Genomic DNA, 72,089 nt, shown 5'->3' on the forward strand with positions numbered 1-72,089 from the left:
CACACTCTGGCTTCTCGGCCATGAGGATACAGTTCAAAGCACAGACATCAGGGCCTTCTGTCAAAGCCTCTCCAATAACAGTCTCATACAGCAGAGGGTCTGTTGTAACAAACAAAGTCTCCAAGTTCCATTCCTATCAGAATGTTTATATCCCTCTTCAGGCTGAGACCTCCTTTTATCACAATGTTCACACTTGGTCGCCCTCGTTCGGGTTCGGAACACGGATCTCCCTCATTCGGGCTCGGGTTCTCTTTTTACCAAAATCGTAGACTTTCGAATTTGCGATGGGTTTTGCTTAAACCGTTGCAGGACCACTTCGATTCACTTCACACAATTGTTTTCATCAATCTTCCACTTTAATTTCTCTTGGCGGGATACGTTATAGAGACCTTTGATTGAGCACATTCATGGTGCCGGACGACTCTGTCAATGGTATCGCATCTTGTCTTCTTAAGATCAAACATTCATCAGCAGTTTAGGTTTTACTTACGTCTTTTATCACATGTGTTTAACAATGTTCATTCAAGCGCTCGTTATACAATGTTGCCGCTTGTAACCTTGACTTCAACAACACAGACTGGTCTTGCATGATCTCCCCAACTGGCTGTGTTGCTCTCTGTAGCGAGTCTGCGTTCTTGGAGCCAAGGACAATACCACAGCGGCTGCTGCTGCTCCTCCCGGCCTTGGACAGTTACGCGGGAGGGTCTTCGGTATCTTCGACACACAATGCAGGATTCTTCAGTCTGGTTTCCTGGCCTTACTCTTTCTGCCTTGAAGGTTTCTTGAAAGTAACAGCGTCTTGTCAAAAAGGTAAAGGGTATTTCCCTTTTTACAAACTCTTCTGGGTTTGCCGTCTTTCTCCCCTTGTTAAGCTGCCGATTTGAAATTGCTGTTCCTTCATGTGCTTTGCCTCGTTCAGAGTGTGCACCCATGCTCCGCCTTTTATCCATGTGGGGAAGTCAAATGGAAGTCAGGTGTGAGTGATTGTCAGTAATTGCCTGACTTCGCCTGGCCATTGTAGCGGGACATGTCAAGTACACTGCTCGGGCTTGAGTCTGTTTTCTCCCACAGCGGGGTGTCTGTGTGAAAGTGTTTGTGATGGGAAAGGAGTGCAGGGTTAGGTTCCTACATATCCTACCTGGTAGGATGGGGTAAAGGTGTTAAAGTGGGAGGGATACTACGTCTCGCCATTCAGTGTCCCATTCCCAATCCCCGAAGACCCTTCGCCCAGGTCCACCCCCAGGAACTGGATCCAAAAGCGATGGCTGTGACCTGAAAACTTGGATGACCGATCCCAGGGTACTAGAGGATGAGAAACCTTCTTGTTCCTCACACCATCCAGCTTGCCTTCCTTCTTGGTCCCTGTCTCGCTCTCTGTGTCTTTAATTTTTAATCTTGCCGTTTTTCAAACTACAAGTCCCATAATGCAATATTCTAATTTTTCTCCCACTTTGCCAGCTCCCCTCGGCAGCATCTTTTTCCTTTCAGCGGTCTTGGGAGCTTCAATTTACCACAATGTTTCCCTCTCTGGCCGCTTGGCACTCTTGCAATACGGCTATCCCACTTCAGCCACACGTAGGCCACAGGGTTTCTGACTCTTACCCTCAGTAGCCCAGTGCTGGCGGGTCCTTCACTGGGATCAGGCTGAGGTCAGGGTCTCACCACCTGCCCCTCAGCCACCTGGGCTTCAGTAACTCACCCATGGAAACAAGCAGTTGGCTGGACACGGCCAGCAGGCTGCAGTCTCCCCTTCTGCCCTTCTCTCTGGAGACATGGCTTCCTAACCACGCTGCAGTCCCTTTGGAACTCCCAGCCAGCGCCCCGCCACTCCACTCTCCTCCGGACTCTCCAGGCACCTTCTTCTGCAGCTCCTCTGCTCTCCTGGTCCAGTCTGCATCCCCAGCTTGCTCAACCCTCTGTGTAAAACCACCCCTTTTATAGTGGAAAGGAGAGTCAAGTGGAGTCAGGTGTAGCCAGTCAATGTTAAATGCCTGACCCTGCCTGACACTATTAGTGGGACAACCTAGTGGGAGTTGGTAGTAGTCTTCCCTCTGTTTCTTAAGGTGGTTTTCACAGGTGGTCCTCACTACGCTCGGTCGCCTCTTCTTCATCCCAGTATTAGTTGGAAAATGGGGGTCAGGGGGCGGAATCAGATTGGAAATATCCCCTGGATGTTGGTTTTTGTTTCCCTTGGTATTGTAGGGGTTTGGATTCCCATTTTCTCGAGGAAAAGTCATGGGGTGGAATGGGCCCTGAATATAAATAGCCCATGAAGGGCTTCTTCCTTCTCGCCTCTCGTCCCATTGAGATACTGTGTTTCACCTGGGGTCTTCCTCTGGGCGCAACCCGAGGCTCGCCTACCGAGGTGATCCTTCCTTGCTTGTGCAAGCCCCAGGGTTGGGACCCAAAAGTGACGGCACTTCCCTGGCCACCTGAATAGGGAATTCTCGGGGTCTACATGGAAGAATACCCCCAGGTTTCTCACATACCCTCACTCGAAACACCCAGGCTTCTGCCCAAAGAACATTTGCTGATAGTTGTTCTGGAGTTGATATATCTTCCTCCTTCTGCTTCGAAGGAAAGTATCCCAAAAAGGGTTCCAGTCCTTCTTCTAAAGAATCGATTTCGGTATCATTAAGAGATGAGGATTTGGAAGATGATGTCCCAGGGATGGGAGATTCACAAAGATTGACTTAAGTGTAACATTTCCACTCTCTCTTTTATCTGGGTCTCCATTAACTCCTCTTCTTTATTTATAGGACAGAACTCCATGCTATGGTTGCAGTCCCCACAAAATAACACTGCTCTATACAGGGTGATTCTGACTCTACTAAGCAATCGGTATAAATCACATTTTTCAGGTGGCTATAAAAATAATCTGGAGGGTTGTTATTTCCTTTTTCTCCCTTGTTATTTCCAGTGTTTGGGTCCCTGGGTGTCTCATCTTCTAGGTGTTCCAAATTCTCGCTCACATAAACCCTCACAATGTTTGAGCTTGGTGCATTATTCATACACTTAACTTCTATTTTGGTTGAGCCCGTGAGAGGTATTTCAAAGGAAGATGGCTCGCATTCGCTTAAGAGGATGGTTTTCTCTATGAAGTTTCAACTTCTGCCATAATATATCTCGGTCTTCTAAGGAAGCGCAGGGATAGTTGGGTAGAGTTTTTCTATTTGATAAGGGTGTTGACTTCAGGGACCTATCCCTCTCCGAGTTTTTACAGTTCTCAGTTCTCCAAGGAAGAGGGATCTCTTGGATTACACGGTCACACTCAACTCAGGGAGTAACTTTCCCCCAATAGATGTGTCGCACAACAAATCCCTATGATTTTGATTCAGGTTCTATATGGTGAGGCCTCCAACCCGTCTTGCATCCAACCCCCAACACGTACCCAGTGCCACAATGGACTAGGAACTAGGCTGATGTGTATTCAAAGTATATATATTTATTAATTTATTTCAACCAAATATCACACATAGATTAACATCAGCCACCAATGCTGTGGCAACACAAGAACAAAATAACTTCCGTAGAGCACCACACAGAGCGAATACTAAGATATGCAGTTACAATTATTTCATTTTAAATCACCCACCAATACAGAAAAGAAGAATTCAGCACACACAGTCATTGCAGATTTTGTTATACTTTCTCCCAGCAACCCTCAACCTCCAAACATCAATTAGACTTGACTCCTCTGAATGGAAGACAGTGGCAGAGAATGAGAATACAATAGAAACATTGGATTTGGGGTTTGAATCACAGAGACAATATGAAAGAAAGAAAAGCAATGGGAAATTTGTTTTGCCACACCTAAAAAGAACAAGCAGGGCTTTGTGGTTGTAGTCAGAGCTCAGTGGGGAAATTGGTTTTGGGATTTTTAGCACATATGCAATGTGAGAACGAAAAGCAAATGGGGAAATTTGTTTTGCTACCCCTAGCAAGAACAGGCAGGGCTTTGGGGTTTTGGTCAGTGCACTATGGGAAAATCAGTTTTGGGATATTAAGCCCAGCTGCAATGTAAAAGAAAGAAAACCAATGGGAAATTTGTTTTGCTACACCTAACAAGAACCGGCAGTGCTTTGGGGTTTTGGTCAGTGCACAATGGGAAAATCAGTTTTGGGCTATTAAGCCCAGCTGCAATGTAAAAGAAAGAAAAGGAATGGGAAATTTGTTTTGCTACCCCTAACAAGAACAGGCAGGGCTTTGGGGTTTTGGTCAGAGCACAATAGGCACAAAGGGAAATTTCGTTTTGCACCTTGCATATGCAAAAGCACTACCAGGCTTCACCCTTCTGATTTAAATTGGAGGAGATAAATGGGGAATTTCATTTTTTTGCACCCTGCGCTCTCACGTGGAAACAGGGTTTTGGGATTAATTCTTATGGCAAATCTTTATGTCTATACCGGCTCAAAGCACACTGGGAAAAGATTGTTGGTTTCCAATGCTAACAATACAGATCCTGGGATTTCGATAGGGAAATTAATTGATTTACTTTGATTAAATAGGCTAGGGATATACACGAACAAACATGGTATTTTTCTATGGGGAAATAACTAAAACAATGCTGGAAAAATATAGGGCCTACACAACATATAGCTTTGGGGTAGTTTTACTAACAGCATAGGCCTCAAACTAACTGGGAATCAGGGAACAGCAGGGCACCGCAGGGGCAGCAAGTGGGTCAGTCAAGGATCTCCTCTGAATTCTCCAAGGGGTCCCAATCAGCTTCTACGTCTCCTGGTTCCTGTGTCCAATGCCAGATTTAGGCCTCTCTGCTGGGATGTTTCTCGACAGATTTTAGCAGCAGGTTGCCTCTTGGAATTAATGAAAGAAGTCCAGTTCTAATGCAAATTAGTTTATTTATGGGGCAAATGGCATCACTAATTTGTCATGATTCTCGCAAAAAGGATTGGCTGGTTTCCACTACCCACCTCCCACCTGTGTGCTAATAGGACAAAGGGGAAGGAGTAGTGATTTTGGACAGCTGTGGGAGGAGAAAGCTTCATCATCCCACTTTGACAGATGGGCTCAGTCATGTTTTAAAGTCAAAATTTCTCAACATGGAAAATACCCTACATATTCAAATCGTTACATGTATGCATACATTTCTGAAAACTACATTTGATGGCGAATCAGATAGGGCTAGTCTGAAGTCAGCACGCCCTTCCTAGGCAGAGTTGTAGTTTTTCTTCATTTACTCAGAAGCCATATCAGTGAAAAATAGGCCACTTTACAGTCCCCATGTTAATTATGACCTGCACTTTCCTATCTCTCGGAATAAAGGCAAGGCCCAAATCACATTTTCATTAATAACGTTATCATATCATATCTTAACTGTAATTATGTTTATCACGCCAAAATCGTTTTAGCATGGTTAAAAAGGGTGACTGTCACCTTTAATGAAAGTCTGGAATGACCGTTGTGACATGCACACTGCCCTTTTCATGCAATAACATGTATTTCTCCCATTTTAATCAAACTGAAGTTTCACACTCCTTCACTGCGGCCCCCACCCTTGCTCCTCCAGTTTCATTTCTCCTTGGACATGTGACTAAGCAGAGCCTAGTCTGTGTTTATGATATGATATGATACGGCATCTGTAACATGCCTATACACAAGTGCTTAAAGGCACGACGAGGCAAGGAAGGGGGAGCAGAGGGAGGACAGAGACAACGATCTTACTAGGCCAAGTGACATTGAGATTGTGGAAGTGCAGGGGTAAGGGGAACAATGCCAGGGGAAAGGGGAGGGGGCAGTGCTGTACATGGGATCAAAACAATAACAAGAAGTGCGGCCGGCAGGTGGCAGGTGCAAGGGTATGTGCAGACAGCATGTGTCTAAAAGTGCAGGTAGGGGGACTGTAGGGTTACAGGGATGCCGGGAGACAGTGGTCCAATTGTACGAAAAGAAGTAGTGGAACTATGTTCCCTGCTGACCTGCACACACTCCACACAAACCCTCCCACACACAATACATACCCCCTAACACATACACCTGGTATTAAGTTTCAACTACTTCCTACACTTTTATTTTAAATATAAACCATTCCGGAATAGTTTCATTTTAAAATAAAAGTATAGGAACAGTAAAACTTAATTTAAAAATGTAGAGGAGCACTGCTCCCAACTGCTCCTGCTAACTTCGACCACTGCCAGGAGACAGTGCGGGTGTGCAACTGGGCGTGAAGGGACCTGGGCCCAAAATCAGAGTGTAGCCAGGTGACCAGTGCTGTATCAGACATGAAATCAGCAGGGGAGAGGAAGAGAGAAGGCAGATGCAAAGAGGAAGGTCTTGAGGTGCTTCCGGAACTGGAGATGGTTCTTCTCAAGTTTCAGAGAGGCAGGGAGGCTGTTCCAGAGGGAGGCCTAAACCAAATAAAGAGATCTACCTCCAAGTTGTTGCTTGGAGAAGCGACTGACCCTGAGGGAGTTGGAGGCGTCAGAGAGAAGAGCTCGAGTAGGAAGGTATTTACAAAGAGAGAGTTGGAGGTATTGAGGACCCAGACCCCAGAAGGCCTTGTGGACAATTTGCTTCTTCGTTCGCTTCTTACTTTAAGGCATGTGAGGCCCTGATAGCAACTCTTAATGGACATTTTGTGGGAATTGTGACCTTAAGGTTACTCCTGTTGCCAGAACAGACATGGTCTTATCTGGTCTATACTGTGTTTTCGATCTAAAAAAATGATTTCTTTCTTGTATTTTTAAGTAATGGCTCTGTTTGATGATGACAACCAGGCCTGTGTCTTCAGGGCAGCAGAGGGAAGAGCCTCGAGATTAGTTTCATGTTGAGAGAAGTGACTGTTCATGTATCCTGCCGAAAATGGCCTTTTAAACTCACACACAATTGCAATTTTAAATGACATCTTATAAGGCACACAGTTTCCAAATACATAGGTATCACTTCTGGATTGTCAATATATATAAGGCTGTCATATGAGAACACCAGGTTCAAGCTTGAAAGTCTAGTGAGCATTTCTCTTACCATGCTGCTAATTTGTATGAGAGAAAAAAGAAAATGTCATTCTTTTATTTATTTTACATGCAATGGGCTCTGTTTCACTTTAGCTGCTTGGAGCGCACTCTTCTATTCCACTGAAGATACGGTACGCACTACTGTCTCTCGAAGTATCAGTGCAGCTCTCCATGGATTGAGTGACTGCCATTGTCTTTCACATGTCTTTCTTTTCCTTGCTGAAAGGCATTGCGCATATATTCACACTTTAATTTTAGGCCCACTTTCTTTCCTTTAGGTTTTAGGCCTGAGGTTTCAATGGGCATTCACAAACCACTCTGACCTCTTTCTTTCTGGCCTTCAGGGGCTAGATCTCACCCCACAAGCCATCCAAGGTTTTCCCTACTTGTCTTGACTTGGGCATCTGAAAACTAGAGATAGGGATTTTCTGTGCCTCTAGACGTGAGTCGATGGAAAATAATTCTTGATCCTGGTTTCGATCTGATGGTTTCTCTATAATTCTCCCATCTCCCTTCCAGAGACCTGATTGGAACAAGGTTTCATAAATTCAGAGTCCTACTAGTTCACCTTTCTCAAACTGTATTGTGTTGTATGACATTTTTAAGAAGAGCAAATTTAATTCTTCTGTGTTGGCCAAGAGGTGGAACACCATTAATCCCCTTTTCTGTCTTGTTTCACCTAGGGGCATAAGACAGAGTGAGTCAGCACGTCTGCCTTAACCTCTAGGGAAATTATGACTTTATCTCTGCTAGGGATTTGACAGTCATGAGGGAAGAAAAGATGATACATATTACTTGCTACCTTTTTCCTAATGGGAAGGATGGCTTTTTTGGTCATGGAGAAAAACTGAATCCCCATTCTTTGGCTTGTTATCTTAAAGGGGTCCCATAATTCTTTTATGGGGGTCACCCCACTCATGGAAAGAGAGTCTGGTGTATAGTGTCTTTCTTCAAGATGAGGGTTGTTCAAATTACCTTTGAAAGAGCTGTAATTCTTCTGCTCTCGTCTTAACACTCTGGGTAAGGTATTGGGTTTTAAGGTTGGTCTCTTCATATATGTGGGTTCCCCACCTTGTTTTAGTTGAGCCGCACCCCACTCCTGGTACCATATGTGTGGCAAGCATGGTATCACAAGTAAGGACACAGACACAAGGATACAAGCTACAACACCTTTATTAAGTTTGACTGGGGTTGGAGACTTCCTAGCTGGCCCTAATTCTATAATGAGAGTAATTTCGACCATCAAAGTAAATAAAATGGTCCAAGTCAGTCAGTCAAAGATAGTAAAAAGTATGTGTCAGAAACCTATACTTGCCCTCACGTTTCACAATAATTAAGTGTGGGAAAATGGTACTCACCCAAAAAGACTGAGAATAAAAGCCTGAATGGGAGATCTGGCTGATTTTTCGGCTGTTCCAAAATTCTGAATGGCTGAAAAGTTCAACCAAATCCTCCATTCAATGCTAAGGGCTGGGGGATTCTTGTTCACTATATTGCAGCCAAGCCCAAACAGCAAAAAAACAAAAAAGGAAAGGACCCTGCGGTGCTGGTTCCCGATCACGGAAGTGAAAGGGAACAGGCGTTGCAGGGATACAGCGAGTCGGCGGCACACAGCAAAGTGTGCCGCCGCAAGGAAAGTAGGGGTGGGGGAGGGGGTCGGGATGGGGCGAAGACGGTAATGTTCAGAGGAGAAAAGACCTTAGTGTGACAACCTGGCAGAAGCTCCAGGCACGGAATACTCAAAGGAGGCTTGGTGGGGACATGAAACAGAAAATAAAACAGTGCTGGATCATGAAAACAAAACACACCCCTACCCTGAGAGTCACGTCCACGGCCGTACGATTACAGACTTCATAAAAACACCGGCTCAGGCAGCCGCGGGAAAAGACATGACTCATGTAAATAGTTTACACATCAAAGGCAGCACGTTCCCTCTGAAGTCAGCGCCGGCTCAGGCAGACGAGGGAGAAACTTGTTTAAACTGTTTTCAGATTAAGGGCAGCAAGTTCCTTTCGAAGTCAAACCGCAGTTATAATGACCGGAACAGAAAACCATACGAGCGTGTTAGTAAACAAAAGAATGCGCCACAGAAAACTGTAGAAGACAGCATTATTGTATCACAGAACTTACCGTGTACTTTTACAATGAAAACCAGCGTTCTCCACGAGGCACCAGTGCGGGCTCCATTATGGCGACCAGGATCCTCCAAGGAAGGGGGCGGGGCTTGGAGGGGCTTTTCAACCTTTCGGGCGGGGAAGCATCCTGATTGGGTGGAAATGTCCAAGCCCCTATATAAGGGAGGAGATAAGGAAAAACGGACGGATCCGTTTCCTTTCTGTTGCTGAGGTCAGCAGAGTGTGAGGAAGCAGCAGAGAGGTTCCAGTGGGCATACGAAGACAAAACTACGGCTTTTTCCTTATTCTCTAACCAAGCCTGCTGGTAACGAATTGTGGACTCTAAACAGGGGTTTTTTACCCAACTTAATTTTCTTTTGGTACAATTTTTGAAGTCAATAAAGACAAGATTCTGTTAACCTAACTCCTGCTCATAGTGATCCCTTACACTTAGGTTATTTTGTAAAAATAATCTTCGGTCTTTTCTACCTCGAACAATTCAGCCTCAGTAAAACAACCCCGATCTGGAAAATATATGGAAATGAAAGAGTGTATCAAAAGAATGTCAGAATGGCAATGAAAGTGGCTCACCACTCCCTTGCCCAAGTTCAGTTCAATGGGGTTCTTACAAATTTCCTCAACGTGGGTAGTATGCACAGTTCAAATATATCCTATAAATCTGTTATGCTCCCATCGCCTATTTCAATGTCAGTTCAATATGCATTACAGTTCTCTTCAATGGATTCTTTCGTGCTTCCCTCACCCAGTTTCACACTTGCAAAACAAACAGATATTCACAAAGTTCCTTCTCAGTTATTTTCACAGGTGGCCCTTGCCTGTCTTTAAACACTTAAACATTGCTGAAACACTTTCCATCTAAACAGCTCTGCTTCATAGAGCTCAGGGAGAAGTCCCTTTCCCAACCTTTGTACTTCTCTTTCACAATGTTCACTTGCTGAAACACTTTCCAGCTATCAGCTCTGCTTCATAGAGCTCGGGGAGAACTCCCTTCCTCAACCTCTGTACTTCTCTTTCACAATGTTCATCTGTCAGAGACCTTCACAACCGCATAGTATTATCACCCTCATGTGTGACCACTCTGACAATAGGGTTGGTTTCTTAATATCTGTGTCACTTGCACTTGATTTCGTAGAACGGGTCAATAGCCACTCTGTTCCTTATTTCACAACAACATATAGTTCATTAGGATGGGTCCACGGCCACTCTGTTCCTTGTTTCACAAACATATCCATTCACTTTCACATTAGCCTTTCGGGATCTTTGCAGGCTCTCTTTCCCTCATGCCCTTCCCTTCAATGACTTTCAACACATTTCACTTTCATTATTCACTGTTCTGATATCCTTCAAGAAGTGTTTAACAATGTGCCTTCTCACAAGGCAAAGCTCAGTTACTTTGTTTCTCACCAGTACCCTCGCCGGAAAAATACATTCAAGCTTTCAGTTCAATGGGCCTCATTACGACCCTGGCGCTAAGTGAAAAACGATGGCGGTAAATGGTTACCGCCATCGTTTTCCGCTAGGTCCGATCATGACCCGTGACCGTTAACTACGATGCCATTAGTGGCATCGTAGTTAACGCTGCCGCTAACTGCGCCAAGGGCGCGCGCACGCGACCTCCCACACCGTACTTAGCGCCATGGCGGAAAGGTACGCGAATGCCAACCCAAGCGGACATGCACCTAACGCCATCACCCAGCCCGTTAAGTACCTTACCGCCATGGTGCTAATTACGCCATCGCGAACCAACCGTAAATGGCCATGTAAAGTGAATGCAGCTGCCACAGGTGCACAGAAACAGCACAGGTGAAGGCAATACAGACTCAGGAAGTACAAAAAGAGCACACCCCACCCCTTCCCACACCCAGTCACACTCCACAATGATACCAATACGACTAGCAATGTTGGGGCTGGAGGACCTGATAGCAATGCAAGTGCTACAACAGCAACAACAACAACAGGCAGCACAGAGGAGACGCAGGAGGAGAAGGAGGGCAAGGCAGGCCCAGCAAGCCCCACCAGCACAGCCAGTGCCACCACGCAGGCAGCCCCCAATCCCACGCATCAGAGCCAATCCATTCAACCTCACTGCTGAGCAGATCCACACCCTGTACCGTTTGGACCGGGACACCATCACCGCCATCGTAGACATGACACACAACGACATCGTCAGCATGATAGAAACTCCAACCGCCATCCCACCCCGACTGAAGGTAGTGTCTGTACTCCACTTCCTGGCCACAGGCACCTACCAGCACACAGTGGGGCACTTGCATGGCATTTCACAACCATTATTCTCACGAACACTCATCCAAGTGCTCGATGCCCTCCTCAAGCACACAGACAACCACATCTCATTACCACGGAATGCCCAGGAGATTGCAAACACCAAAGTGGGTTTCCATGCACTAGCCGGCATACCTGGTTGCATTGGTGCCATCGACTGCACCCATGTGGAATTGGTGGTTCCACGTGCCATGGAGGTACCGTACCGCAACCGGAAACAGTTCCACTCAATCAACGTGCAAATGGTCTGTGACTCCAACAAGATCATCACACATTGTTGTGCCCGATTCCCCGGATCAACCCATGATTCTATGGTCCTGAGGAACTCCACAATACCACGCTACATGGAGCGACATGCAGGCCCAAGATCCTGGCTACTCGGTGAGTCCAATGTCATGACCATGGAAATGTAAAGTGGGTAGGTGAATGACGTACCGATGCATACTCCACCTGGCTGAAAGGGGGGGGGGGATGATGCATACTCCACCTGGCTGAAAGGGGGGGGAATGATGCATACTCCACCTGGCTGAAAGGGAGGGGGGAATGATGCATACTCCACCTGGCTGAAAGGGGGGGGGGAATGATGCATACTCCACCTGGCTGAAAGGGGGGGGGAATGATGCATACTCCACCTGGCTGAAAGGGGGGGTGGAATGATGCATACTCCACCTGGCTGAAAGGGGGGGGATGATGCATACTCCACCTGGCTGAAAGGGGGGGGGAATGATGCATACTCCAATTGGCTGTGAGTAGCAGAGAGAACGGAGACAGATGATACCCTAAAGCAACCCAAACTCCACCCAACACCAGTAAAGCCAATACCCAATGTATGCAGCCCTACCATGTGAATGAGGTTGTGTCCCAACCATGACACAACCATCTGCAAGTGCATTCTACCAATTCAGACCACATTGTCAACAATGAAAAGCACCTACATGCATGTCACCAAACACCATCAACCGATAGGCCTGTCCCCCATAACTGCCCACGAAGGAGGCACATGACGGACAGAAACATCAACACACCATTACACAGACAGCAGGGCCCCCAAAATGTCCCTGTCTACATCAGCATCGCTCGCTGGGGTCATGATGAGGCCCACAGCAATGTTGCAATGATGTGCGCATTGCCATCACAGGACATGTGCCAGACCAACTAACCAAACGGCATGAACGGACACAGTGGATGGGCACTCACAATGCACTCCACCCCTCTGCATACATTGGGTGATGGCATGCAAAACAGGCCATGGGAGCCATGAGCATATACTGGTTGCATTGTGTGAATCAATTAGTGCATGTAGAAGTGAGCCAAAGTAACAGTTGGATGCAAGCCATGGTGGCACATCATGTTCTTGATCAGACGTCATGACTGACACATACATTCTCGCCTACATACAGGTGATGCAGGCTATCCCCTGAAGAGGTGGCTCCTTACACCAGTCCGGAACCCGCAGAACCAGCCCGAGGAGGACTTCAACCGTGCACATACACGTACCCGTGTGGTCATAGAGCAGACATTCGGCCTATTGAAGGCACGGTTCCGATGCCTCAGCAGGTCTGGTGGGGCACTCCTGTACCGCCATGAGAAGGTGGCAAAGATCGTCATGGCATGTGTCATGCTACACAATATGTGCGTCAGACGGAATGTGCCCCTGCCCCCTGACGCAGAACTGCAACCACCTGACGATGAGGATGAGGACGGTGCAGATGGGGCGGCACCCCATGGAGGAGGCGATGCACAGGAGGGGCGTGCAATGCACCAAAATATCATCGACCACTGCTTCTAGCACACACGGCTGGTGTGTATCACATGGAGACTGCACTTGGGGCACTGTGTGTCTCTGGGACATGCACACTGTGGACTGTACACCAATAAAGCACACATATGCAATGAAAATGTCCACACATTTCATTTCGGAAAAGCAAAAAGTGTATTTCAATCATAAAACTGAGGACTGGGCATGGGGTAGAAGGCCACTCCTCTTCCTCTGTGTGCCCCTTTGTGTGATCTTCATGGGGGCTGGCATTTGACAAACAGGGGGAATGTAGAAGGTCAGTGGGGCTTCTGACTTCGTGCTCCTCAATGTCAGAGTCTGAACATGCAGCAATTGCAGCTGTTTCACCCATGTTGCTGCTGGCCGCAGACCCAGTGCCTTCTGTGGCAGGCAATGTTGGTACAGGTGGAGCTGCTGCTGCTGGCCTGCTGCCTACTGGGGTGCTTGCCGGTGGGCCGTCCGGTTTGCTTGCAGTGGATTCTGCTTGTTGTGGGGTCTGCCTCACTGCAGCTGAGGTTGAGGGTGCGGGGATGGTATTATTGGCCTTCTTGGCTCTCTTCGTCGCAGGGGTGTCCTGGTCCTCGGGGTGTGAATCTGTGCCTGTGGTGGAGCAAAGGAGGGAGGGCGTTATTGATGGGTCTGCAGACTTTGGAATGACAATGATTGACATGAATCTGGTCAGTAGATGAGGCAGATTTCAGGCAGGGCCATGCAGGTTGTCTCCTTTTTGAGTGGAATGTGGATGCAGGCATGTGGGTGCCAGCAGTGTATACAGGGTGGAGGTCGCATGTGGCTATGGGCAGTGTCGAGCTAATGTGTTGCATTTACACTCTAGGGCAACATTGTGCTACACATGAATGGACTGCAGTGACTATGGCATGTCTTGTTTGAGGCACCTACCTTCATCGCCTGATGTCGGAACTCCCCTTTCCATCCCTCCGACGCCTTCAATGCCTTCCATGCCAATCGTGGTTGCACAAATCTCCTCCCACGGTTGGAGTTTCAGTGGGGATTCCGAACCTCCACCGGTACCCAGGGCAAGGTTGCGGTTCGCAGAGATGACGGCTCTGACCCGTATGCGAAGGTCATCCCAGCGCTTCCTGCACTGCTGTGGGGTGCGGGGTACGGTCCCCACCGCGCTGACGCACTCGGCCACCAGGGCCGATAATTGCATCCCACCGCTAATTACGGTGGCCGCTACTTACGGTGGCGGAAGTGCACCTTGCTCGCCCTACGATGCCGGTAGGGGCCCTTTCCGCCATGGCGTTATTTACATTACCGCCATGGCGTAATGCTCGTGCGCGATGGGTCGTAATGTGGCGCTCTTTACGCCATCGGCCCACGGCGTAAACGCTCATTACGCCATGGCGGTAATGTCGGCAGATTACCGCTCCTTCAACACGTAGCCTTGCGTGTAACACTGTAGCCTTCCACAATCGCGTGTATCACAAACCGGGCTCTCCCTTTCTTTGAACTCACCGGCTGTGATTGATTTCATGCATCCTTCTGCTTTCAGCTCATGGAGGTCATGGTCTTGCCCACCTGCCCCTCAGACACTCCCGGGCAGCCTCGCATGCAAGGGGAGGTAACAAGCAGTTTGTTGATGCATGAAGGAAAGGGACTAGGTGGCTCTTCGGCTCCATCTCTGAACTCTCCCGGTTACTTGGAGACACGGATCCCTCGGCATGCTTTCTCCTGCCTCAACTCACAGACTGTCAGAGTCTCAGCATCCCGTTCTCCCTGGCCTGGTTCTCGGCAGCTCTCTCTCAGCTGCTCCTCCATCTCGCCATCCAGCTTACCTTCCCTCTTAGCCGCTGTCTCACTCTCTGTGTCTTTAATTTTTAATCTTGCCGGTTTTCAAACTACCAGTACTATAATGAAATATTCTCATTTTGCTCCCACTTTGCCAGCTCCACTGGGCAGCTTCTTTTTCCTTTCAGCGATCCTGGGAGCTTCAATTTGCCACAATGTTTCCCTCTCTGGCTGTGTGGCACTCTTGCAATACGGTTATCCAGCTTCAGCCACACGCACGGCACTGGGTCTCTGACTCTTACCCGGCGCTGGCGGGTACTTCACTGGGATCAGCCTGAGGTCAGGGTCTCACCACCTGCCTCGCAGCCACCTGAGCTTCAGTAACTCTCCCAGGGAAACAAGCACTTGGCTGGACACGGCCAGCAGGCTCCCGTCTGCCCTTCACCGGCTTTCTAGAGACACAGCTCCGTAGCCACTCTGCAGTCCCTCCTGGACACCGGGCCAGCGCTTCACCACTCTGCTCTCCTCCTGACTATCCAGGCAACTTTCTCTGCAGCTCCTTGCTCCTCGGCTCTCCTGGTCTAGTCTGCATCCCCAGCTTGCTCAACCTTCTGTGTAAAACCACGCATTTTAGAGTGGAAAGGAGAGTCAAGTGGAGTCAGGTGTGGACAGTCAATGTTAAATGCCTGACCCTGCCTGACTCTATTAGTGGGACAACCTAGTGGGAGTTGATAGTAGTCTTCCCTCTGTTTCTTAAGGTGGTTTTCACAGATAATCCTCACTACTCTCGGTCACCTCTTCTTCGTCCCACTATTATTTGGAAAGGGGGGGCTGGAATGAGATTGAACATATCCCCTGGATGTTGGCTTTCGCTTTCCTTGGTATTTTAGGGGTTTGGATTCCCCTTTCCTCGAGAAAAAGTGATGGGTTGGAATGGGCTCTGAATAAAAATAGCCGTGAATGTTTCAGGGACTTCTACCTTCTCGCCTCTCATCCCATTGGGATACTACATTTCACCTGGGGTCTTACCCTGGGCACAACCCCGGGATCCCCTACCCAGGTGATCCTCCCTTATTTGTCCACCCCCAGGGTTGGGATCCAAAAGCGATGGCCCTTCCCTGGCCACCTGAATAGGGGATTCTCAGGGTCTACATGGAAGAATCCTCCAAGGTTTCTCCCACCCTCCACATCCACCCTTTGATCTTACTTCTCCTCTTACTTCTTAACTCCTTCACTTGATATTATCGCTACCTCCAGCTACCTCCACTATTCTCCCATTGTAATCTCTGGCTCACTGTACACTGATAGTTACTCTTATTCTCCCACTCACTGTTGCTCTTACTATTCTGCCTCTGGTACTATTCCTACTCTGTTCTTAACCCTCGCTATCGCCCTCTACTACCTACTACCACTCTACTGCTTCTTCTACTCACTAACACTATGTGCTACCTACTCCACTTCCAATATTATCCTTTACCTCCACTACCACTGCTACATCTTACTCCCTCTCCCTCACTCTCTATTCCACTACTCCCACTACCACCATCTCCACTCCAGTACTATTACCTCTGCCTCTCTCCACGCCCAACTACTACTACCTCTGCCAATATTAACAGTAACACTCTGCTACTCCTACTCTACCTCTACTCCTCACACTTTCCACTCTCACACTCCACAGACCCCCTCTTAACAATAGCCACCACACTCCAATTGATGTTGCCTCCTCTTGCCTCTCAGATGCCTCCTTCATCACCTCCTGTCCTCACCCTCACTTTGCTACATTCACCAGCTCCTCAGCTTCCCGACCACATGTATAATAATGGCAGACGGGCAACAGTCACATATCACCTGAAATGTGCAACCACCACTCCAAAAAAACAGCGCTAATACCACCAAGAACATGGCGCAGTTACCTCCAGCTCCTGGCTCCTAGCTGGAGGTAAATGAACAGAGGTGCCTGAAATGAAGCCACAGGTGATATCCCTGAGGGCTACGGAAGGCACACCCCTACCCCAAACACTATTTCCAACACCATGCTGCCACTGTGAGCTGGAACAGGCAGCTGGAACAGGCAGCTGCTCATGCTGTGCTTGGAAGTAGAATGTCTGGCCAACCAGAACATGGCACAGGGAGTACATGGGGGGTGGGCAGGAAGAGGAGGCGGAGGAAAGCCCAAGCAAGGTGTGCCGCAATCCCCAGAGTCAGGCCCTCACCTTGGACACCACTTCAACAGGGAGACCATAAAAGAGCTGCTCAACACAATACAGGACGACATAGGGAGCAGGATCAACATCCGGACAGCTGTGCCCCCAGTGCTGTAACTAGTGTCCGCCCTACAGTATATTCCAGCAACTCCGTGGCCATGATGCATGACATGGCACAGCCCACGTTCTGTGCAGTGCTGGCCCAGGTACTTGAAGCCCTCCTGTGGCAAGTGCAACGCCACATGTCACTGCTCCCCACCCCAGCACAGGTCAATGCCATGAAGACACAGTTCTATGCTGTTGCCCAAATGCCAAATGTGATAGCTGCCCTGAACTGTACCCATGTTTCGCTGGTGGCCCCCCAACTGCTGTGCCCTCTTCCCTGGTTCCACCCATGATGCCATGTTCCTACGGAACAGCACACTGCCAGGATATATGGAGAGGCACATAGGACAATGGACCTGGACAGCGGGTGAGAATGAAAGCTAGCACACATGTGCTGCGGGTCACATGCCCAAACACTTGTGTATATGCGCGTTATAAATGCCATATCATATATCATATCAAAGTGGAGAAGGTGTGTTGCGAATGACCACACAACCTCCCGCACCAACGCCACAGTACAGACTAGGGAGGATGCACAGGGAAGCAGTAGTACACATATAGTATCAATCAAATACACCAACATGACTGCAGGTGCCACAATGTAACATGCACCCCCAAAGCAATGCAGACAAATCGCCAAATTGCCACACAGAACCACATCCCTACCAGTGCCACGGCTATGCATCCATGTGTGGCCAGCCCACAATTCCCACCCATTGGCACCAGATGCCCAGGGAGGGTCCATGGGGAACCCAGCATGCCACATGCACAGTGGAAAAACACAGCCACATGACAGCCGACATGTCCGCTGCACATGTCACAGAAAGACACCATGCGTAACATATGCTGCAAGGGAACAGGTTGCATGTGAAGCACAAACAATGCATGGCACGAGTGACACTGCATGCACTGACATAGAATAGACACATGTCGTAAAATGAAGGCCCATCTGCATGCACAAGTAGTCCATTGACATGATCTTGTGTAAGTCCAACCCCACACCTTACATCGTGAGTAATGCCTGTGACTCTGACTACCCACAGCTGCCCTGTCTAATGACCCCTGTGTGTGATCCACAAACACCTGAATAGAATGCCTACAACCACGCTCATAGCGGACACGTGTATGCATTCAGCGTACCTTTGGCCTCCTGAAGGCACATTTCCGCTGCCTCAACCATACCGGTGGAGCCCTGTTGTACGCTTCAGAGAAAGTTGGCAAAATTGTGCATGCATGTGCAATGTTGCACAATATCTGCCTGAATAGGAATGCTCTGCTACCCCCTGTTGTGGAAATGCAACCCCCAGAGGATGAGGATGCAGTGCCTGTGACTGAGGCAAATGCACACGTTGACAGAGATGACATGAGGGATGGGAAAATGGCACACCGGGGACTGATAGACAATTTCTTTTGACACTTTCACATGGCACAAGCCATGCACCACTGTGTGACACCACCCTAAACAATAAACACGACATAGACACAATCCTGAATGTCCTCACATTGAAGAATTTTAATGTTTTTTATGGAACTAAGTGTGCCAACAATCCCCTTCCCTCACCAACTCTCCAGCACACTATACCCCCTCACCGAACCCCACCACCAACTCCCCAGCACACTACCCCCCTCCCCACCAACTGCCTAGCACACTCTTCCCCGCCCGCTCCCACCACCAACTCTACAGCACACTATCCCCCTTCCCTCTCCCTCACCAACTCCCCAGTACACTATCCCCCTCCCACCTCCCCCACCAACTCCCCAGCTCACAATCCCCCCACCACCATCTTACCAGCACACTATCCCCCCTCCCACCACCAACTCCCCAGCATGGCACTCACGGCCGGCCAGTGTCCCAGAGTCATTCACAGTCAAGGCCTCTTCCCCCCTGGCTGCCCCTGGTGACTTTGCGCAAAGATGGCAATGGGTGGAAAACGGACGCCGGAAGGGACCAGGGCGCTACCAGGGTGGCAGGAGCGTCTCTACTTGGTCTGTTGGAGTGGATCCAAGATCGCACTGGAAGAAGCAGGTGTCCGGAGACGAACAGGGGACAGGGAACCAAAGCCGCTATGCCTGTGAGGGATTGAAGACCACGGAGCCGTGGCCCGACTTCCAGGGGTGAGAAACACACTGCGCAGGCTGGAAACCATGAGAAGGGACAACCCACGAAACAGGTGTAAGCAAAAAACCAAAGGTGAAAAGGTCTTGTTGGCCACAACTGAGAATCACGCACAAGATAGGGGACATAGAGATGTCACAGGAGAGAAACAAGGAGAAACTAAAAAGAGACAGTACCTGTAATATTGGACAGTAATCACAAGGTCGGAGAAACAAGGAAGACCCCTTTAAGACCCATGTGGAGGACCTATACCAACGTGGGGCAGAAAGGAGGTCTTGAGGACGAAAAGAGATCCCCAGTCTTTGAATGGCAAGGGCCCTCATCTTCCATGGACGAGTACTTGGGAGGAGAAAGAACCAAGTAGGTGCTCATTAATAAGAAGGAAGCAATCTGAACCTATTTCTTGACAGGAGAGTAAACCAAGGCTATAGGGAAGAAACCCCCACTGGAGAAAAGCGGATCTGGGATCCGCACCGATACAAAGAATACATAATTCGGTAGTCTCTAAGGCTCTATGCCTGGGTGAAGGGCGAACCAGGTTGGCTGTGCCAGGAAGAGCAAATAAGGTGAACAGAAAAATATTAACCTTGACCAAGTTGGGGGTGGGGGAGAATGACCCAGCGCCTGGCAGGAGAGTACACCAGGCAGCGCTGCGGGTGATGAGATGCTGCTGAATTGTGTTTTGTGAACATTGTAAACAGGGGAAGGACATCACTCCCCGTAGTGCTGCTTGTGAGAATCCTGAGATGCCAAGAGAAGAGAGGTGTCCTCTTGGCACTGTGAACATTGTAACCAGAGAAAGGGAGTTATTCCCCCTGGTGCTGCTTGTGAGAATCCTGAGAAGCCAAGAGAGGATAGGTGTCCTCTTGGTATTGTGAACATTGTAACCAGGGGAAGGGAGTCATTAGCCTTGGTGCTGTTTGTGGAAAACCTGAGAAGCCAAGAGAGAAGTGTCATCCTGACATTGTGAATTTTGTGACCAGGGTAAGGGAGTCAATTCCCCTGGTGTTGGTTTGGCGAACTCTGGAGAGCCAGGAGAGGAGAAACCTCTTGGCATTGCAAATACTATGAGTAGGAGAAGGGAGTCGTTTCCCCCTGGTGTTGTTCAAAAGTCTGCAGAAGGCCAAGGGAGGAGAGGAGATCCTCTTGGCCTAGTGAATACTGTAACCAGGGGAAAGGAGTCATTCCCCCTGGAGTTACCTAGAGATTTTTGTGTTGGAACTTTGAACTTTACATTGATTGAACCTGGAACTTCATATTGGTCCTTTTGAAAGAGAACTGCAATCTGGAGAATTGAGCTATTCTCGCAGGCGAGGTTCTCACATAAAATAGGACATTATCCAGAGGAAAAGAGTCCTTCCTCTGGACCAGGAAGACCCTTTACCCTTTTATTATTAGTTACAAGTGTGAGGGTTGGGGCGTTGCCTGAGACCATGTGGTGAGGCAGTGCACTAATGGAGCTCCTATTGTAATCCTGAATTGATCCTGCTGTTTCGGCATTAATCGATAAGCTGCTCGCGCAGAAGGACATCAACTTGCAGGGGATGTTAGCGCCCTACTCGGGAGCGTTAACCTGATCTAAATTGGACCGGTTTCGCCTGAGAACGAGGGATTGGAACACCGACTCTCTGAAGAGGAAGATGGCGGCCAGAGCTGCTTTGAAGTAGAAGGAGGAGGAGGAGGGGAGGAGGCGGCACCGCACTACACACCATGTGTGTCCCGGGTGCTGAGTCATGCGCAGGTGTGACCACTGCTGGGGGCTGCATAGATCACTGATCGATTGGCTCCTGGGGAAGGTATGCCAGTCTGGAACATACATGGCACTCATCTGCGTGCTGCCAAGCCAACGGGACTGGATGGTTTGAAGTGGCAATTGCCTGATCGAACTGAAGGGCGTGACTGACTGGGCCCTTCTCCTCTGACGTGGGTTGGGCTGGGTTTAGGAGTGGACAATATCACAGCAGCTGGCGCCTGGCCCCTGAGGAGCGGACTGGGTGGGAGCTAGCGAGGGACGGTCCAATGCATTTGTGAGACCCGGCGTGTCGGAGTAGGCACGGCAGGGGTCTGGAACAGTCCGCTGTGCTACTGTTTTGTCAGTTGAGGGACTGGAGCTTTCCCTCCCGTGTGTAGCTGCTTCGCCTGATCTAGCATCCTGGTGACTGGGGCTGGTGGTAGCTTGTCTAAGGCCCCCGCTTTGATCCTCAATAGGCAGATATTGTACCTGCCCTGGCTGAGACTGTGGGGGACATGAATGGAAGCCTAACGGCAGCAAGATACCCTCATTGCTGTTGGTTGGGGTACGGACCCTTGGAGCCTGTCCTATGCTGTATTGCTCGCCAAGACAGTTATTTATCACCAGTACATTTGCAGAGCAGAGCACATACTTTGAACGCAGGTAGACGGAGCAATAACTCACAACCAGACACGCAGTTAGCAAAATAATGAGCTTTTATACGGCTATTTATTCATAGCTAAGAAGCAACAAGTGATAAAACAGAAATAAATCACAGAAAAGATAGAGAATTAAAGAGAAAATACATCACCATGGGCGTAACTGAATCCCTCATCTCTCCTGAAGCAGCTGGAAGTCCCTGGTAACAGCCAGGCAGAGAGCACAACAGCCTACAGGAAGGTCGGAACAAGGCGTCCCCCCTCCGACTGAGGTCTTTGTGTTTTTTCCAGCTGACCTTTCCAGAGCTCTGCATATATGCCCTCCTCAAAAAGGGGTGGCAATTTCTCGAACCTTCTGGCTTTAGCGCTTGCTCATTGCTGAGTGACCGTTGTTTGCCGGCCGGGAAAACAATTCCATAACTCATCCTGAGACCTTGGAGCAAGACATAACAAAACCTTTTTCTATATCTGGTGCCAGCCTACACCTGTAAATTCTCGCTTTCCCAGCGCTGTGTCCTTGGCTGAGGCCTGCATACCAGGCTCAGCAACGAATAACATTGAAAGCATATTTTTAGCAAAGCAAGTGCAGCTTTTCAATGAGGCAATGGAATAAATATCCATTATAGCTCTGAGTGCCCCCAGAATGCACTGCGCATCAGCGCCATGTTTTAGCTCAAGCATCACATATGCGGAGGACGAGCATGGTAGGAGTTGGACAAAGGAGAGCTGCTACCCATCCAGTGTGACAACTGGGCCTCTGGGGAACATATGTATGAAGTGCTTGCTGTGAGGCAGAGGCTGTTAGGTGAGTTTGATAGCCTTGACGTGTATGCGTCTGGGGGCCTACATTAATCACAGTTGAAGACACCTGCTGGTGCCGACTGAGGAGCGAGCAGATACAGGAAGAGGGGTGCTTGCGGCGGTGGGGCTGCCTCAGACCTTCCCAGCAGTCCTCTGAAGTTGTGGACAAGTCATGTGAGAGGTTGGACTGTGAGAACAGCTCTACAATCTTGCAGCTGGCATTACCTGGTGTTCTGGAAGCTAAGAATTGGCGCTAACGGCAGACGGTGCCTCTGATACCGGGATGAGTTGATCCACTTCTGCGTGTGCTGGGCAGCGAGTCTGATGGCTGACGTCATTCGCCTGATCTCCACCCATCTGACACACACAACAAAACACCTTTGGAAGGGCAGGGAAGTGCAGCATTGTGGAAGAGCTCAAATTCAACTGTTGAACCGCTAAGCAGACCCAACGCTAACTATGGCTGTATACTCCAGAATGGACAGTTGCTGCTTGCTGCACTAACAGTGTTGAGCCAGGGGGAGTGAACATAATTGTCTTCATGGGGGCTGGAGCCTGCACTGAGTGCCCCCCCTCCTTGGTGGCTCCCGTAATATCTGGTGTTGCCCACTGTGCGCCTGGATATCCGTTGAACTCAGAATCCCTGCTGTCTCTGGTCTAACTTGGAACAATGTCCCCAACCAAGGGCAAAGGTAAAACCACAATCATGGACTCGTTTGCTAATACGGGTAAGACATGTGATCTTTCACAAAGTGCAATGCAAGCAGAGGCGTGTGTATCTGGTGCAGGCTCTCAGGAAGATCTGGTACGGCTGCAATAGCGGCGCTGAGATCCTCAATAGAGATGAAAATCGATGAGGTAAAAGTAGACGTTCAGTTGTTGTGACAGGCCGTGCGACAACTGGCTGAAAGGGTTACGACGGTTGAGATGGAGCTGAGGGAAATGAGGGATTCTAAAAAAGAACTGGAGACTCGAGGTCAGGACCTGGAGAGAAGGAATAATGCCTTGGAGCTAAGAGCTGAGGATGCTGAAGGGAGGGCCCGACGAAACAATATACGGCTGCTTGGGCTCCTGGAGGCCTTGGAGGGCTCGGACCCCACTCAGCATGTTGAGAACCTATTACTACAAGAAACACGGCCCGGGAACTTATCGCTATGTTTTGCAGTTGAGTGAGCGCACCGCTCACTAAAGAGGCGGCCCTCACTGGGTTTGCACCGCAGACCTGTCACTGCAAAGATTCTGAACTTCCAAGATAGGGAGGTGATACTGAAACACTACAGGGAAGGCGGGGAAATCCAGAGAGACAACTCTAAAGTCACTATCTATCCGGACTACACACGGGCGGTCCAGAGGGCCAGGAACTCCTTTGTGCCAGTCAAGGCGAGACTCAGCCACCTAAACATCAAATACATGCTCATATATCGTACCAGGCTCAAAGTCATTTATAAAGGCAGGACACACTTCCTTGAGACTCCTGCAGCTGGCAACATGTGGCTGGAACAAAACAACCTGGCTAGTGGAGATGAACCTAACACTTGACTTTGATTTTTATGTAGCATTACCTGATGTTGAGGGACACACAGGAAAGGAGGGGTGTGGGGTTGGCAACTATGCCCTGCCGGTCACCCTATAGAATGATGTACCTGATCTCTCTGAATCTAACATTCTTGTTGGGCTATGTATGTTATGCAAAATATATGTCCGCCTAAACGAATACCATTGCGTATGAGGGGGGCAACGTTTGAACACTCACCAATGGCCTTGTTGAAACGCTCTATGCATAGGCAGGTGGCTGGCCTGGAGCAGGCAACACTACTGGTTGGAATTGCCATGTTTTGATGTTGATCTGTGGGGCCCTTGGAAAACTGATGGGTTCTTAGAAGTGCAAATCTGTCATGATATCCGCAGCACAGCTGTATAACTGGGTGCATAACTGGACCACTTCCTGATGTGCAGCATCAACGAGGACAGGAGGATTGAAAGCAAAAAGGTTGCCTCTGTATGTGTCATATAGCGGAATAGCCCTCTATCAAATGTGGATTCCAAGATTGGCGTCTCAGAGGGATTGGGATCCCAAGAGGATTGTGTAAACAGTAGCCTCTCCAAGACACATGGCTAACCCAGGGGAAGCATACTAGACCCAGGTTCAACGACCAAATGAATTTGCCCTGAAGAAGGACCACAGAAAAGGTCTGAAATGCATTGGCTTTACTTGTATTCTGCTTCCTCATAAGAACAAACTTTAATTAAAATATCTATTGATGACATAACAATGACATAAGGAACTCTTGTTTTCGTTCACAGATACAATAAAATGAAATTAAGGAATACATCTTTCCAGTAGTATTCATTACTATAAGTTGGCGACCCCAGGTCTGATGAAAATTTTCATCAGACACATACTTTCTTTTTTTTCGGCCTGTTGCTAGCTCCTATTGCCAGACACATGGAGGCCTGGATAGGCCCTAATGTTACTGGTGCGCCTGAGTACTGTACGTACTGTGCTCTAGCTGGGCGAGTTCATATTGGTTTGTTTTGTGTTACTAGTTTTATGTCCTCTATGCATTTTAGGTTGTATGCTAGTCTTAAGGTTTAACTGGTTGGGTGGGTGCTGGCTGTTGGGGCACCAGTGGCGAACGCAGGGTCTCAGGTCTGCCATCAATGAGACAGGGAGTGCTGGTGAACATGTGTGCGGACTGGTGGGTGGATACCTACGATATGACCCCCATTAAAGTATTAACCTGCAACGTGCGTGGGTTGGGCATGTATCTACGCAGGAATAGGGTGAAATATTTCCTGACACGTAAAAAGATATCCATTGCCTGCTTCAGGAGACCCACCTGATGACCGGGGAACTGGAGAGGGTCTGTGAATGTTGGGGTGGGGGGAGAGCTATGTAAGAGGATTCAATTCAGCACTACAGCCAAGTTAGCGCCTAGTCTAAAATACTGAATGAAAACCCTTATTGATATATCTTTAGGTCCAGTTCATGCGTTCTGGATGACTACCCTTGTATCACACCCCTCTCTTGGAATCCCCCTGACCCCACTGAGCCAAGAAGTAGTTCTGTTTTGCAAGTTAAAAGGTTTATTTGATAAATTAAAATATAGATATCACACTTTATAATAAATTAATAATTGAATATCACACTTTATCTGATATGGGAAATATTAACAACGGAGAATCTGGCACTAGCACACTTCTTTATAATGACTAATGAGTGGACATGAAATGAATAAGGTAGCACACTGGTAAATGGTACAACAGAAAAAGGTGGTAAAGAATGCTTTATGTAGTTCAAATGGATGTAATGTTGAATAAAAATGCAATACAGAAAATACTCAATATGATTTCAACAGACAATGTAATCACTTTTCTCTGGCAAGCCCTTCCCCCCCTTTTTATGCAATGCAAGGAATGGAAGGAAGCACACAGTTCTCAGAAATGCAATCAACTGTAATTCAGTTCACCCCAGCAAGCTTAAACAACAGAAAACAGATAGGAGTTTTGCAATCACAGGCCCAAACTGCTTTGATATGTGCTGGCAATGAATGAGAAATATGCTAAATTTGCTTTTAATTCCCCTTTAGAGGTTCAGGATGAGTGGTATCTAGTTAATATTAGTCCAGGCTCACACTAGCAATGATGCCGGAATGATTATCAGGTCAAACGAATTTCTAGCAAATGGAAATCAGCATCAGCAGTTTTTTTACATGTGAAGAGATTGCAAATCGCGGCAAAATTCGCGGGTGCGTGTTCCGCGATTGCGGTAAAACTATAAGGGGTAGGGATGTGGTTCTAGGTTCCTAGGAAAGCCTGGGATCTCAGCTTCCAAATAAAAGTTATTGCAAGTCTCTAACCCAAACGGTTGCGGAGATATGAGCAATTTAGTAAAGGTCGTTTTTGGTTTTGTAAATTTTAAACGCACACTTTTTCAAAATGACAAGTGACAAATTTTTGCAGCTAGAATGACAGGTGACAGCTAGGAGGCAGTTCTACTTGGGTTAAATAAATTGAATTAGATGAATTCAACTAAGAGATGTGTTCTGAGTTTGCTAAGTACTCACAAGAGATTTTGAACAGGAAAGCGACTTGTCACGATCTGGTCAACAGTCTGGTCAGGTCTTTCCGGGTTCTGCTCACAGCGCCTGGTCTGGTCTCTCTGCTAGGCACAGCACTGCTTTCTCTCTGGGTTCTGCTCACAGCTAGGCACAGCACTGCTTTCCCTCTGGTCTGGGTTTTGAAGTCTCTAGTTTGGCTTTCAGGAGGTTGATGAATTTGAAGTCTGGATCTCTGGATGTTGTCTGGTCCAGCAAAGTGCGCTGCAGCAAATGGATTTTCAGCCCCTACCTAAGTTTCAGTGGTCCATTTATATGTTCTCCAAGTGGGTGTGTGTGTCGCATCACTAGCCTTGCCCCTCTCCACTTGCCATTGGTCCAGCTTTCATCCCTTACTTGATTGGGGGAATGAAATGAAGTGTCATCATGATGAGGTCTGTTTATGATACAGAGAACCCACCCCTGTCAACTTTATACACAATCTATATCTGACCTAAAAACATATTTGCACAGGTACACATTTGATTAAAATCACATATACATGGTGTGGCTGAATTTAGCCATGTCTCTGTCCAAATGTGTTCATCCTAAGAGCTTGCATTCAAAAACGGCCACTTCTAGCACTTATTCATGTGCTGCACAACATTGGATCTCCATTAAATTTTACACAACTGTTCCTCACATATCTACCCACATACCAATGCATTTTCGTTTGTCTAGCTGAAACAGGGAGTCTGTAATATTAATAAACAATGGGGTTTTGCCCCAGAACATCACTCAAATTCGAGTTTGGCCTTGAATGAAAGGTACATTTTCTTAATTAAAGCTCTCAAAGTTATACATTTCTGTCATTTGATTACAAAGAGTTATCAGTGTTTTTGTAAAATATATATTTTCTTTTCAATTCAATCCTCAGAGTGTTGAGGTCCGCCTCCAAGACTTGGGTGGGTCAGTCCTCTGGGCAGGCAGGGCTTTGTTGACATTAAACAGTTCAGAATTAACATATTCCTTTCAGAGGAAAGGGTCCTTTGTGTGGTCTCTGGGAAGCTCCCAGCCAGTCTGCCTTCTATCAATCAAGAGGTCATGTGAGATTCTAACTCCTGGTGTGAAGCTTCTAGAGGTGAGAGGGTTTCCCAGGCTTCAGGCCTCTGGGAACAGCATGTGGCTAATTTTTTAATTAAAATGCAGCCTTTGAAGTCAGCTGAGTCAAATCCCTTTGTCAGCAAACTGCACTCAGTTCTCCAGTCAGAGTTTAGACCGCTAGTGCCGCCTAGAGGATTTTGTTGGCACTGCATGCAACTTTGGGATTTTCTTGGATTAATGCATTCTAAACACACACAAAAAGGGTTGAATCTTTAAAGTGGTCCAATGAGTCACGATTTCAGCAACTTTTTGACATCAGTAAAAGTGGATTTTGTCAACAAAGACCTTTCTTTACACTGGTGGGTGGCAAGTTAGGTAACCATTTTGGTGTGCGCACAACTGCGCAGCTGTCCTGGATTCTGGGATGAAATGATGGGCGGCGACAGCGCATCCCCATCTTTACCCACTCCAATTATTTATTTTTGTTCTGGGGCAAAATGATGGGCAGCGACAGCTTAATCCCCATCTTCACCCCGTCTAATGATTCCACATGGGTCAAAACCCTCCACAAACCCCCCCGCCCGACTGCGCTTTGACTTGAGTCGATGGGGAGTCGGTTGCAAGGGAGGTTTTGAACCCTGGCGCTGGTATGTCCACATTATCTTCTTCCAATTCTGTAGATGGCACAGTTCAGCATCTTCCTCTCCATCCGGTCAGATCGATCAGTTCTCCTCGCCGGTCCTGATGGGAAGATTGGGCGGTACCCCGGGCCCGTTGCGTCTCTGCTCCCGGTCTCCGGATCGTCCTCCTTGGTCATCCTTCATGGTTTCATCTCTCCTAGGATGATAAAGCAAAAGCGGCAATATCTACTCATAGACGATTTTTTCCCACCACTGTTGAGATAGTGGGGCAGCATATGCATTTCATCATAACGAACCATTACATTCTTATTTTGATAAAAACAGTATAACTAAGAGACAGTTTCATACAAATCACAATATTTTAGAGACTAAATGTGGTATGTTTTATGATTGGAACTGAATTAGTCTGATACAGTACCCGCTAGGATTCCAGAGGATTCCTCCAGTTGTTGCAGAGTGTGCCTGGGATGGCAACATTTCAACTGGTTTATGTGGACCCACTTGTCTTCCCCCTCTGCCGAACCGCCTTTGGGGATGCGGATCTTGTAGGCCACAGGGGAGATCTTATCGACGATCTCAAAGGGTCCCTTCCATGTAGGCAAAAATTTGCGCTGCTTGGCCTGGTTCCTTTGGAAGTTGTATAGATAGACCCGGTCTCCCACCTGATATTCCTTCCTGGAAGTTTTCAGGTCATAATGGGTCTTCATGCTATCAGCCGATCTTTCTAGATTCCGCTGAGCATAAGCAAAAGCATGTTGGAGGTGTTTCCTTAAATTCTCTACATACTCATGGGTAGTGGAGGCATTTATCAGTGTCTGCTCTTGGGTCCTGTAGAGCAAATGCTGAGGAAGCACCATCTTGCGCCCAGTCATCAACTCAAATGGTGACATTTTGGTTGCAGATGAAGGGGTAGATCTGATGGCCATTAGGACCAGAGGTAATCGGATATCCCAACTTGGCCCAGAATCTGCCACAAACTTCTTTAATATGCTCACAATTGTCCGGTTATATCTCTCTACTGCCCCAGAAGAAGCTGGCCGGTAAGCAATATGCAGCTTTCTCTTGACCCCCAGTATCTCCCACATCTTTGTCATTACTTCACTGGTGAAGTGGCTACCTCTGTCTGACTCAATCCTTTGAGGTAGACCAAAACGGGAAAAGATGTGGTTAATCATCAAGGCAGCTGCAGTTTCTGCCTTGCAATTTGGGGCTGGGAGACATTCCACCCACTTGGTAAACAAGCATGTCACAGTCAACATGTACTTATTCCCCCTAGCCGAGCGAATCACAGGGCCTACAAAGTCGATTTGTAAATCTGACCATGGCAGTGTCATTCCCCTCTTTTGTAAAGGCGCCCGGTGCGTGAGGGATGATGGCTGAAATTGTGCACACACAAGACACCCCTTCAAGTATTGGTCGAGGTCCTGCCCCATGTGTGGCCAGTAGGCAACCTCTCTTAAGATTTCCAATGTTGTGTGAAACCCCCTGTGACCGGCCGTGGCCGCATCATGGGCGTGACTTAACATCAGGCTTCGGAATGAGGTAGGAACCACCCACTGATCGTGGCCAGCTTTGGATTTCCTTACCAACAAACCGTCTTGGATCCGGAACATTTTGGGACATTTCATCAACACTCTTAGGTCCTCTTTCCCAATGTAATCGGTATCCGTCAGGGGAAAGTTCTCAGGGTCCTCAAGGTGCTGGTAAAATTTACCAATTATTGGATCCCCCTTCTGAGCGGTAATCAAATCAGCATCAGGGGTCTCCTTACTCCATTGTGCAATTGAAAGGTCGTTGTGAGCATTTGTCTGGGACCTAGTGATAGCAGTGACCTGGATTTCCCCCAACAGGGACTCAATCTCAATTAGATCCCCTTGGATGGCCCCGGTTTTGGCCAGCTGATCAGCTAAGTCATTTCCAGTTTTGTCTGGTCCCTCTACTTTGGAATGACCCTTGATCTTTTTCCAATAGATGGTCATCTCATTCGAGGTGACCAGATCATCAATGTTTTGGATCAACTTCCCATGTTTCAAGGGTTTGTTGTTAGCACATAACATGCCTCTGGTTTTCCAATTAACCAGGTGCTCCACGAACCCGTTCCGTACATAATCCGAATCTGTGATTATGACCAGTTCGTGGAGTTGATGCTGGACAGCAGTGAGGATGGCCTGATGCACAGCCATCAATTCTGCCACCTGACTACTTCGGGGACCAATTTTGTATCCAGCGGAGGGTCCTGGGGACTCATTCACCCATGCATTCCCTACGCCAGCCACCAGTTCTTTCTCCCCGTTGTTGTCAACATGGTAAGAGCATCCATCCACATACACAGTGGGCATTCCCTCACACTTGTCTTCTTCAAAGACTTTGTGGGGGGAATTAAGGTATGCCTCCATGTTGTCCTTTATTTTTAGACTTTCGTCCTCGAGACAGTTTTCTCTGGCACAATCATGCAAGTCAGCCAGACCTTGCGCGAGTGGACTCTTCTTGTTTTGGCCATATCTGACCTCCACAGGAAAGCCTTGCATTGACAGAATCCAGGAAGTAATTCGGGAATTACTCACATTTCCGGCCCGGATTCTGTCACTTTGGAGATATTGCAGAGGCTGGTGTGGAGTCTCCACTATGATGTGTTCCCCCTGGATAAACGGGCGGTAATTCTTCAATGCCCACACCGTTGCCAGGAGTGCCTTCTCACAATCGTTGAATTTTTCCTCCACAGAGGATAAAGTTTTGCTCGCATAGGAGATTACTTTATTGACCTTGTCATGCTTTTGATATAATACTGCCGTCAAGCACGTATTAGAGAACCCCGTCTCCAGGAAGAACTCCTTGTTTCTGACAGGGTAAGCTAGGCAAGGCGCTTGTGAGAGGCTTCTTTTGAGTTGTTTTACTGCCTCGGCTTGTTCTGGACCCCATTCCCACTTGACCCCCCCCTTCAGGAGATGAATCAGGGGTCTGGTGATCTCTGCGTAGCCCTCAATGAACTTTCTGCTGTAATTAGTCAGTCCAAGGAGGCTCCTTAGTTCCCGCAGAGTTGTGGGGTCTTTCAGTTTCTGAAGTGCTTCCACTTTCTTTTCCTGGGGACAGAGACCCTGAGGAGTAATCTCATGCCCCAAGAAATTAACACGGGTTCTACACCACTGTGCTTTCTGAAAGGAAAGTTTTGCTCCGGCGGCCCTCAACTGTGTCAGAACATAACGGATCTCCGCTATGTGTTCCTCCACAGATGAACTTTTAATGAGGACATCATCTACATAAGCCAGGTTACCCCTCGTACCCAAGTCGGGCATGGCCTTATGTAGGAAAATATTGAACTCATTACCGGAGTTAAGGTATCCGAAGGGAGTCCGGGTCCATGTGTACTGCTGGCCCCCAAAGGTAAAAGCCAGTTTGTATTGGTCCTCCCTACTGACAGGCACGGTCCAGTATCCATTGGTCAGGTCTATTGCAGTGAATACCTGTGACCCCTGAATCTGGGCCAGCCCTTGGTCAATGTAGGGAAGAGGCCATCGGGAAGTATGGACCCGTTTGTTGAGCTCCCTAAGGTCGGCGCAGAGTCTCCACTGGCCGTTTGGCTTCAATATTCCCAGCACCGGATTATTGAAGGTGCTGTGGACTGGACGGATTATTCCCCGGGACTCAAGGTTCTTAATTATTTCAGTAAGGGACTCCATTGATGCGAGAGGCAAGCGATATTGCTTCACAAACACAGGAGTCATGCCAGGGTCCGTGGGGATTGTTGTGGTGTGGATGTCGGTGCGACCACAGTCATATGAGTCTACCGCAAAGAGATCTTGGAAATCCAAGAAAACTTGTTTCAACTTTTGCTTTTGTTCCAGAGTCACACAGGCATCAGCTAGGTTGACTCTCTCTTCCACCATCTGCCTGAAGCCTGGAAAGACTTCTGGTTTGGCTATCTCAGCGGCCTCCTCCAGCTGGGTGGAGAAGTCCCTGGTCAGAGTGCTGATTTGGACCGGAGGCTTCAGGTGGGAAAGGCAGCCCTCATGGACTTGGAAAATCACCTCATCCCTCCTGAAGTCACACGTCACATCTTCCTTACCATAGGGGCAGGAAGTGTACACCAGGAAGTTCCCCCCATGCCGGGTGAAAATCCTGTCTGGTGTTGTATTGTCCTCACTGTCACTGTCAACACAGTCCTTGGGGATTGGTCCTAACAGTTCATTTACAAGATCAATGGAGAAATGTCGGTCATCAACCGCCATTCCAATAATGGTGCCTGCGGCTAGAGTAATACTCTTTAAGTCGCTGTTATCCACCTCTATTAGAATGGTGTCATGTTCTATGTTGACTAATGGAGTCGGGTTTACCCCCAACCCTTGCTGTTGGAAAGAAGCATTTAGATGTATGTAAGCATCAGGGTTTTTCAACTCTTGTCCCCTTTTAACTTTCACTTCCAGGGAGAATTGTCGAGTCCTTTCTGGGATGGTGACTTCCTCTTTTACCTGAATTTCAACTGCATAAGGTAGCAATTGAGCTGACCTAAATGCTTTTTCTGGATCATCAAAGCCCATGGGATTATCCGCTAATCGGGACCAAGCTTTGAAGTTTATTAGGTCCAAACTAATGGCAAAGCGATTGAGAATGTCACTGCCTAAGTAAAAGGCGGCAGTGACGTCTCGCACGACCCAACAATTATGGACTATGCTCTTGTTGCCAATGGAGATTTTGAGCATACACCTGCTTGGCAGGAGATGTTTTGAATTGGGTGCTTCCAGGTCCATTTCCCATTTGTCTATCAGTTTGAAGTTGGGAATGGCTGGATCTTTTGGAAGTTGGCGAAACATGGCTTCGCTGATGAAGCTCTTACCGTTGTTCACACACACTCGAGCGAGAACAGAGTCCTTCCCATCATTTAACTGAACAGGGATGAACAACTGCTCTCCAATTTGCTGAATATCAGCCAGGCTTTGAGCTGATTTCACATCTTTCTGGACTATAGGAGTGGGAGTTTCAGATTGTGGATTGGTATAGAATTTCAAAGTGTTTCCTTCCAGCATGGAATACCACTTTAGACTGGAAGGAAGGTTGATTTTCAGAAATAGAGAGGACCCCCCATCACCAGTCTGTTGTCCTACTGCTATTACTGTCACGTCTGGAATTTGGTTGTTCTGGAAGTGAAATTCTACTTGGTCAGATTTTTGTTCAACCATGTGGCATGTGCCGTTTAAACTAACATGGTTGACACTCTGTTTCAATTTTATTGGTCGGCTAGTCTGGGTCCAGAGGACCTTGTTTACACAATCTATTAGGGGTGACAACCTTCTCAGGAGGTCATTCCCTAGTAAACAAGGGGTGCCCTCCGGGGTCACAACTATGACCGGGTGTTTCAACTTGTGTCGCCCGATCTTAATGTCCAAGTCTGCAGTCCCCTCAACGGGAATTTCCTTCCCGTCAAAGTTCTGCAGTTGTCCAGGAAGAGAGGTGAGAGGAATTTGGTAATTCTCTCCCCTTCCTGCATTCAGTTCGTCAAAGGCCCTTCTGGACAGAAGGGTAGCTTGAGATCCAGTGTCCACCAGTGCCGAGATTGTACCCTGCCCCTGTACTTGTACCGGGGCATAATATCTTCCCTCCTTCTCCTCAAGGGGGCACAGATAATGTACATTTTTGGACAACTGGTGGGCTAATTTTCTGGTTTTGGACATCGCGAGAGAAGAATTTTGGGCAGAATTCTGTGGAGAGCCTTGGGAATCTGAAAGAAAAAGTTGGCAACTGGAGATCAGAGCCATTGTGGGTTCCCCTGGCTCCGGTTCCGGGCCGCCCCCCCCTTTTTGGAGGCAGTCGCCAGGATGGGTTTGAACCAGGGGATTTTCTTGCTGTTGGTTCTGGGATGAGATGGTGGGCGGCGGTAGCTCAGTCTCCACATCTCCCCAGTCTGGATTTGCATCCCTAGGGACCCATTTTTCTTTGGGAGGAGTTCCCCCCTCTCTGAAGGAGAAAATCCTTTTCCCAGGATCCTCTGAGGATCCCTCTCCCTCAAATTGGAAGATCTGTACCTCCTCCTCAAACTGAGTCTGTTTGGGTCTTTTGTTTCTCCTACCCCCCCTCTGCTCCTTAGGAGGCAGACTTTCAGGGGCAAGAGATTTTGTTTCCGGTTCCTGGGTTTCCAGGGGCTGTTTACAAGTGAGGAAGGAAGCTTCCTCCAAGGCTTTACACCCCCCTTCCCTTTGTGCCTCCTCCCTGGGAACCGGTGATTTATCGGGGTGCTGCCCCCGTCATTGTTCTGGAGCACCAGGTCCAGAGTTGGGTGCGTTCTGCGCTGGCACGCCGATCTGAGGGTTCTGCTGCGCCCTCAGTATATGACCCATATCCCGCGCCATGTTTTGAACCTGGCGCTCTAACTGGGAAACCCGCTCAGGCTGATACGGGGCCCTGTTTTCTCCCCTGGGCTGATCCCGGGAAGGGTAGCTATCCCTCCTTTGGTAATACCCCGGGTTGGGAAGATTTTGGTACCCCTCCAACCTTGGCCTCCCCTCTCCCGGATTCAGTGGTCTGGGCTCAGGGAATTGAGGAAAGAAGGATGGATGATTTTGGGGTTGGAAGTCGGGTGGATATCTGGGGAAAAAGTTCTGCCCAGGGTTTGGTACATTTCTGCCCTCCTGTGGGAAGTTTGGAGGGAAGTTCCCTGGGTTTGGTGCTTGGCTGGATCCCCCCCCTTGGGCTGGAGGAGTCCACACATAACCCAGGATGGGTCTGTTACCTTTGTAGCGAGGACTTACATAGTCAGGAGAGCGAGGGACCCCATTTGTGGGGCTGCCTCCCTGGCTCCCTGTCTGTGACTGGCCCGAGGACCTTCTGGGCCTAGCATTATTCGGTGCAGGTAGGTTTTTAGGCCCCCCCATCTCCAAATCCAAAACGGGGGTGACCTTTACCTCTGCCACCTTGGCAGCAGCAGGGGTGCTGTTGGCTTTGGGGTTTTTCTGGGCATTGCTTTTATTTTCTATGGGCTTCTGCACCTCATAGATGCGGGTAGCCTGTTCAATGACCCAGTCTAAAGATCTTTTCTCGTGAAAATCCCTCACGAGCTGGGTCATGATATATTTGGGCAAGGCATGGAAAAACGTGTTGATAAAGTCACGGCTATCCGTGCGCACCCTTCTTGTGGTCTGTGCAAAAGCCCGCTTTAACTCCTGCACAAATTCTTGTGGGGCCTGATCCTCCCCACATTGCAAATTGTAGGCTGCCTTGCGAGCCTCTTGAGGATTTCTGTGAACAGAAAAATGTTTCAGGATGGCCGCCTTATAGGTGGACCATCTTAAATGATTTTGGTCCTCCAGCCCCGCAAAGAAACTGGAGTATTCCGGGGAGAAGGTCCACTTTACGTATTGAATGCAGCTTTGGCTGTCCTTCAAATGGAAAGTCTCCATCATTTGTTCAAACAACTCTAAGTGCTCCCAAACAGAATACTTAGAGTTCTTATGGTAAGGCGTGATGACGCTCCTGATCGCCTTAATCTGCTTTAAGGGGTCCTTAAGCAAGGCCCTTTTTGCCTTATTGGCCTTTTTGGTTCGGGTAACCCTTGTCCATTCTTCGTCGGACTCAGAGGCACTGCTCCCAGAGGTTCCCGTCTGTTCTTCCAGGTTTTCCCGGATTCTGCGAGCCTGGGAATGGCTGGCAGAATGTGGGGACCTGGTCTCCTGTGTCCTGCGCAGTTCAGAGGAGTCTTCAGATTCCTCCTTGCTGCCAGGATTGGATGGGTACCCCCTCCACTGACCTAACTGGGCAGAGGTTTTCAGGATGCCCTTAATGGGCCTACTCTCCTGGGGTTCCCCACTGAACTGTATTGTACTTGGGTGCCCATACCCGGATGCCCACCCCTCCATTCCTGTGGGGTGTCCTGACCCACGTTTAAGCTATCCTGCTACAACATTTGGTGCTGTGGGCTTAGGAAATTCAAGATGGCGGAAAACCCACATGTGCGCCGAAATCCCGGACGAGCCCCCAATTTGTAAGAGGATTCAATTCAGCACTACAGCCAAGTTAGCGCCTAGTCTAAAATACTGAATGAAAACCCTTATTGATATATCTTTAGGTCCAGTTCATGCGTTCTGGATGACTACCCTTGTATCACACCCCTCTCTTGGAATCCCCCTGACCCCACTGAGCCAAGAAGTAGTTCTGTTTTGCAAGTTAAAAGGTTTATTTGATAAATTAAAATATAGATATCACACTTTATAATAAATTAATAATTGAATATCACACTTTATCTGATATGGGAAATATTAACAACGGAGAATCTGGCACTAGCACACTTCTTTATAATGACTAATGAGTGGACATGAAATGAATAAGGTAGCACACTGGTAAATGGTACAACAGAAAAAGGTGGTAAAGAATGCTTTATGTAGTTCAAATGGATGTAATGTTGAATAAAAATGCAATACAGAAAATACTCAATATGATTTCAACAGACAATGTAATCACTTTTCTCTGGCAAGCCCTTCCCCCCCTTTTTATGCAATGCAAGGAATGGAAGGAAGCACACAGTTCTCAGAAATGCAATCAACTGTAATTCAGTTCACCCCAGCAAGCTTAAACAACAGAAAACAGATAGGAGTTTTGCAATCACAGGCCCAAACTGCTTTGATATGTGCTGGCAATGAATGAGAAATATGCTAAATTTGCTTTTAATTCCCCTTTAGAGGTTCAGGATGAGTGGTATCTAGTTAATATTAGTCCAGGCTCACACTAGCAATGATGCCGGAATGATTATCAGGTCAAACGAATTTCTAGCAAATGGAAATCAGCATCAGCAGTTTTTTTACATGTGAAGAGATTGCAAATCGCGGCAAAATTCGCGGGTGCGTGTTCCGCGATTGCGGTAAAACTATAAGGGGTAGGGATGTGGTTCTAGGTTCCTAGGAAAGCCTGGGATCTCAGCTTCCAAATAAAAGTTATTGCAAGTCTCTAACCCAAACGGTTGCGGAGATATGAGCAATTTAGTAAAGGTCGTTTTTGGTTTTGTAAATTTTAAACGCACACTTTTTCAAAATGACAAGTGACAAATTTTTGCAGCTAGAATGACAGGTGACAGCTAGGAGGCAGTTCTACTTGGGTTAAATAAATTGAATTAGATGAATTCAACTAAGAGATGTGTTCTGAGTTTGCTAAGTACTCACAAGAGATTTTGAACAGGAAAGCGACTTGTCACGATCTGGTCAACAGTCTGGTCAGGTCTTTCCGGGTTCTGCTCACAGCGCCTGGTCTGGTCTCTCTGCTAGGCACAGCACTGCTTTCTCTCTGGGTTCTGCTCACAGCTAGGCACAGCACTGCTTTCCCTCTGGTCTGGGTTTTGAAGTCTCTAGTTTGGCTTTCAGGAGGTTGATGAATTTGAAGTCTGGATCTCTGGATGTTGTCTGGTCCAGCAAAGTGCGCTGCAGCAAATGGATTTTCAGCCCCTACCTAAGTTTCAGTGGTCCATTTATATGTTCTCCAAGTGGGTGTGTGTGTCGCATCACTAGCCTTGCCCCTCTCCACTTGCCATTGGTCCAGCTTTCATCCCTTACTTGATTGGGGGAATGAAATGAAGTGTCATCATGATGAGGTCTGTTTATGATACAGAGAACCCACCCCTGTCAACTTTATACACAATCTATATCTGACCTAAAAACATATTTGCACAGGTACACATTTGATTAAAATCACATATACATGGTGTGGCTGAATTTAGCCATGTCTCTGTCCAAATGTGTTCATCCTAAGAGCTTGCATTCAAAAACGGCCACTTCTAGCACTTATTCATGTGCTGCACAACATTGGATCTCCATTAAATTTTACACAACTGTTCCTCACATATCTACCCACATACCAATGCATTTTCGTTTGTCTAGCTGAAACAGGGAGTCTGTAATATTAATAAACAATGGGGTTTTGCCCCAGAACATCACTCAAATTCGAGTTTGGCCTTGAATGAAAGGTACATTTTCTTAATTAAAGCTCTCAAAGTTATACATTTCTGTCATTTGATTACAAAGAGTTATCAGTGTTTTTGTAAAATATATATTTTCTTTTCAATTCAATCCTCAGAGTGTTGAGGTCCGCCTCCAAGACTTGGGTGGGTCAGTCCTCTGGGCAGGCAGGGCTTTGTTGACATTAAACAGTTCAGAATTAACATATTCCTTTCAGAGGAAAGGGTCCTTTGTGTGGTCTCTGGGAAGCTCCCAGCCAGTCTGCCTTCTATCAATCAAGAGGTCATGTGAGATTCTAACTCCTGGTGTGAAGCTTCTAGAGGTGAGAGGGTTTCCCAGGCTTCAGGCCTCTGGGAACAGCATGTGGCTAATTTTTTAATTAAAATGCAGCCTTTGAAGTCAGCTGAGTCAAATCCCTTTGTCAGCAAACTGCACTCAGTTCTCCAGTCAGAGTTTAGACCGCTAGTGCCGCCTAGAGGATTTTGTTGGCACTGCATGCAACTTTGGGATTTTCTTGGATTAATGCATTCTAAACACACACAAAAAGGGTTGAATCTTTAAAGTGGTCCAATGAGTCACGATTTCAGCAACTTTTTGACATCAGTAAAAGTGGATTTTGTCAACAAAGACCTTTCTTTACACTGGTGGGTGGCAAGTTAGGTAACCATTTTGGTGTGCGCACAACTGCGCAGCTGTCCTGGATTCTGGGATGAAATGATGGGCGGCGACAGCGCATCCCCATCTTTACCCACTCCAATTATTTATTTTTGTTCTGGGGCAAAATGATGGGCAGCGACAGCTTAATCCCCATCTTCACCCCGTCTAATGATTCCACATGGGTCAAAACCCTCCACAGCTATGGGGCGACATACTCTAAATATGCTGTGGGAGTGTTCACATGGATAAATGACACTTTGCCGTTTCAGCTACTGGAGATGGAGGCTGACAAGGAGGCGAGATACCTCGTCCTGCGGGGTTACATTTATTCATGGGCGCCTGGAGGAATAAGATACTTAGGAATACAGTGACAGCCAACTAGGGTAATCTCTACAAAGCAAACTACCCTCCTCTGTTTGCAACCATTAAGAATGAACTTGGTTGGAGTGTGCATGTGCGAGTGTCTTATGAGAAGCTAAAATAACCTACTCCCGGCAACCGCCAATATCCTTCACAACTATCCTGTTCCTCCGGAGTCAGAATCTTGAGCTACCAGTAGGCCAATGCAGCAGAACGCCTCTGCGCTAAACGGCCGCAATTTTGGTCTGAATCGGTGTGGGCAAACCGACTAACAGACCGGCAACCCGTCAAAGGAACACGAGCCGCCATCTTGGCACCTTGGAGGGTCCCGAAGATACGCAGCAAGCCCACCCGCATCTGGCGCACCTGAGACCCGGAAAGTCTGGCCAGAGACCCACGGACGATCCGCTGGGAGGACTGCGAACCTTGCGGGGCACTGGAGTGGGAGAGGCGCACATAAACACATGAGAAAACCTGTGGGTGTGCCACTCGCGGCACACCATTCTCCTCCCGCCCACACAGAAGACCGGCGCGGAGGTGCCAGCGGTGGACTGTACTGTGCGAGTAACATTAACTGATGGTGGGGGCTCTCTCCCCCCGGCCTGCAGTGTGGCAATCAGAGGCGCGGGGCTAGGAGTCGTATGTATTTGTATTTGTATTTCATTCGTTTATATAGCGCTTTCATCTAAAGCACTTTACATTAAACAACAGTATATATAGACAATAAAACTGAAGAAGCAATTTACAATCATGAATCGAACCAGTAAAAAACAGTAAGTAGAGCAATTAATCTGAAGGGGGAGTGGGAAAGGGAGGAAGGAAGGAGGAGGGAGGAAACAGGAGGGGAATAGGGTGAAAAAGAGGGAGGATAAGGAGAAGGGAGAGGGAAGAGAGGATCATAGGGAAGAATCAAGGGAAGGGAAGGGAAGGGAATGAGAGGTGGGGAAGGTTTCAAGGCGGGGAATGGAGAAGCAGAGATATGAGGGAAGAGCGGAAGGAGGAAAAGGTAGGAATGGAGCGGATTGAGAGAGGTAAGGCATTCCAGTGTAGGTGGGCTAGGAGCTGAAGGCTGCGGAAACGAGAGGAAGCACATGGGGAAGGGGGGATGGTGGGAAGGAAATGGTCGGCTGAACGGAAGGGCCGGGAGGAATTATGAGAGTTAATACGGCCCCCCATGGCCAACCCACCATGACAGAGTTTGCTGCACCCGTGAATCCACAGCCCATCAACACCCTGCAATCACTTGACACTTCAACGACCAGTCACAGCTTCAGCACTGAATATTGGTGGTGGACACTACACATGCCGGCAGTCACAGGCAAGAAAGGGTCACATCCGACACGCCGGCAGGGAGACCAGAGGGTGCAATTTCCACCCACCGAGAGAGTGATTCCATCCACAGACCCAACAGCACCCGCAGTACCGGCGGGAAACACGGGCACAACCCCACTGGACCAGAGGCAAGACACTCCCTGTGCGCAAACCCCCTTCCCTCCGGTGCATTTAATCTCTTTGGAACCTACATCTCCAGTGACCCAGGGGCCGAACAACTCAGTACTCTGCTCAGATACCTAGAAGCTGCCTACCGGAGCCACCAACAAAGCCCGGCTTGTGCAGGCTGTATGGGGGTGACTAAGAATGAGTAGGCAAGGGCCTGACAACAACGCCCTTACCCCCTGGCAACAGCCCAACACATGGGGAACACACGAACACTATAAAGATAGGGAACGGGGGCACAACCAAGGACCATAGAGGGGAGAAGCGAACAAGTGCGGCAGATACCTACCCAGCCCCAGCGCTGAGACAATCGCGGAGACAGCAGTGAGGCAGTCAAACAGACAAAGGGGCAACTGGCATACTAAACACGTGCAGCCTCCTCCAATAAGGCAGCACAGATACACACACACAGAGGGGAGAAACGGGCAATCCGCCCGACCGGGGCCCGCGGGGCTAAGAGAGGGAATCAGCCGTGGCCACTAAGGACAAAAACCAACATAGACGCCCACCGCAGGCAGCAACAACCTAAAGAACCCAACCTGTCACCGCAACTACGTCAGGCCACTCCTGCAGACGACCCCCAGACAAAAAGGCATCACTGGGAGCAAGAAAGGGGAAAAAGATTCAACCCTGATACCGAACATCTGAGTCTCCTCCCCTCCATTCCAGCAATGCACTCATAGGCGTTCACACAACCCCACGAACTGCCCGGCGCAAGCCTGCACCCAACAAAGAGCCAACAAGGTCCCAGAGATGCCCCCACTGCAAAAGACCTATCAGACAGGTGGAACGAGTGCCCCCCCTCAGACCATCGCCAGAGGAGCAATGGGCAAGGGCAAGACTTAACGGCAGACTCTTTAAAGCAAAATGGATCTATATACAAATGGTCCCTTGCAGGGACCCCCCGTCCAGGCCCAAGAGGGTGACAAAGCAACGGAGGAGGACCCTCACATCTCTCTCGCTGACATCATGAAAGCCATTGGGGAGTCGAGGTCGTCCCTTGAAGGGAAAATAGGTGGCCTATCTGCAGTGCTCTCATTCTTACGCCAAGACCTCCGCAACTTATCCTCCACAGTGGGGGAGACGGAAGAAAGGATCTCAAGCACAGAGGACACAGTGAGGCAAATGGAGAAGCCCTGGCTGCCATCACTCAAAAGGTGTCCCAACTTGAAAACAGAGCTGAAGACAGAGAGGGACAGGCAAGAAGGAACAACATCCAGATCCTCGGGATCCCGGAAAAGTAAGAGGGGCCCAGTGTTGATTTTTTTCTGGAAGACTGGCTTGCTGAAGTATTCGCCCCTAAGAAACTTTCTAAGTTCTTCTCCATCGAGTATGCCCACAGAGTCCCAACCGGACGCTCAGTCCCAGGTGCACCACCGCGAAGAATCATTGCCAAACTGATGAACTTCTGTGACAGAGACGCCATTCTCCAGATAGCCAGAGCCACTGGCCCCATCACCTATAATGGTTATCGCATTGGATTCTACCCAGACTATACCAGAGAAGTGCAGAGGGCCAGGCAGTCCTTTGACTCAGTTAAGAAGAAGCTGCACTCTTTGTCCATAAAATATGCACTCTTCTTCCCAGCACTCCTGAAGGTGCACCACTACGCCGTTACTCACTTGTTCTACTCACCGAAAGAAGCATGGGAGTGGTTGGAGACTCAAATCCTGAATGGACCGGAACAGCAGCGCTCCCCAAGTGGACCCCCGACTCGACAACCCAGGGCAGACCACTCCCCACCACAAACGGGCATGCTGGACCATAACTCACCCAGGCTCCCACACGACGGCGAGAACGGCGCAGAGAAGGGCTGAAGGCTGACATCAAGAACATGGACAAGGACAAACCGTTCGAGAATCCAGAGGCCTACAAAACGACGGCTGCCGAGGGAAGGCTAAAGGATTTATGTGCGGACAACGTGAATGCTTTGTAACTCTCACCAATGTTTTGATTTGAAGTTCTCCACCCAGTTGGCGCCCTGTTCGGCCTACAGGTGCTTCTGGTTGGGGTAATTACAGGGAGGGATCCGGATATCATAGACTCGACTGGAGAAGAAGGGTTAAAATGTTGTTTGTTTTTGCTTTTGCTTTGGTGTTCTACATGGTCATATGGTCACGGCTCCAACTAGAGGGTCCCATACACGTTGGACAAGGGAGGGGGGAGTAGGGCACGGAGGGGAGCCCATACCCACTCACATCGGACGTACATTCCAGGGGATGACAATGACATATAAGGTGCACCTAACCCTTCTCACATGGAACTTCAATGGGCTGGGCACCTGTATCAAGTGCAGGCTAGTGCTCCAATACCTAAATAGGCATTCCGCGGACATCGCACTGCTAACTGAAACACATCTCCAGGGTATCGAATGAAAATTCTTCCGCAGGTCCAACTACACCACAGCCTACCATGCAGGATTTATCAGTGGGTCATGGGGAACCATGATCCTCATACATAAAAGGGTCTCATTCAAGCTGGGTGGGGTACACACAGACCAAAGGGGACGCTTTGTAGTGGTGAACTGTTACATACATGAGAGTTCACAGGGAATTGCTGCAGTCTACGCCCCCCCACTCATGTACAAACTCCTCGCAGACCTCCAAGTAGTACTGCTGTATAAGCAGGCAGATTACTGGTTGCTAGGAGGGGACTTCATCGAAGTGATGGAAGTGGCCAGGGATATAACCCACATTGGGAACAGAAACCCCGGCTTTCCGATGAAACTTCACCCTTTTGCCTCATCACTTGGATGGATGGATTCGTGGCGCACAATACACCCCTCTGACTCTGAGTTCTCCTTCCTCTCTGGTGCACACAAATCCCTATCCGCATTGATTATTTCTTTGTTCCGCAAGACATGACACCCACACTGCTAACGGCCACTTACCTAGCTAGGGGCATTTCAGACTACTTCCCCCGATCATGACACTGAAACACGGTAGGAAGCCCCCTCTCCCCACCTTGCGCCTCAGTGCATACTACCTTGGACGACGGAGGAATACTTCTCCAACAATGAGGGGTCGGTAGACAGCCCCATTACACTGTGGGAGGGATATAAAGCGGTGCTCCGGGGAGGCCCTTTCCCTGGTGTCGGCCCATTGCAAATGGCACATGCAAGATGTTTCCATAGCTGAGGAACAGGCCTCAGGGGTGGAAGAGGTGTTACTTGCAGATGGAACAGAGGCATCCAAGGAAGCATTGTTCACAGCCCAGGAAACGCTGAGTAATCTAGCCCTAGACTATGCCAGAACAGCTCATTGGGCCACACGTAGCCAGATTTATGGGACCGGTGAAAAGGCTGGGATAACGCTAGCGTGGCTAGAGCGACAGGCCCAAAACAAGGGGTACGTACGTGCTATACGGGGGGCCTGACAGAGCACTACTTACGGACGATGCAGAGATTGCGTGCGGACACATTTGCAGCCTTCTATGAAAGCCTGAATGCCCAGCAGCCGACACAACCCAGATTGCCTGGCCCGCAATTTCTAGAGACCATTACAATGCCCAGGCTTTCTGAACAACAGATTGGCGCGCTAGAAGCAGAGATCACGGAGGAAGAGATTGCCGCAGCCCTGTTCCAACTTCAATCCGGGAAATCCCTGCGCCCCAACAGGTTTCCGGTGGAGACGTGGAAGAGGCTTGGGGGCATGGCCGTAACCCATATGCACCACATGCTTAGCTAAGCCTGGGAAGAGGGGAAGCTCCCCCGAGACCTGAGACAAGTAGCCATAGTAGTGATTCCCAAACCCGGCAAACTGCCAGAACTATGCGCCTCCCACAGGCCGATATTTGCTCCTTAATTCACCCTGACCAATGTGGATTCATGCCGTCTAGTTCTACCCGCATGAACTTGAGGAGGGCCCAGTTTGCTACTGAACAAGCAGCAGCAATAAAAGGCCCACTTGCACTGCTCGCGGTGGACTTTGAAAAAGCCTTTCACTCAGTGAGTTGGTCGGCTCTCTGGCACATCATGGATCAAATGGGGTTCGGCCCTCAGTACATGGCAAGGCTTCACCCGGAGGCAGTGGTGAGAGTGAACGGATCTACATCCAGGGTCTTCAGGTTAGGGCGGGGAACCAGCCAGGGATGCCCCTTCTCCTCCCTACTTTTCACACTAGCCATCGAACCACTAGCAATCAGGCTCAGGGCTGCGCCAGAATGGTCAGCCTTCAAATGGCCTTGGGGAGGCGAAGATAGGGTCTCACTCTATGCAGATGATCTCCTTGTATACATGGGTATCCCCCGGACCGCGTGCTCCATAGTAACAAACCTCCTTACTGAATATCGGGCTTTCATGCGGTATGAAGGACAACAAACAGAAAACAGTGTTCTTCCTGCTACAGGGGCGGGGGGGCACAGCAATCCCGAAGCACTGTACCTAGCCCATCTCTATACAGAACTACACGTACCTGGGTATTGTGGTCAGTCCTAACAATGAAGACTTTGTTTGGCTCAACCTACAGCCGGTAATAGACAGATTTGAAGCCAACGCCACCCACTTGCAATCCCTCCTGATGACACTCCTGGGCAGAGCAGCCCTTTTCTAAATGTTAGCCCTCCCGAGATTCCTATACGCCCTCCAGAACACTCTTACCCATATTACCCTGCTGATCTTCGTCTCCATAGAGACCACCCTTACGAGAATGCTCTGGGACGGGAAACAATCCTGCATAGCGTTAACAACCCTACAATGCTCAGTCTGGGAGGGTGGGATAGGCCTGCCATGTCTCCGGGTCTATTATTGGGCTGCCAACTGGGAGTTGTGAATGATTGGCTCCATGGGAACCCGACCTCCCACACATTAACGGAGAGATCAGACACATGGGGGCAATCACACCCCTTTGTGTATTGTACAGGAAAGAAAACGACTTGACTGACTTGTCCGGACTGACACGCCAGGCCCGCAAAGTCTGGGTGGAGGCCACGCACCACATGGGCTGGGGAAGGAGGCCAACAGCGGACCAACCCCTATGGAACAATGTGCACATCCCGGAGGTCCTTAAAATGGGGCACTTTACACGCTGGGAGGAAAAGAAGATACGATCGCTGGCGGATATACTCCGGGAGGGCCACCTAGTCTCATTCAGAGATCTGCAGAATACATTTTCACTCCAGGCTAGGGATTGCTACAGATACCTACAGCTTGCACACGCTATTCGTACACAATTCCCCGAACCGGTGGACATCCCAAAGTGTTACCCCCTTGAAGCGAACATGCTCTAAACAAAGATCCCCACTAAGGTCACGTCCACTCTTTATTGGGTGATCTCTGCTTTCAGGGCTCTGGAGCTCTCCAGGCTCTGAGAGAAATGGGAGAGACTGCTGGGCCCACTGGAGTCGGAGGAGTGGCTTGAGGGGCTTATGTTCCCCAGAGAAATCGGCATAGACACCAGACTTCGCCTGATCCAATACAAAATACTGCACCAGGCCTATCACTCCAGGGCCATGATGCTCAAATGGGGGACAATAGACAATGGTACCTGCCAACGGTGCAGACGAGTAGAGGGAACATTCCTCCATAGGATCTGGGACTGCAAAGTTCTCCAGGGCTTTTGGGTCCAGTGTATCAACCGGATCAGCCGAGTGCTGGGGTCCCCCGTCCAACATGACCCAAAAATGGTCATACTGGGGATCAGGGGAGAAGCTGACCATACCAAGTATGAAAAGTCATTTCTTGAGGTGGCACTGGGTATTGGGAAACAACTCAGAGCCACCACCTGGGGTTCCTCTGAGGGATTGAGCCTTAATAGATATGCGAACGAAATGGACTGATGCGCCTCCCTTGAGAAAAGCATATACTCTGCCAGGGGATGCCCCAGGAAGCACCTCAAGGTTTGGGGGAAGTGGATGGATGACTCATAGCCACTGGAATGTACTTAACCATTGGGCAGAAATGGCAAGACTTACAGCGGCGTGCGCCCAGGTTCCCCCTGTTGGCCCACACGTGGACCCCTGGCGAGGTCGGTCTGCACCGCCCCTACTGCGAGTGCCTTCGAAATATTTCATGATGACATGAGTTGTTCAAGTAAATGTGATCTTACAGTGTTGATTGATCAATATTTGACATGATGACAATGTTTTGCTTTGTTTGCTTGTTGTTTGCGTAAAACACCAATAAAAAGAAGTAAAAAACAAGAATTATTAACTTACAAAATGGAATTCTCTCCGCCTCTCATCGTTTGGAAGGATGGCAATAATAAAAATGAACATTCTACCAAGTCTGTTCTATCTTTGCCAATTAGTACTAATCCCAAATCCTAGCAGAACGATTAAAGAATGGGAAAAATAATGATGTCGTTTATTTGGTCATGAGGGACACCTAGGGTCAACAAGCTCACTCTGTATGCACCTCGAGATAAAGGAGCCCTCGCCTTTCCAAAACTGATGAATTATTACTGGGCAGCAAATATCAGACCGGTAATAGAATGAGTGCAGGCATATTCAGAAAAGAAATGGCTCTTCATGGAACAGGCAGTACCCGGCAGACACTTGTGGGCACAACCGTGGCTCCCAAGACATAGGAAAGCGCCTGGCTTCTAAACTAACTCTATTATGAAAGCAACCATAGAAGCCTGGAACAAGGTAAACATACTCCAGGAGTTCACCTCCTTCCCATCACCTTATGTACCTATCACACATAATGAAGAGTTTACCCTGGGTATTGGATTTGCTAATAAGGTGGCCAGGGGCATTAGGAAAGCTAGTGACAAGTATATAAATGGAGATTTTCGAACATTCGAAAAGTAAAACAGATCTGATTCCAGACTAAACAATGGAGATAGATTCAGGTACCTACAAGTGTGCCACTGGTCCTTAATCTGATACACAAGCAAGTCCCCCACACCGTTGGAAAGCATCCTCGAGCTAGCAGCAAGCAATAAAGGCCTGCTCTCCAAACTATGATATTGAAGACACTGGGCATAGGAGTGCACTGCCTATCGTGCAGGGGATAGGAGAGGGAGCTTTTGAAGAAACCTGGACCCAAATGAGTAGGAAAGAATGTATAAAACATGAATACATACTTCTGCTCCCATCTAGCAGAAACACAAGCAAAAATAATAACAAGACGCTATGCTCCACACAGTCAATCCATAAATGTTAATGTTAATGTTAAAGGTATTTGTACTGTGCACCGTCATCACCAGAGTGGTCCCCAGGCGCTCTGGTGGATCTGAAAAAGGGAGAGAGTGGGGGGTTAGTAGAGTGTAGTGGGAACAGGAGAGTGCGAGTTTTGATGTACTGTTGGCAGCTTCAGTTCGGTTTACACCATTCGCTGAGCTTAAGTGCGGTTTTCTGCTCAATGCGACTTTCCAGTGTGCTGTTGTCTGAGTTAGGTGTTGTTTGTCTGTTGTTGCAATGTGGTGAAGTACTTGCGGATTGCCGTGCAGAGAAATGGTTGTGTGAGTTTCTGTATGAGGATTTGACTGCGGAAAGTGGAGGTTTTCAGAGTTCGGTTAGCACTTTCTTTCTTACCTCTGACTTTGGATTTCTGTTCTCAACATCCATGATTATCCTCTGTGTTTGGTGTTGTAATTTGTCCATCTAGTTGGCAGTCATTTTGAGGAGTGGTAGTTTTCTCTGTGTTACTCTAGTGGAATGTGTATCTGACTGATGCAGTCGTGTTCCCCGCCCTGTCAGTTGGTGATGTTTGGGTTAGCGGATGGTGCACCTCCCACCTTGCCCATCCCAGGAGGGGTTCTTACCTACCTAAGTGTTCTAAGTGGACTAGGTGTATGTCGATATGGATGGTTGGGGGTGTCCCGTAAGGGAAGTTTAAGTTAGAGGTCATGGCTTTTTCCCTGGGGTTCTAGTTTCCTGCTGGGTCTATACTTTTTAGTCATTTCCTTCCGGTTCTGGAGCAATGAGTCACGTTTTGAGTAGTTTTCTAAATTCCAGATGATCCCTTGTGTTGTGTATATTTATTGGTAGGACATTCCAGGTTATTGCTGCCAGGTGTGAGAAAGATGATCCTCTGAATTTTCTTTTATTGTATGGTTTTGCTTCTAAGCGAATGTCGTTGCTTGATCTTAGTGGTCTTGTCGGATGTTAGACGGTTATTTTCTCTTTTAGGAACTCTGCTCCTTGGCTGTGGTCAATGTTGGAGGAACTGTGGGCAAAAACGGCCCACTGCTTCATTTGTTATGGGGATGTTCAGAGTTTGGGGCTAAAACTAAGATTAAGGCTATGGTAAATGTTGAAGTCCCGGTGGACCCCGCCTATTGTGTACTGGGCGCCAAGAGGAACTACAAGATCATAAGGATGACTGCTTGCACATTTACTACTAGCAGCAAACTAGTCATTCTGGGAAAACGGAAATAAAACTGTCCGGAGTCAATTGATCTCTGGTTAGATAAGTCCTTACAGATTCTGTCTATGGGAAAACTCACTGCAGACATTAGGGCACCAATAGGGCCTTTATGTATGTGGAGTCCCCATTCTGAGTATACATGAAGCCTCAACTTCCCAGTGAGACTGAGAGCCCTGAACCTCATAGACTTGCCATGAACTGGATAGGCTAGTCCTCATTTGATTCTGTATTCTATTAATACATTTTAATATTGCTGGAACTGCTGTATCGAGAAAAGGCATGGGGAGTGGGTATATATGGGTCTCTCACTGTTACTTTCGTTGCTTGTAATGTTGAATACTTAAAAACTCAATAAACTGCTTAGAAGAAAAAACAAAATATATACATATATATATATATATATACATATATATATATATATCATAGTGCAGTAGTTGCTGCACTATAGTTAAGGTGAGTGACATGAGCCATAGGAAATCTGAAAATACTGTTGCTATTAACTTTTGACTCGCATGATGGATTTGGCTGATAAATGAAAAGGTTATTAAGAAAGCAAAATAATGTTTTTGGCCTACTCCCATTCATTTTCCGATAGAGACAAAAGTCCAGATTTTATCAAGCCGAAGCGCAAAATCTGCTGGAGGGAATTGGACGAAATTGGAAACAACTTGGGCAAGAAGCATTTGCTTTATTTCCAGGACAGGTTTGGTGTTTTTCCGTCCAGTAGGTTTTAAAATATTTGACAGGGAATGGGTTGCACCCTTCACCCAAAAATATAACTATGGGCCCAAAAAACATGTATAGTGGCCACGGCCAATCGCCATGGCTACTGTGAGAAACCAGTTGGTGTCTCATCTGCTAGTCCCCATGGATCTCTCTCTCATGTGGCCAGGGCATGGCCATCGTCTTTGGATCCAGACCATGGGGGTGGACCAGTGTGGGTGTCACGATCGACAGACGAACGCACTGCCAATTATGCAAACTATGTACGCCTTTACTACCCCGCCGGCACTCCTGGCAGTTGCCATGGGGTCTCCAGCAATGCTGTGCATCTATATATCCTACGCTGACCACTGCATGTTCACATCAAAAGCTATCCTCGGTTTCCAAGGTGATCTGATGTGCGGTGGGACGTCAGCACGTCTTACTGAAAGCGCTGAAGTATAAAGAATGTAATGTAAGTTCCCTTGGGTTCTGACCTTGAATATTTGCCATTCTGATCTCCGTTTCCTGAACCCAGCTTATGTTTAAAGGATTGCATTTGGATTCTCCTAAATCTGTACTTGCGATTGTTGGCCTTTCATCAACTGCTGCATCCTGTGTCGAAGTGTGAAAACAGTGGGATTGCGTTATCGTTTGGAATCAGCGTTGTGCACATAACTTTGGACGCTACGCAGCTATATAATTGTGCACTTGGGTTGTCGTTAGTGCATCCTTGTTCTGATCTGGGGAGTAGGTCCCCACAAACCTAACTAATCCCCTTCCTTTCTACCTCTAGCCCCTTCTTCAGTTGTGTACTTCCTCAATTTGAACTCAATAATCCTTCACTTACCTCCATTTGGGTCAATACCTGAGTTTTTTGCCACCAGACTTCAACTATTCCTTAGGCTTACACCCAATACTATACAGGTTAGTCTTTTTCCTAATTATGTACATTTACTTAGTCTACGCAGATCCATACAAAAACCCATATTCTTTCTTTGCAGCCTGGCATATACCTGGTGGTACATTTGCTCTTTCGTCTGAATCCCAGCTCTGTCTGTATTATCCAACGGACAGAGCAGTGCTTCATAAGAAAGGTTGCCCTCCTTGAGGAGGCCCTATTAGAGGGCTCAACAAGGAGGAATCAGTTGACAGTCTCCATTGTGATCACTTACCGATAGCTTGACCTCCTATTGCATTCCTTGTGAGTATTAACAGCGGGAGGATCACCTGGGCGAGGGGTCTTTAGGGAGTGGGAGTGGGACACCGGATGGCGAGATGCGGTATCCCTCGCCTTCAACACCTTACCCTTCTTTCCCTTCTTCCAACACTTCAACACGGACAGCCCGCTCTGTGAAAAACAGACTCACACCTGAGCACGGACATGTCCCACTACAATGGTCAGGCGTGGACAGGCAATTACTGGCGATTTCTCACACCTGACTTCCATTAAACTTCCCCACACATATAAAAGGTGGAGCACGAGAGCACACTTTGAGTGAGGCAAAGCACACGAAGGAACAGCAGTTTCGAGTCGGCAGCTGAATGAGAGGAGTAAGAAGGGTTCACAAGGATGGAGATACCCTTGACCTGTTCGGCAAGAAACCGTTACTTTCACAAAAACTTTGAGGGAGAAAGCATAAGGCCAGGAAACCAGACTGAAGAATCCTGCAATGTGTGTTGGAGAAAACAAAGGCCCTCCTGCGTAACTAACCAAGGAGGGGAGGAGCAGCAGCAGCTGCTGTGGAATCGTCCTTGGCTCCAAGAACAAAGAAGCATCATAGAGATCAATACAGCCAGTGAGTTGGGGAGACCAATGCAAGACCGGTCTGTGTTGAAGCCAAGTTTGCAAGCAGCAACGTTGTATAACAAGTGCTGGAACATAAATGCGTGTGATGAAAGACACGAGTAAAGCTAAACTGATGATGAATGTTTAAACTTGAGAAGGAAAAATGCGATGGCATGGACAGAGTGGCCGGGTACCATGAATGTGCTCAATCAAAGGTCTCCATAAGGTATCCCGCCAAGAGAAACGAAAGTAGAAGATTGTAAGAACAATATGTGAAGTGAATCAAAGAGGTCCTGCGATGGTTTAAGCAAAACCCATCTCACATTCGAAAGTCTTCGATTTTGGTATCAACAAGATCCACACCCGAACAAGGGAGATCCTTGGTCCGAGCGAGAGAGACCAAGTGTGAACATTGTGATAAAAAGAGGATCCGAGCCCGAAGGAGGGAGATCCATGGTCTGAGCCTGAACGAGGGAGACCAGGTGTGAACATTGTGATAAAAAGGGGGTACATGCCAGAAGGAGGGAGACCCTGATGAACATTAGGAGCAAGAACTTGTACATGTGAAAATCCTAATAGGAATGGAACTTTGAGATTTGTTTATTGCGACAGGCCCTCTGCAGAAAGAGACTGTTATTGGAAAAGAGGCTTTGGCAGAAGGCCCGATGTATATGCTTTGAACTGTATCCTCCTGGCCGAGAAGCCAGATTGTGTGTGAAGCTCAAACGTGCCTCCTTGCCCTGTGCTGAAAACGTCGGGAAGTGAAGCCAACTGCTCAAACATCCTGACATATTTCGTGAACACTTTTCTTTGTTGCATACATTATTGTCCCACACCCTTTTATATTTAGCAGTAAGGATTGGCAATAGGTTTATTAATATAAGTGAGAAAGCCTGGGCCCTAGAAGTGGAACAATCCTGCACTTGGCTCTAGCTATTTGGACTCTTGCCGAAATTGCTGCAAGGTCACAGGTTTGATTGAGGTAAAGCCCACACCTCTTTGTATGTGTAGCAAAGGGGGTTCCTGGCTACCTTGCAATTCGATTTTGTCTGAAAAATTGGGATTTTCCACGCTTATTGCGGTTTGTTGCAAGGGGAGATTTATTTAATGTGTTATGTATGGACTTGTGGTCCTAGGGGTAGTCAGCTGATACGTTTCTCGACCTCATGAGTCTTTATCAAGGCTATCTGTATGAGGAGACATGCCCCGGGTGGGGTCTTGGTCAGGCTTCAGGCAGGTCCTGTGTGTTGATAATACATGTCCTGGTATAAGTGGCTGGATTGGTTGCTCCTTCGGTGTTGCCGGAGTCCCCTCATACAGATAGCCTTGATAAAGACCCATGAGGTCAAAACACATGTCGGCTGACCACCCCTAGGACCACAAGTCCATACATAAAAAATTAAATAAATCTGCACTTGCAACAAACCGCAATAAGCATGGAAAATCCCAATTTTTACAATAAAATTGAATTGCAAGGTAGCCAGGAACCACCTTTGCTACGGTTTATTAGTATAGTCCCTTTTATTTTTTAGAGACTTGACTAGGACTGCTCAGTTATAATGTGATGATCATAGCTTACTCCCATCTTTAGATTTAGGTTAGATAAGCATTCAACCAACCCATTGAAGTTCAATAAACACCCTTAAAATGTGATCACTTGTGTCTGTCTTCACTATTTGATACCATGCCTTCCTTACATGTGGTATCAGGAGTGGGATGTGACTCAATTGAGATAAATTTAGGGACCCTAAAATTTCAGAAACTTGGTCACAGAGCCTCATATCCCTCTACCACCATGAAAGAATCCATAGGCTTTGACATTTGTAGTAGCCAAGACACTACTATCCCTCCAGGGAAAATAGGGATGGTTCCCACAGACTTAGTCAAAATACCCCCTCAGGCTCGTTGTATAAGACTGGCCCCAAAATCTGGCCTAGCCTGGAAGATTGGATGTATTAGCGTGGAAGTTTGGATGTCCTAGCAGGCATAATAGATCCTGACTTCCGGGGAGACGTCAAGGTTCTCTTACAGAATCATGGCGAGACTCCATTTGAAATACGTCATGGGGACAGAATTGCCCAGGGAATTCTTGAGAAGGCTCTATATCCCCATTTTAAGGAAGTGAGTGAACCAGAAGAAACAGAGAGAGGTAGCTTAGGCTTTGCAGATGAACCACCCATCATTGAGGCAAATAGGGAAGAAGAACCTACCATCCTTCCCGATTTATTCTTCGCCCAGCAAAATGATACAGCACTCACAGAGACTTTCGTACATGTGATTCTTGAGGGAGAAGGATGACAAAAGGGAGCCCTTTTTTCTTTCTGAAACAGGGATTACTGCATAGAAAGGAAACCTCCAGAGAAGGCCTAAGTAAAGTTCTATTAGTAATCCCCAAAACCCATCATAGGATTGTGTTAGAGATTGCACATTTTCATTTGACAGGGGGACATTTAGGACAATCTAAGACCCAAGCTCACATCAGTGGGAAATTCTAATGGCCTGGTATTCATGTGGACTTGATGAACTTCATCCAGACATGTTAAACATGCCAGAAAACCAGTGCACATATTCGCTTACATGCCCCACTAAACCCCTTTACAATTATAGAAATCCCGTTCTCCCGAATTGGGATGGATATCATTGGGCCGTTGGAAACCTCTAGACTGGGTAATAAATATGTCCTTGTAATCATTGATTATGCTACCCACTACCCAGAGGCATTGTCCATGCAGAACAATACAACCCAACAGATCTTAAAACATCTTCTACCATTCTTTTCTAGGGTTGGTTTCCCCAAGGAAATTCTAACGGATCACAGATCCAATTTTATGAGCAAATTGATGAGTGAAGTCAAGGAATTACTACATTTCTCCACATTAAGAACCTCAGTTTACCACCCCCAAATGGATGGATTGGTCGAGGAATTTAATAAAACCCTTAAGCTGATTCTGAGAACATTGGTAGATCGGGATGGAAAGGACTGAGATAGCATCATCCCCTGGGCCCTATTTGCAGTAAGAAAGACCCCTCAGGCATCCACCGGTTTCCCTCCTTTTGAACTGCATTATGGTAGAGAACCAAGAGATGTCTTAGACATACTCCGGGAGACCTGGGAAGAAAGGGAAGAGGCACCTATTCCCCTTTCACAAACAGCAACCCGATTATGAGAGCATATGAACTTTGTTCGAAATCTAGTCTACATGCACATGGAAAAAGCTCAAGCCCAAGAAGTCCACCTATGACAAGAAAGTAAATTTAAGATCCTTTTCAGTAGGACAAAAGGTATTAATCCACCTTACATACTTCTGAAAATAAACTTGTCTCAAAGTGGTATGGCCATATGAGGTACTAGAGCAAACAGGGACCTAGACCTATTAAATAGCCGAACCTGATAAGAAGCAAAAGACCCACCTTTACCATAGAAATCTCTTAAAAAGAGTGGAAAGAAAATCAAATCCTTCCGCTGCCTCAACCTCGATATTGTCTTGTTTTGTACTGGAGGAGTTAGACAATTCAGGGCTTATTCCCCAAGAACTATCTAGACAGAAACAAGAAGATTTAAACAAACCGGTCATGGCATTCACTGATGTATTTGGTGGAAAACCAGGGAGATACATTGGACTTATCATTATATCAGAACTCCAAAGGGAAAAGTGGTCCATTTAAAACCCTATAGACTCCCAGAAGCCTGAAAACAAATAGTGGTAACGGTAGTGAAATAAATGCTTAAGGCAAATATTATTGAGCCTACTTCCAGCCCATGGTCCTCCCCTATTGTATTGGTAACTAAACCTGATCATTCTTGGAGGTTTTGCATAGACTTCAGGTAGGTTAACGGCAACTCCACCTTTCGATGCCTATCCTATGCCGTGCATCAATGATTTAATAGATAAACTCGGAAGTGCCATTTTTCTGTCAACCCTAGACTTAAACAAGGGATATTGGCAGGTCCCCGTACACGGACCTGATAAGGAAAAGACAGCTTTCTCGACGCCCCCGAACCAATTCCAGTTTAAAGTCCTCCCTTTTGGCCTGCATGGAGTGCCAGCCACTTTCCACCGGCTTGTGGACAGAATATTACAGACCTACTCCGATTTCTGTGGGGCTCACATTGACAACATAGACATTTACAGTAAGATTTGGGAAGTCCAATCTTTTACATCTCTTTACTATTATAAGAACCCTTAGAGAAGCTGGCTTAACTGCCAATCCATCCAAATGTAAGCTGGCCCAATCAGCCGTGAAATACCTTGGCTTTTTTGTAGGGAATGGTAGTGTCCAGCCCCAATGAGAAAAAGTGAACGCCGTCCTCCATACCCCCATGCCTAAGATTAGGAGAGACCTCAGGGCGTGCCTATGATTGATGGTTTATTACTGTAGATTTATGCCTAATTTCTCAGATAATACAGCTAGGTTAAACTGACAAATTAAAGAAAGCTGAAACCCAGAAGATTCATTGGCTGATGAAGACGATATATGTTACAACAACTTAAAACAAACCTTGTGCCAGAACCCAATCCTTAAAAGTGGTAGACTTTTCAAAGGAGTTTGTGTCATAAACTGATGCCTCTTTCACAGGGTTGGGCGCAATCTTATCGTACATTTGTGATGGATTACAACACCCTATCCTATTCACTAGTCGAAAACTCTTCCGAAGTGAAAAGAACTACCATAACCCTTGAGTCATGCAATGATTGTTAGACCTGCAGCCCTACTGTTTCACTGTGGAACACCGAAAAAAGGAAAAGACATGGGGAACGTCGATTTTCTTTGCCGGTTTCCCTCTGAAACAGATGCTGCTACATCGCATAGGGGAAGGGTATGTGAGAAACCAGATGGTGTCTCACCCGCTAGCCCCCGTGGATCTCTCTCTCAGGTGTCCAGGGCACAGCCATCACCTTTGGATCCAGGCCCTGGGGGTGTACCAGTGCGGGAGGATCACCTAGGAGAGGGGTATTCAGGGAGTGGGAGTGGGACACATGATGGAGAGATGCAGTATCACTCCCCCTTCAACAACTTACCCCCCCTTTCCATTCTCCAACACTTCCACATGGACAGCCCGCTCTGGGAGAAAACAGACTCACACCCGAGCAGTATACCCAACATGTCCCACTACAATGGACAGGCGAGTTCAGTCAATTACTGGTGATTAATCACACCTGACTTTCATTAAACCTCCCCACACGGATAAAAGGCAGAGCAGGAGAGCACACTCTGAGCGAGGAAAAGCACACAAAGGAGCAGCAGTTTTGAGTTGGCAGCTGGATGAGGGGAGAAAGATGGGAAAGCACGAAGGGCTCGCAAGGAGAGAAATACCCATGACCTTTTCAGCAAGAAACCATTACTTTCACAAAACCTTCGAAGAGAAAGCATAAGCCCAGGAAACCAGACTGAAGAATCCTGCAATGTGTGTCAGAGATACCAAAGGCCTTCCTACGTAACTAACCAAGGCAGGGAGGAGCAGCAGCAGCCGCCATGGTATCGTCTGTGGCTCCAAGAAGCACCAGAGAGATCAACACAGCCGGTGAGTTGGGGAGCCAGTGCAAGACCGGTATGTGTTGAAGTCAATGTTGCAAGCAGCAACATTGTATAACGAGTGCTGGAGTTTAAAAGCATGTGATGAAAGACGCATGTAAAGCTATACTGCTCATGAATGTTTGGACTTGAAAAGGAAAGATTGGATACCGTGGACAGAATTGTCCGATACTGTGAATGTGCTCAATCGAAGGTCTCTTTAAGGTATCCCGCCAAGAAAAACAAAAGTAGAAGATTGTAAGAGCAATGTGTGAAGTGAATCGAAGTGGTCCTGCGACGGTTTAAGAAAAACCCACTGCACATTCGAAAGTCTTTGATTTTATTATCAACAAGATCCGAGCCCGAACGAGGAAGATCCATGGTCCGAGCCCAAATTAGCGAGACCAAGTGTGAACATTATGATAAAAAGAGGATCTGAGCCCGAAGGAGGGAGATCCATGGTCCAAGGAAGAACGTGGGAGACCAAGTGTGAACACTTTGATAAAAAGGAGGACCGAACATTAGGAGCGAGAACTTGTACATGGGAAAATCCTAATAGGAGTGGAACTTTGAGATTTGTTTGTTGACACAGGCCCTCTGCAGTAAGAGACTGTTATTGGAAAATAGGCTTTGGCAGAAGGCCCCAATGTCTATCCTTCGAACTGTATATTGTGGCCGAGAAGCCAGAGTGTGTGCGAAGCTCGAACGTGCCGCCTTGCCCCATGCCGAAAACGTCGGGAAGGGTGTCAGGAAACGGCACAGACACCATCATGCCACGGAATACGCAGCTGTAACAAACCCAAAGCACATATTCATGTGGGGATGTCAGGGAAGAGTATACATATATACGGGGCTGTAATCAATACACACTCTGTCAGGGCTTCCCCCGACCCGGCACGTCTTTTTGTGCGTGTTGGGGGTTGCCATGGTGACGGTGACACGTGACTCTGTTTCCTGCAGGTACGGTGGTGCGGCCGCGGTCACGCGGTGCACCTCATATCAGGTGCCCCAAAATAAAGTCACACCCCTAACGACATTTTGGCGCATCTGATTCCGTTTGTTTAACCAACCGTAGCATTTTGATCTTGCTTCTTGGAACTTTCGTCCTGTTTGATGCTTTGGCCTGTTTTTTCTGGATTCTGCATCTTGCCTCGCCCTTAATGGGTTGTGTTTGTATTTTCTTCCTCAACTCGGACCGTTCGCCACCCACTCTTGCTTCATGATTATGTTTACTCTGCCAGCACGTTACTGACACGACCGGCCATCTTCTGCTCTCGGATTTCGGATTACTGATACATTTTGGATACTGTACTGCAACTAGGATTTGTAATAGGCGTCCTCGTGCCGGCGGGAATAGGGAGACAAGTGCTTGGACTAGAGACTGCCTCACAGCACTTTGTGGACATTAGGCATCCTCGTGCCGTCGGTTTCAGTTTGCACTCTCCATCTGCAGCAAGAAAGGAGTCACCTATTAAGAAACTATTACTACTCTACAACAAGGCAGAACACACCTGTTTGGGAACTACTTTTGGTCACTCTGGTAAGGCTTGCTATTCCATTGATCTATTGTCATCATTCTGTTATCTATGTACCACTATTCCTAGATACTTACTGCTAGCACCTCATTCTGTCTGCAGGGTTTACCATTATTACTCCTGTGGCTGTGTATAGTGGTGCAGTGTCCCTCTTTTAATATAGGAAGATTATCCCATTACCTCAGGTTGGTCTGGTTCTGTATTGACTAATCCTTTTTTCACTTGCATTGAACCTCTACTAATCCTACGTTTTGCTTTGCAGCCCGCAGGTTCCAGTGTGTCCACTCATCTTTCAGTCACAACTCTCAATCTGTCCTTAAGTACTCCTGAGAGTTACATTGGTCGGAAGAATTCGTCCACTACACGACAGGTTCCATTGTTCCGCCAATACGGATTACTTGGCAGTTCTGACAAAGGGAAGCCAACTGCTCAACCGTCCTGACATATTATTTCTTGAACACCTTTCTTTGTTGCATACATTATTGTCCCACACCCTTTTATATTTAGAAGTAAGATTGGCAATGGGTTTATTAGTATAGGCCCTTTTATTTTGACTGAGACTTGACTAAGACTATGTTATTATTATGTTATGGTTGTAGCTTGCTCCCATTATTAGATTCAGGTTAGATAGGCGTTCAACCAACACATTGAAGTTCAATAAAGACCCTTGAACTGTGATCACTTGTGTCTGTCTTGTGAGAAACCTGAGGTTATTCTCCCAAATAGACCTCGAGAAACCCTAATTCAGCTGGCCAGGGAAGAGATGGCTCTCTCAGATGCCAACCCTGGGGGCAGATGAGCAAGGGAGGACCACCTGGGTAGGGGAGCCCGGGGACATGCTCTGGGGAATGCCCAAGGTGAGGCACGGTATTATACCGCAGAAAGGGACAAGGAAGACTAGGTCCTTAAAGTTGTCATTGGCTGTACCAACTCGACCTCCATTCCCCCTAAAGAATCCCCCTTATCCAATGACCCCTCCATATCTGATACATCCCCTAGAAGCCCAAACCCTGTTACATTCGGAGACCACATTCCCCTATATCCATGTTTTCCTGTTTCCTACCCAAATACTCACAATTATTCTTCTTCACGTCCCTCATATTATTGTTTCTCAAATTCCCAATCCCCTACCGTTCCCACAATCCCCCTTATTCAGCTCACCCACCCTACAAAACTCACCTTTGCGAGTTAACCAGCCACCCCCTTCATTATGACACCTTTTCCCCATCCTACTCCAAAGGATATCTGGAAAGTCTACCCCGACCCCTTTTCCGACACAAACACTTTCTTGCACCGTAATAGACAATGGACTAACACCAGAGCTGTTTACCGGACATGTCCCAACAAACAGGTCAGGCAGAGTAAGGCAATTGACAATAACAACACACACCTAAAGGCCCTTTACCTTCCCTACAGGGATAAAAGGCAGAGCACCAAAACACACTTTGAGCAAAGGCCGAACGTACGAGAAGACAGCTACACCAAACTGGCAGTACAAACGAAAAAGAAAAATGACGAGACCTGGAAGGACGAGAAAGAGAGGAATGCCCTTGCCCTTTTCAACTCTGGGTCGCGAAGCCTCCGAAAGGGAACTCATAAGACCAGGAGTTGCAGCTGGCGTGTGGAGAAGCAGATGTCAATGGTACATGGGGACCTGCCGCAGTGATAGCACAGGTGGAGAGGCATGCTGGTATCATCCTTGACTCCAGAGGCAAAACCAGACAGCGGGTTCAACACAGCCGGTGAGTCGGAGGAAGATGATAGCAAACCGACATGTTTTGTGCCCAAGGTTGCAAGTGGCAACATTTGATGAATGCAAGAACCTGAAACAAAGAGCTTGTATGTGTGGCTCGTTGAGTGTTGAAAATTGCAAGTACCAGACGGCCCTATGAGAGGGCGACATGATAGGTCAAATTGGTCCTACAAAGGTCACATCAAATCCTTTGTACAATCAAAAGACTCTGACTCATGGTTGAGAGAAAGCTATGGGAAGGGAGCCTTGCTTTCTTAAAAGATTGTGAACTGTGAAATAAGGCAAGTGTGAACCCGACAGCAGGATACAGAAAGAAAGCTAGGAGAAGGGAACTCACACTTTCTGATGAAAATAAGCAAATCACGAACTGTGTAGAAATTACATGAACTGTGTTAAAGAAGGCTGTAGTGAACCCGACTGAGGTAGGCCCAGGTTGCAAGGAGGATCCGAGCCCAGCAGAGGGAGATCCCAGGGGTGAAGAAGCAATCGCCCAAAGAACTTTTATTTGTTTGTTTGTTTGTCTGTCGTATTACGAGGCGGGGTGAACAATAACACACCCGACAACAGTGTGGCAACGTGAGTGAACCTGGTAGAGGGTCATCCACATTGTCGTTTGTCTAAACAGACATTAAAGTTCCTGAAGATCATGAGAGAATCTGAGAGGCTGTAGTGAACCCAACGGAGTGAGGCCCATTTGGCAAAGAGGATCTGAGCCCCGCAGAGGGAGATCCTAGGGGCAAATAGCCCAAAGGTATTAGATTACCAAAGGAACTTTTGTTTGTTTGTTGTTTTTATGTATCAGCCCTTCTAATCCAAGAGACATTTGAAGGTTCTGATATCGTGGAACTGGAACTGTGAGCCTTGTGCTGGAGAGGCCCAGGAATGTGCTGTGCTCAAAAGTTCTGCCTTATCCCGTGCTTGAAACGTGGGAAGGGAGACTCAGCCAAACCATCCTGACCTATAATTTTGTGAACACTTTCTTTCTTTTCTTATGAACATTATCCCACATTCTTTTTGTAACTTAGTCTTAAGGATTGGCAATAGTTTTTTTTAGTATAGGCCCTTTTTATTTGGCATGACGCTACTAGGATTGCCTTATTATTATTTGATGGTCGTAGCTTGCTCCCATCTTAACTTTAGGTTTAGCTTAGGGGTTTTTTCACCCATTTTTAAGTTCAATAAACACCCTTGAACTGTGATCACTTGTGTCTTTCTTTACTGTCGCCACCATGAGTTCCTTACAGTCTTCACTGTTTGATACCATGCCTTCCTTACAGCACGTAGTGGCTTCAAAAGAAACATATTGGGGGAACATGTACAGTGGACACGGCGAGGCCATGGCTAGTGGCCTGTAAAGAAATCTATGGTATAACAAAACCCTTAAAATTCACTGAAATAACATTAGTTAACCTGCAGTTAAATTGTGCAGATTTAACGCAATAAGACCCTTGAAATTGAGTGGATGTGGGAAGTCATGACCAGCTTAACTCGAAGCGTTCCTTTTGCAAAGCCCATAAGCACATACACATTATAAGAGAATGGATTCACAGTGACATACAACATGGCCTTATGAGGGACATGGCATTATTGGAGATATCATCAGGATTGGTCATGACTTCCCACATCCACTGAATTTCAAGGGTTTTGTTGCGTTAAAACTGCACAACTTAACTGCACCTCAACTAAGTTTTATTTCACAAAATATATATGTTTATATACAAAACACCAAGAAAGTTATGGTGGGTTTAGTAAGGTTTGTAAAAAAAAACTTTCACCTGAAATGTGAAAGTAGGATAGTCCATTTCAGCCAAGTCACACATTCCACAATGCCACCTAGTAGCCATTGCTGGAAGATCACCTCTAGTTCTGAGCCACAACAGCAAAGCATTGTGGGTGTGAAAATTAGCCCAAATGCAAACCTTTTCTCCAGAAAATTGTTGTTGTCTTTGTCTTACAGGGCAGCGGTACTTTATACATGGCTTAATCAACCCAAGACAGATGTTTTGAAAGGCTTTCAGGACAACAACATACCTTGCCCTTCAGTGGCAGCAGGGCAGGTTCAAATGCCACATGAACATTTCCAAACACAGCTGCTAGAACTCAACGTTCCAACAGTCAGAGGTAGCTTTTGAACTGTCTGCACCTCTGGTTCAAAATAGTATAATTGTGTACCCCAGAAGCCTGGTGGTGCTCATCAATATCTAAATAGAAGTCATGTCTAGTAATGACATGATGGCTACTGAGAATACACGAATATACAGCCACAGACATTTTCTGTCCTGTTATTGTCAGCTTAGTGAGCAGTGACTCATTTATGACATGGCCTGGTATGGATTAGCGTCACTACACAAAAGGTTCACTCCCTATTTTTTGGTATCGGGCGATCAATTCTCAAAAGGGAGATTTATGAAAGCTATATAAACATAGAACAGATAATTGATTACCCCTCTCTATGCTGCTCGAGGTTAGAGATTGGTGAGGTGTTTACACCGTATTTGACAAACAAGAAAACACATGATTGGTTTGTTATTTACGGCTTTACAACATAATAACTGGAAAAAGAAACCTGAAGTCAGTTTGAAGTGACGACACGAGGACCCTACGCAACAGCTCTACGAATGCGGGTAATCTCGGTGATAAACAACAGTAATTTGCCTAACAATAGCAACTAAGACTGCTTAACCAGTAATAATTTCAGCATATTGATTCAATTCAGACGGGGTCTCTTTTTTCCTGTGTTCTTTTCTCTATGTATAACAGGTGCGCTGACTAAAATTTGTATCAAAAGCTTAGCAGCGACAGCAAAATTTACATCGGTAGGACTCCCCCTGCCGTTCCCAAAGCAAGATAACCCATTTCAATCAGGTTAAAGAGCGTTCTCCTCTTGCTACAACGATGAAATGAAACGTGCAGCATTCATATGCAAGGACATCCTATCTAAAGAAATCTATTCAATTGGCTAAAATACAGTCAAGAATCTCATGCTGTGTTTAGATATCTTTGATGTTGTAATTATCAACTCATGGGGTAAATCATTAAGTTGAAGAGAATTGAAGAAATATCTTGTCCTGAAGAAGGCCTATATACCATTTTCCAAAAAAGACACTATGGATAGTGTCTAATATAAAGCTGTGGCCGAAACATGTCGACGATCTGAAAAAGACTATAAATAATAGAAGTATCTTCTGTCTGTAATGACACAAGCTACCTATATATTCTGATGTTCACTTAGCGACTTCTACCCCCCCAATAACCCATGTCTTTTAGTGTATTTACAACTGTGATGAATATTTTGTGATCTAGTCCAGTTTCTTAATTTATATATTTTTTAACTTTAATGAACCACTAATAAAAATACTTTATAATCTAAAATAGAGGGGTGTTTTCCACAGGTTTCTTTTTCCATTTATTATGTTGTAAAGCCGTAAATAACACACCAATCATGTGTTTTTTTGTTTGTTAAATACGTTGTGTAAAAACCTCACCAATCTCTAACCTCGAGCAGCATAGAGAGGGGTAATCAATTCTCTGTTCTATGTTTACATAGCTGGTATGGATTAGCCATCTGGCCTGGGTCTACCCACAACCATCATTTTGTGTCCAGCAGCCCAGGAAACCTCTCTTTGATCTGCCTAAGCAAGATTGGCCTTCTTCTTCCAATGGAAAAAGAACCCCTACTGGGCGGTCCCCGGAGAGCTTATGTCTCAAACACTGCCCTTACAATAGCCACCTCACACCAGGATGCTGAACACTTGAGACCTTTTGATGTAGAAAAACAGAGGAAAGTTTCACCATCTTGGATTTTGCTAGTGCTCCCAAACTTCATGTCCCTTCTCTCCACTTCCTGCAGCCAAGGTACTCTAGGTATGATATTAGCAGGTAGAGGATTCTTGTTACAGCAGCCAGGATTGGACCCTCAACAACAGGATTGCTGTGGACCAATCAGCTATAGCATTTTGACCCTCCCATTAGTTCATTCATCTTTGGGCCATTTTTGAAGAAGGATTCACTGGAACTTGATTTAGAGTACAGTCTACTACAAAGTCCTCTGCCAGAGAGGTGAAGACAGCTCCAAGGAAGAGAAATGTTCTTCTCCGTAACCATCCAACGGTCTTTTTGGGATGACAAGCATGTTGGACAAGGCTTACTGCAGATGAGACACTGGTAACTAGGACCCTGCTCAATGGAGGTGACAGAACCCTGCAAGTGCTCTCTACAAACCATCCATGTTGGGAATGGTAGAATAATGGACTTATGGTGCCCCCGAGATGCTGGACTGTGTCTCCCAGAAACCACGGAACCAAGGAAATGACCCCTGGCTCTCCCTGCATTTGCAAACCGCCTTGGCACTGATTCTGGCAACTTCAGCAAGATCAAAGCTTCTTTTACGCTCACCTGGCTCCCACAGAGGCGTCGATCTGAACTGGACAGCTGCGGTCTCCACCAATGTGACGCTTAGGGCCGAGATGGCAGACTGGACTGGCCCACCTAACTTCGTTTGCTTGGCCCGTAAGAATATTTTTCTGCAAATGGAGAAAGGGAATTAACCACCTGTGGAGTTGAGCGTAAATCCCCCCATCCCCGCTGTTCTCCCCACTGATCACCTTTGATGTCCCCTCTTACAGTCTCACCTGATGGTTTGAAAAGATGAGCTCTCCATCCTGCATTGAGCGCAGGGGCGCGTAGATAACCAGTTGCTTCACTGGCTCGAAGGAATTGGTGAGTTCCAGAACAATATTGACTCTGAGATTCCCGGCAAGACGCCGTAAGTATGTAGTTCGTAAGAGTTCAAATGCCTGACTTTCACTCTTGTCCGATTCCTTGCAGGTTGCAGCTTGACCCTAGTGACGAGTTCCTCGTGGCAACCGGTAATATTCTGGTAAGGATTTGTATTATCAAACACAGTTCGATAAAATAATGTCAATATGTAACCTGTTGCTTTCTCCCCAATTCAGGCGCTGAGAGAAAGTATGAAGTCTCGGGGAATAATACCTCTGGCGGTAAAATCAGGTAAGTCTATTGTGGTGAGGAGGGTTCCCCTCGTTAGTCCCTTTGTTTCACCTTGCTCTCCTTTTGTTTCCCCTTAGGGGCCGGGGTTCGGCGAAGATGCAGTGGAAGCTGCGCCGACCCGTGAAGAGGAATAGTACCCCCGGCGGTAAAATCCGGTAAGTCTATGGGAGGTAACTAATATTCCTCTGTGTATTCCCTTGGCTCATCTTGCTGTTCTTGTCTTCTCCTTAGGTGCCGGAGTGCGGCGGGAACATGCAGGAGGATGCAGTGGAATGTGAAGATGCTGCGAAGGCCGGTGAGTTCAGCGCGGTGCTGCAGCAGGCGAGGCGGCGTGCATAAAATAACTTCTTTCTTCCAGCTCGAAGGCGCGATGGATAGGGAATTCAGGTAAGGATCAAAGGTATTGCTCTTGTTCTAACCTTTTCTCCTTCTTTCTCCCTTTTTCTAGGAGCTCCAAACTCGAGGCGGGCATGGCAGAAGGCTGGAGGCAGACTTGCAGGCACGGTGAGCGTTACACTGCTGGATGCAGAATAACGCGAAGCATGTGCTGCTCTTCGGGCGTGGTTTAAATAGCCTCCAAAGTAGTCCCAGGTAAGTATTCCTACCCAGCCCCACCCGAGTAAAAAAATAGTCCCTAGGTAAAGTAGTCCCTTCCAAGCCTCTTTTGGCTTGGAGCTCTTGCAGCATGGTCTGCATCAGGTAAGTTTGTAGCATGGTCTGCATCAGGTAAGTTTTAATCTATGAGCCTGGCGCCTATGGTGCCAGGACTGACTCTCCATATGAGCCTGGCGCCATAGGCGCCAGGACTGCACCCAAATAGCCCCTAGCAGGGGTTGTTGGGCTTGCTGGGGATAACTTGATGCCTGCTTCCAGGGTTGCTGGACTTGGTCTGGGTCCCCGGGCGTAGGCATCATGACAGCACTCCCCCCCAAGGCCCCTCCGAAAGTTGTTCTTCCCTGTGGTTTCGGTTTGTCTGGGAAATTTCGGTGGAATTTTTTCACCAATCGGGGTGCATGAACATGGTCACTAGGTTCCCATGACCTTTCCTGTGGTCCGTAACCTTTCCAGTCGATTAAATAAAAAAGTTTTGACTTTATCAGCTTGGAGTCCAGGATGTTCTTAACTTCAAATTCGGGTTCTCCGTCTACAAGGATGGGGTCTGGTGGCTTGGTTAGTCTTGTCCCTGGTTGCACTGACTTCAAAAGTGACACATGAAAGACGGGGTGAATTCGCATATTAGCAGGTAAATCCAACTTGACAGCCACCGGGTTGATAATGGCCTTAATAGAGTAAGGTCCCAAATATCTGGGGTTAAAGGTCCGTGTTCCCTTTAGAGGTATATGTTTTGTGGCTAACCATACTTGATCCCCTATCTGGTATTGTGGAGTATCACTTTTATGCCGATCAGCATCTTTCTTGTATTTTTCTTTCGCCTGTTTTAAATGTGTAGTTGCTTCCTTAAAGGCTTGTGTAATGGTAGCCTGCAGATGGTTCACTGCGGGCATTTCTAAGTGTTGGGGTGAGTCAAGGTCTGAGGTTCGAGGATGGTGCCCATACAAGGTTAAAAGGGGCTTTGTCTAGTTCCAGAGTGTACTGAATTATTGTATGCATATTCGGCGATCCAAAGAATGTCTTTCCAATTACTCTCAGTCTGATGTAACATACAACACAGGTGTTGTTCGAGAGTCTGGTTGGTCCTCTCCGTTTGACCATCGGTCTGGGGGTGGTGACTGGTCGATAACCTCACATCGATTTGCGCCAATTGACAGCATTTTTTCCACAAATGTGAAATGAATTGACTGCCCCTGTCAGAGATCAATACGGACGGAAATCAGTGTATGCGAACAATGTTTTCGAGGAACTTCTTGGCCAGGATTGAAGCTGAAGGTAATCCCTTTAAAGGAATAAAGTGGGCCATCTTGGAAAAAAGATCCACAATAACTAGAATGGTGTTAAATCCATTGCATGGGGGTAGATCAGTAATAAAGTCTAACGATAAGGTGTGCCATGGTGTAGGCGGAATGTCGAAGGTTGTAAGAGTCCAGCTGGTTTTTTCTTTTGACTTTTGTTTGGGGCGCAAATGCCACAAGACATCACAAATGATTTAATATCCTTTCTCGTGGGCCACCAGAATTGTCTTTTAATTTTAGCTTCGGTTTTTGCAATACCTGGGTGCCCCTCCATTAGGGTATCATGATAACGGGAAATGACTAGCTCTTGTCGTTCCTTGTGTGGCAGAAATAGCCGCCCTTGGTAATAAGGCAGATCATTGGTGACAGAGTAGTCCGGGCCTTTCTTTACCCATTCCTGCAGGGCTGCAGGATCAAAGAGTTGCTGGATCTTTACTTGAAGGTCCTCTAGTGTCTGTAGAGTAGTAATGCCAAGAATCCTTTGTTCGGAAATTATAGGTACTGGTTTTGGGTTCACTTCTGCCTCTCCCATCCCTATTCGGGATAAGGCGTCTGCCTTACCATTCTTACAATCTGGTCGATAGGTTATCACGAAATCGAACTCGGCAAAGAACAATGCCCATCGGAGTTGACGTGACGATTGGGCCTTGGCTGTCTTTAAATACTGTAAGTTCCGGTGATCGGTGATCACAGTAATGGTATGCCTGGCACCGAGAAGATAGTGCCGCCAAGCCTTAAAGGCAGATTTAATGGCTAATAACTCCTTGTCGGTAACCACATAGTTTAACTCAGGTGCCGAGAACTTTCTGGACCAAAATGCTACTGGGTGAAGCTTGCCAGTTTCAGGGTCCTTTTGAGACAGGACAGCTCCCATGGCTAGACTGGATGCATCAGTTTCCACTATGTATTGAAGTTCAGGGCACGGGTGCTTTAATACAGGTGCAGACATGAATTTCACTTTCAGCTCTTGAAAGGCATTTTCAGCTTCTTCAGTCCACATAAAGCGTTTATTTTTTCGCAAGAGTGCTGTGATGGGATGTAGAACATGTGAAAAATCCGGGATGAATCTGCAGTAGAAATTGGCAAAGCCGAGCATGCTTTGTACTCCTTTAACTGAACTTGGTGATGGCCACTTAAGGATTGCGTCCTCCTTTCGTGAGTCCATTCGGACTCCCTTTGGGGTCAGGATTACCCCAAGGAATTCAACTTCTGTGGCATGTAAAACGCATTTTTCCAGCTTTGCATATAGTTTGTGCTGGCGCAATTTCTCAAGGACTGCTCGGACGTGCTTCACATGGTCAGATTCTGAAGAGGAGTATACTAGAATATCATCGATATATACGACAACACAAACGTCAATGAGTTCACGAAGGACATCGTTCATGAAGTATTAGAAGGCTGCTGGTGCATTGCATAACCCAAAAGGCATCACTTGGTATTCGAATAACCCATACTTAGTACGGAAAGCAGTCTTCCATTCGTCGCCCTCTTTTACACGTACCAGATGGTATGCCCCCCGGAGATCTAATTTAGTGTATATGCAAGCGTCCTTTCGTTGGTCTAGTAGTTCAGGGATCAGAGGCAATGGGTATCGGTTCTTAACAGTTATCTGGTTCAATGCGCGGTAGTCTATGCACGTTCTGAGGTCACCTTCCTTTTTGGGCACGAAGAACAAAGCTGAAGATGCAGGGGACTTGGATGGGCGAATAAAGTCATTGGCAAGGTACTGGTCTAAGTATTGTCGTAGGTGAAGGTTCTCTGGTTCCGTAAGGGCATAGATCCTGCTACAAGGGGGTTGTGCACCAGGTATGAGATCAATTTGACAATCGTACGATCTGTGAGGAGGTAAGGTCTTTGCCTGTTCTTTTTGGAAGACATCCTGGAATTCTTGGTATTCAGGAGGTAGTTGCATGACTGCTGTGGTGACTGTGGCCAGGCCTGCGTTCAGATTTTTCTTTGGGTAACAGGTTTGTGCACAATCCGGGAAGGTTATTCTCTTCTCTTGCCAATCAATACAAGGATTATGTGTTTCCAAACAAGGTATCCCCATTATTATTTGGAACTGTGGGGCTTTGATTAGATCAAACACAATAGTCTCTTGATGCCCATCCTGACCCAATAGTGTCATCTCTACGGTGGAATGAGTTACAGGCCCAGAGGCAATTTTAGTTCCATCGACTGTGGTGATGACATCTGAGGTGGTTTTTCGGCGGAGAGGTAGATTCATCCTGGAAGCCAATTCGTAGTCCACATAGTTTCCTATGGCCCCGCTATCAATGTATGCCCTTACTGTGTGCATACGCGATGGCTGCCCTGGATCTACGAGGACCATTGGTATGATGAAATGCGAGGTCTGAGTATCCTTCTTCAAGCTCGGCAAGCGGACCGCTACGCTTGTCGGGCGTGGTCGTTTCCCGAGTCTGACTCCATATGGCTTTTATCAGCAGCTCCTACCACCTTCTTGGGTGGTTTTACAGGGCAATCCCGTAAAAAATGCCCAGAAGTTCCACAATATAGACACAACTGCATTTGCCGTCTTCTTTCTCTTTCCTTCTGGGTTAAGCGTCCTTTAACCCCTCCAATTTGCATGGGTTCTGAAGCATCTGCTCCTTTGGGGTTAGCATGGGTTTTGACCAACACCCGATTCTCAAACTTGGCTCGATCAGCCTTTCTGTTCTGAAGTCTGTGATCTAACTGGACCACTAAGTCTATATATTCAGTGCAGTCTTGAGGTGGGTTCATGACTTGAGCCAAGACATCCTTGAGTCCTCCTCGAAGCCCTCGATGAAATAACGTGATTCGTTTTACCTCAGGCCATCCAGTTTCCACTATCAACCTATTGAAGGTTGCGATGTAGGATAGAAGGTCCTGGTTACCCTGTCGTAGGGACAAAAGTTTGTTATCCAGGGCCTGTCCTTGGGAGTGCCGGGCAAATAGTCTTTCCATACTCGTTTGAAAGCCCTGAAAATCCCGAAGAATTGGGTCATCCTGAGTAACAAGTGGAATTGACCAATCAGCTGCACTGCCGCTGAGATATGACAATACAAAGGCTACCTTGGCTTGATCGTTTGGGAAGGCTCCAGATCTGCATAAAAAGTGCAAGCGGCATTGGTTCATAAGCACGGTGAACTATTTGGGATCTCCGGCAAAGCGTTCGGATGGAGCTAATGGAATATTTCCTGGTAGGTTTATTTGCACAGGGTTACTTGATAACACAGGAGCTGGATTTCCCCCGGAACCAGGTAGGGGTGCTTGTCCAGCCTGGCTTTGCAATAGTTGCCTAGCAAGGTCATCAGTTCGCTCCTTTGACAAAATCAGTTCTCTCCTAAGAGCATTTGTTTCTTGGCGGGCGGAATGCACTTCAGCCCTCAGTTCCCCTAGTAATTGGGCCAATTGGTCAGTTTCTGAGGTATCCATAACGCCCAGGTGGGGATTTGTAGGTAGGCTTTGCGTTCTGTTACGCTCACCTGGCTCCCACAGAGGCGTCGATCTGAACTGGACAGCTGCGGTCTCCACCAATGTGATGCATAGGACCGAGATGACAGACTGGACTGGCCCACCTAACTTCGTTTGCTTGGCCCGTAGGAATATTCTTCTGCAAATGGAGAAAGGGAATTAACCACCCGTGGAGGTGATGGTAAATTCCCCCACCCCCGCTGTTCTCCCCACTGATCACCTTTGATGACCCCTCTTATAGTCTCACCTGATGGTTTGAAAAGATGAGCTCTCCATCCTGCATTAAGCGCAGGGGTGCGTAGATAACCAGTTGCTTCACTGGCTCGAAGGAATTGGTGAGTTCCAGAACAATATTGACTCTGTGATTCCCGGCAAGACGCCGTAAGTATGTAGTTCGTAAGAGTTCAAATGCCTGACTTTCACTCTTGTCCGATTCCTTGCAGGTTGCAGCTTGACCCTAGTGAAGAGTTCCTCGTGGCAACCGGTAATATTCTGGTAAGGATTTGTATTATCAAACACAGTTCGATAAAATAATGTCAATATGTAACCTGTTGCTTTCTCCCCAATTCAGGCGCTGAGAGAAAGTATGAAGTCTCGGGGAATAATACCTCTGGCGGTAAAATCAGGTAAGTCTATTGTGGTGAGGAGGGTTCCCCTCGTTAGTCCCTTTGTTTCACCTTGCTCTCCTTTTGTTTCCCCTTAGGGGCCGGGGTTCGGCGAAGATGCAGTGGAAGCTGCGCCGACCCGTGAAGAGGAATAGTACCCCCGGCGGTAAAATCCGGTAAGTCTATGGGAGGTAACTAATATTCCTCTGTGTATTCCCTTGGCTCATCTTGCTGTTCTTGTCTTCTCCTTAGGTGCCGGAGTGCGGCGGGAACATGCAGGAGGATGCAGTGGAATGTGAAGATGCTGCGAAGGCCGGTGAGTTCAGCGCGGTGCTGCAGCAGGCGAGGCGGCGTGCATAAAATAACTTCTTTCTTCCAGCTCGAAGGCGCGATGGATAGGGAATTCAGGTAAGGATCAAAGGTATTGCTCTTGTTCTAACCTTTTCTCCTTCTTTCTCCCTTTTTCTAGGAGCTCCAAACTCGAGGCGGGCATGGCAGAAGGCTGGAGGCAGACTTGCAGGCACGGTGAGCGTTACACTGCTGGATGCAGAATAACGCGAAGCATGTGCTGCTCTTCGGGCGTGGTTTAAATAGCCTCCAAAGTAGTCCCAGGTAAGTATTCCTACCCAGCCCCACCCGAGTAAAAAAATAGTCCCTAGGTAAAGTAGTCCCTTCCAAGCCTCTTTTGGCTTGGAGCTCTTGCAGCATGGTCTGCATCAGGTAAGTTTGTAGCATGGTCTG

Source organism: Ambystoma mexicanum, chromosome 4q (genome assembly GCF_040938575.1).
Source record: "Ambystoma mexicanum isolate Mex_15411 chromosome 4q, UKY_AmexF1_1, whole genome shotgun sequence".
Lineage (NCBI taxonomy): Eukaryota > Metazoa > Chordata > Amphibia > Caudata > Ambystomatidae > Ambystoma > Ambystoma mexicanum.